This window comes from Lepidochelys olivacea (genome assembly GCF_965140295.1).
Source record: "Lepidochelys olivacea isolate rLepOli2 genome assembly, chromosome: 2".
In the NCBI taxonomy this organism is placed as follows: Eukaryota; Metazoa; Chordata; order Testudines; family Cheloniidae; genus Lepidochelys; species Lepidochelys olivacea.
Genome location: NC_140412.1, coordinates 78,819,732 through 78,891,820, shown reverse-complemented (window position 1 = coordinate 78,891,820; position 72,089 = coordinate 78,819,732). Strand labels below are relative to the sequence as shown.

The window sequence follows — 72,089 nt, the reverse complement described above, 5'->3', positions numbered from 1 at the left end:
TTCATTGGTTTAAATTGGTGCCTAGCTTTGATTTTACCACAGAATTCATATACTTGCCCAAATCTCATATGTAATCAGATATCACCACAATCAATACACCCATATTTTTTTCTAATTCTGGTTCATCAGGTCAGATTCTTCTATATGGTGTCCATTGTCAAAAGAGAATTACGATGAATCTGCATCTAAAGCATTCTGTCTCACATGAGTTACTAGATCCTCATCAGTCAATCAGCATTATGGATCTCTCTCTCTCTTTCTTTCTTTTTGCTAATAATATGCATACTGTACCTTAGGATAGCTGCTAAAATTTGATGATTACAAATAGACAGATATTGCTATTTTCCTTAAAAAGCAAGAAATCTATTGTGAATAATGAGAGAGTTATGTGTAATATTTTTATACCGATCATAAGCCCCTCAGGTTTTCTGTTTGATATTAACCTGATTGCTTGGAGTTAAATCAAAAGAGACTGTTAAGGGGAAAGCAAACAGGAAACAAAATAATGGCAAAGATAAGACATTATAGGTAGACAGCTAAGGATTTAAAATAACAATATCAGTGCCATCAGTTGGGAAGAAGCTAGGCTGGCATGGTTTACTCTTCCCAAGGCTGAAAGCCTAGGATCAAAGAGGATCCTCAACCTTGAAGATTCTGGCTTGAAGAAGGAGGCAAGGCTGCCAAGGGAGTGTGAGTGAGAGCTGACAGGCATGCAACTAGGCAACCAGAGACAGAGAGAGCAAGACACAAGCAGGACAATCTGCTTCTCCCAGACACAAAAGGGAATAAGATGGATTTACCTAATTAATGGAGAGAGAGGTTAACCTTAGGTAAAGAAATAAGGTATGGGATTCTTTGTTGCATTAATCCATTTTCCTGAATGACAGGTTTCAGAGTAACAGCCGTGTTAGTCTGTATTCGCAAAAAGAAAAGGTGTACTTGTGGCATAAATTGGTTAGTCTCTAAGGTGCCACAAATACTCCTTTTCATTTTCCTGAATGCTTTGTTTTGGAGATGCTGTTTTTCAGTTATTTTAATTAGTTGCTGTCACAGTCCTGGAGAAAAAGGACTTGCAGTCACTCCTGTCACATTAACATAGTTGGTAAATAGGGGACTACAACCCAGCGATACAGTCTAAGGGTATGTCTACATTGCAATTAGATACCCATGGGTGGCTCGTGCCAGCTGACTTGGACTCGTGGGCCTCGGGCTAATGGGCTGTTTAACTGAGGTGTAGACGTTCAGCTTGGGTTTCAGTCCTAGACTGCAGGCTCCAGCCCAATCCCAAATGTCTACATTGCCATTAAACAGCCTCTTAGCTCAAGCCCTGTGAGCCTGAGTCAGCTGGAATGGGCCACCTGCCAGTTTTTAATTGCAGTGTAGACATACCCTATGAGTGGACCACATGGTTCCACCCAGAGTGAGGTTCACAAAGCCAGACCTATCACCTCAGGGATGCACTTGAGGGGGGACTAAAAGGCAATCTAAGGCACAGCTCACCCTATTACCATGACACCCATCTCTGTAAGGTTTCAAAACTCATCTGATTTTTCTTTCTTTCTTGTGCACTCCAGTTCTAATGTTGTTCTGGTACCTTAAAATTACAGCTGTCTGCAATACTAAGGTGCCTTTTGTTACTGTATTGCAATGTGAACCAATAGAATTTACACTGCAGGGCAGAAAATTCCCTCAGACTAGGTGGAATTTTGAGACTCCAGGACAGTTCTTGGTCCTTTGCATTTTATTGTTGTTTGTGTAATTGTTGCATTAAGTCTCCACATGATTAAACTTAGGAGCCTGTCTTGTGTATTTATAATTAAACCACTTTAGCTCAGACATATCCATTTAAGAAGTCTGGAACCACCATCTGTCCTGAGACTTTTTGATGTCTAAAATCAATCATTAACTGCATAGCTCTGTGGATTCAAATAATTTCCCCATTACCTTTCGTTTACCTGGACAGAGATCGGTATCCACTTAGGAGCTGATCCATCCACAGATCCTTTTAAAGATTAGAAAACAGTGCCACTTTTATATGTTCTTCAAAATCTAATGACCCGATCATGTAGTCCCTAGACAAGCAGGGACTGCTTTTTTTGTTTTCAGCTTCAAAAGAGATTTGACTGCAGGGACTGACCCTTTGTTAACAATTTATTATGGGTTAATTTAACCTGTATACACTAAGCTTTCATGAGGACATTTCTATCACCACTATAGCCCATAGTGGGGCTGGGTAGAAAGGCAAGGGTGGTACAGCCAAATGGTGCTTATCTGTACCAGCTTCATGTAGACTGTGGAGAAGAGAGAGCTGGCAGAAGCAGGGTCTATACAATTTGTACTTATTTGAATCCAGTGGCCCGTAACACATGGCAAACCTGCATTTCAGCTCCACAGCCTGCTCATAGTTTGTCAAATGATCCCCATCCTCTTAACCCCATGGAATACCCAAAGCCTGATAACATAGTCTTTGCGTGGCCCAGGGTGAGTGAAGGAAGGGGCATGACTTGCTTGCTACAACAATACTGACCTAGGGGAAAAAACATAGAAAAGTTACACATTATTATGGTGCCTCTTCTAGTATAAAATGTCTTCTCTGTAGTAATATGGCTTGCAGGACTCCTCCGGTTGACAGTTCTCACACTACTACACCATTCATGCAATGAAGTTCATGCCATATATATTACTGGATGATAGTGTTATCGTAACGTAGGGTGACCAGACAGCAAAGGTGAAAAATTGGGACAGGGGGTCGGGAGTAATAGGCGCCTATATAAGAAAAAGACCGAAAAATTGGCACTGTCCCTATAAAATCAGGACATCCGGTCACCCTATAGTAACATCAACTGGTGGCGCCATCACACAGTCTTCCAAGTTATTTTTCTTAGCATGTTCCCTCTCTGCAAGACGTGTTGTAGTAGTAATGCAAGGTTCTGTGTTGAAGAGGCAGTGGTCTTTCAAGAGGAAGGTGTGTGAGCAGCAGGAGGGTGTGTTCTCTGCCTCCTTCTTTGATTACCATCAGTTATTGAGGCAGAGCTGCACTCTGGAAACCAGGTGTTGGTGTTTGTCTGAACGTAGTATGTGAGAACCTGGATATCTGCTGCATGCTAGTGTTACAAGAGGACACTGTTGTCAGAAGAAGGGCAACAACAAAATACCCATGGAAGCATTTTTATAAGGCACTCAAAGGTTGCGGTTCAGCACAAAACATCGAGGAAGGGAAGGTTGTGCTATTAAATTAACCAACATCCCAAACCTGTCTTCCCTTTCAACATTTGTAGTCCGCCGGTAATTTGGGAATTTACAGCATCAGGGAATAATAATTTATTTAAAAATAAAACTGGTGGGAGCTTAATCCTTGAAGCCCCTCAAAGAAAATATAAATAAGCAGGCTTTACTATGCAATTAGAAATGGTATCTTCATCACTGGAATGCCAGTAGCTGAACAAGTTCTTCAGTCTGGTCCTGAAAAGAAAACCTTAATCTCAAATGGCCAGAAGAACATTCCAGCCTAAATAATGGATGCTCTGAAAACATTAGGAGACGCTGGGGATGCAAGTCAACAACAAATCAGATAAAGTCCGAAGTTTGGTAATGAAGCCTTTTTATTTTGTGAAATTTAAAAGGTATGTTTGCTGCAAAATAAAGCATGTCTCTTTTAACAGCATGTGCATACGGTGCTGTATTTACTTGTGTAGAGAATTTTATCTTAAAGCCCTCCAACTGCCTTGCAAAAGAATAATAATATTTTCAAAAGTCCCACTTCCTGCTGGTTTTATTGCTGAGTGCCTATAAGAAGCACAGTGTGAATATTGTTAGTGGCTTCCCTTAACAGCGTTAAATTAAAGTCTGATAAAAAACATCAGGAAAAATGTGAAATCCCCTGCCACTATTAATAAAATGTCAGGTAAATCTAAACAGCTACACTCAGTCTTATTTTCCACAATGTGCAGAACTTCAGATAAGGAGCTTACAATATTTTCCAAAGTTTGGTAAGTAGTCGTAAAAAACCTGTCAATCTTTAATGCTTTGGGGCCAGATTGTGACTGATGAAACTGCACAGAGGTGAGAGGGAGCAAAGATTTCACACCCCTCTCCATCTCTTATTTTTCCTTCATAGTCTGAGAAGAACGTCCCTTCCCCGAAAGTGGTGGGGGAGAAAAAGGGGTACCATAATCCTGACCTCTTCCATATTAAACCACCATCCTCAAGGATTGTATAGGCTGCATACTACTGAGCACACTGAGGGCATAGAAAGAATTGTCTCCATGAGCCACATTTCCTTCTCAAGCTCACCATAGAAGAATGCATTTTTGTGTTAACCCACAAAGTCAGGTTGTACATTAAAAGATGTGTGATCATGGGGGACTTAAAACTGGGTGACATATGCGGAAGGTCTCATTCTGTCAGACCTAAAATATCCACAGAATATGTACATATTATAGATGACAATTTCCTAACTCAAAAAAGTATTTCATCCAACCCAGGAATTTTATGTTAGACCTCATTTTGACATGAAGAAGAATTGAGCACAGAACTAAAAATTAGTGTAGCTTGGTACCTTATTTCTGTACATAATTACTGTTCTTATGAAAGGATTTATTTTAAGACCATTCTGCTCATCAATAAGATACTACATGGATAATTTGCATCCAAGAGTTTTAAAAGAGCTGGCCTAGGAGAACACTTTGGATTGTTAATGTTGTTTTTCAATAAGTCTTAGAATGATGGGGAGGTTACAGAACATTAGTATAAAATTAATGTTGTGGCAATATTTTAAAAAGGTAAACAGGATACCCAGGTAATTACATGTCCATCAGCCAGACATCAATCCTAGGACATATAATAGAAGTGCTAATATGGGATTCAATTAATAGAGAATTAAAGGAAGTTAATTATAATTATAATGAAAGCTAATCAACATGGATTTATGGAAAACAGATCCCACCAAGCTAACTTGATATCTTTGTTTTAATGCAATTACAAGTTTGGTTGATAAAGGCAATAGAGTTGAGGGAATATACCTACACTTCTGTAAGGCATTTTAATTGATACTGTATGACATTTTGATTAAGAAACTAGGACAATACAAAATTAACATGGCATATATTAAATGGATTTAAAAGTGGCTAACTGATAGGTCTCAAAATGTAATTGTAAATGGAGAATCATCTTTGAGCAAGTGTGTTTCAGGTGGACTCCCCTAAGGGTTCATTTCTTGTCTGTACACTATTTAATATTTTTATCAATGACCTGAAAGAAAACATAAAATGATCACTGATAAAGTTTGAAGATGACACAGAGAATGGGGAAGTGGTAAATAATGAAGAGGACAGGTCACTAATACAGAATGATCTGGTTTGATCTGTAAACTGGGTGCAAGCAAATAAGGTGCATTTTAATATGGCCTGCTGTAAAGTACTATCTCTAGGGAAAAAAATGTACATACAGAATGGAGGTCTATATTCTGGGAAACAATGACTCTGAAAAAGTTTTGGGGTCATGATGGATAATAAGTTGAACATGAGTTCCCAGTGCAATGCTATGGCCCAAAGGGCTAAAGCAGTCCTTGGGTGTATAAACAGGATCAAGTAGGAATAAGAATATATATTATTTCTATATTTGGCACTGGTATGATTGATGCTGGAATACTGTTTCCAACTGTGGTATCCACATTCAAGAAGAATGTAGATAAATTGGAGACCGTTCAGAGAAGAGCCACGAGAATGATTAAAGGCATAGAAAATATACCATATAGTAAAAGAGTCAAGAAGCTCAATCTATTTAGTTTAACAAAGAGAAAATTAAGGAGTGAATTGATCACAGTTTATAAATGCTGACATGGGAAATAAATATTTAATAATGCACTCTTCAATCTAGCAGAGAAAGGCATAACAAGATCAAATGGCTGGATGCTGAAGCTAGACAAATTTAGACTTGAGATAAGGCATACATTTTTGACAGTGGAACAATTTACCAAGGATTGTGGTGAATTTTCCATCACTGGCAATTTTATTGAAGGGCCGAAATCCATATGCTGTTTATGTAACAACCTGATATATAGACTGGGTCAGCTCTTTTTACAGGCCCAAAGTCCAGAGTTTGGTCAAGAGGCCAGAGCCTGGCAAATAGTGAGCAATATTAGCTAAGGAGCAGAACAAACAAAAGACAACCTTGTTATTGCTGATATAAGCTTGGTCAGCAAAATTCCAGATGGAAAAGTATAATTGGTGGCTTTATCTAAATGTTGCAAACAGACCTAAGGAATGAAAGGGGCACTGTTTTTTCTGTAGAAGATGTGCCTTCCTACAAATCAACCTTGAGTTTATGGAAGAGGTTCACACATGCCAGTATGAGATATCACATCCTCCCTTTAATAGATGCACACCCCTCTCCCAAGCCATCACTATTGCTTGTTTTAGAAACACAAATGAGCAACTAAAAGCAAGTTGTTGCCATGTACTTTTCATGTGTCTCTTTGCTTTAACCCCTAGGTATGTACCTGTGGACAATCAAAGGAGCTACTTCATTCCTGTGGACCCCAAATCAGAATTCAACATATATATTTTATACTAACACACTTGAGACATTGTTTAAAAAAAAACACCTGTGTACTAATTGTATCTTACTTGTTAACCTGAAACCATGGGCGGAGACATTGTGTAATCTTTGACTATTGGCTACTGTGCTTATCTTGTCTTGCTGCTAGACCTATCCAGAGGTTTGGGGCTGCCTACCCTGTCATTTCCCTCTGCCCACGGAAAATCCATATAATCCACTGTAATCAATTGATTGGCAGTATCTCTGAGCCTAATAAGCAAGGTGACACTCCACCAGCGCTGTGTATAATAAACCCACGTGCTTGATTCTACGCGGTGTCCATATTCTGTTCCTTCATTTATAATCATGTTTTTCTAAAAGATATGTTATAGTTCAAACAGGACTATGTTACACACGATGTCAGTCTATTTGATCACAGTGGTCCTTTTCTTGTTTTATAATTTATGAATTGCATATATAGAACTACATAACAGGAACTTAAGTAGTTTGACATGGTCTCTAGCCAAGGGAATCGGAATTGTATGGAGTACAGTTCGCTACTTCTGTTTACTGTCTATGGATCTGACATAATGCAGGGGTGGTGACACATATCTTCTAATTGTGAGTTATTATGGGCCATCATGAATAATGCTTTTAGGCAAAAGGATGTTGCCTTGTGTCATCATATAAATATACTGTGATATAGCATGTATAAACTCTGATTCAGTAATTAACTTGCATTAATATTGTACTTGTGTATTGGATTCTGTATTCAATGGTTATTCTAGCCAGGAAATCTGAGAGTGATGCTGCTTTTTATTACTGTTTCTGGCATATTGCATCATATTAAGTTAGCTCAATAAAAGTAATGTCATAAAAATGTTATAGTTATGTACTGTACCACACACCTGTGATTTAAAGAACCAGTGGCAGATGCAGGATTTTAAAAGGAGTCCTGTGGCATAACCTTAGGGGAAAGTGATAGTATTGTTGACAGCTGATGTTGCTGGTTCCATAACCAGATACTAAGTGTAGAACTATAGTTATTACTCTGAATAATGAAAGAACTATGATAATTTTCCTAGACCCTGCTTATACTGTGTAAATCACCTGTGAGTCTGCCTGGAACCCCCTCACCTGGGATTGAAAATAGTTTGGCCGCTAGAGTTGGAAGATCCAAACCATCTTCAACATTCATTACAAAAAGGGTGATAGACCTCCAAAGGTATTAAGGGTGACTTATCCTCAGAGCATTTGCATTAACCTTCTCTGAACATTGCTTTGCCTGGCATCACTTTTGCTAGTCAAGAATAAGAATTCAGAAGAAAACTATACCCCACACTCTTTCCCTTCAGTTGACACTCAAGCTTGTAATTTAGCAGTGTGAACTCTTAAATTACCTTTTCATGGATAAGTCTATTAACTAGATCTCTCTTCTGCTTAACAATTTTGTCCAGTGTCCCAAATGAGGCATGATATCCTTTTATTCACTTGGTAATATATATCACCACCTACATGCAAATACCCCAGGATAGTTCCCCTGGTATGCTGGATTTCTTGGCCACTCTTTTTGGTATTATCAAAGAAGGTATTCCCCTCACCTTTCATGTTTACAATCATTAAGGTGACTGAAGTTTCAAACATAGGATTAAATCAGCTTTCTTAAAAGGAAAGGAAACGTAGGCTCAAGTCCCAGGTGTATTTATTAGCAATAGTTTTACAGTATTGTATCTGTGCATATTTGGTGATCTACCATTTATACCAGGAAAAAAATAAATAGTATCTGAAAACCGGGAGAGTTTGTTTCCTATTAATAATTAAACAAACACAAACAAACACACAAACAAAAAACAAGACTGTTTAATATCTTGATTCAGCTTCAGCAATTGACTTTGCAGTGTGCATTTTCCTAGTGCTCCAAATCTTTATTTCAGCAAGTTTTATGTGTAGTATGCACTTCTAACACGCTGATCCCATAATATGCATTCAGTTACCTTGGAGGTCCAGAACATCCCTGCCTAGGAAATCTCCTTGAAATACAGAGAAGCAGATTTACTTGATGCAAGCAAGTAACATTTTTCCTTAATTAACTTCATACTTGCCCTTTGTACTGATTTAGCCACTGATCCTGAAAACACCTGCACGAGTAACTGTACATGATTGAGTAGTTCCAATGAAGCCCCTGTTTGCAGGCCTAGTCTTTCAATATATGCTCCTGATTGTCCTCCTGTTCCACTGACTTCAGTGGAGTTACTTCTGACATATATTGGTGTACGCGAGGGTAGAATCAGGGCCTGTAGCCTTAAAATTCTCTCTCTCTTTTAGGAGACGTCCTTTTCAGGAGGGGTATTCCTGAGTACCTTTTACCACCGCCTTGTTTAACTTCAAAATAAAAGTAATTTTAAAGGGCCAAGACTGTGACTATAACATACAGATATGAAGGGGACTTTGAAACCCAAGAATTGTACTTCATTTTCCTTTCATTGAGTAGGGAAATCTGTTGACACAACAGAAATATGGACCTTTTCACAGAATAGCTTGATACCTCTTTGACTTTCAACCCCAAATACAACCCCTATGATTCCAGCTTTTGACCTGACCCTAGCAGGCACTTCTCAGCGTATCATAGGGTTAGGCCACTTACAGTTCTGGGAACCAAAGAAAGTTCAGTGTTATTACAGCACAGGTGATTTGAATTTTTAATGCCTGGTCTGTAGCTGTCTGAGCCCACAGCACCTTTGATTGACACCTGTGAAAGCAATGGCCTGCCTTATATCAGATCCATAGACAGTAAACAGGAGTAGTGCACTGTACTCAATACAATTCCTATTCCTTTGGCTAGAGACCACATCAAACTACTTAAGTTCCTGAGAAAGTAAGTATTGTTTTTGAAGCTGCAGATTCAGCACAGGTGGCAGAGCAGCAGACCGAGGGCAGCAGCAGCAGATGAAATACAGTGTTGAATCTCTAAATAATAAAATATTTTAACAGAAAAAAAAAGTATTTTTGCTGATGGAGCAGGGGAGGAGGAGGTGATGGGCCAGGGAAGAGCTGAATGGGAGATTCAGCCCATATAGTGACAGGTCATGTGAGAAAACTCCCTTTCAAAAGGAGTTTTTATCATTCCCTAGTGATGTCAGGATGAATGAAGCCCAATTCTGTAGTTCAATTCATCCAGGCAGAGAAAAGGGGGATGGGAGAAGAAACAGAAATGTGGGGGGACAAATATAATTGAGGTCCTTATTCCAGAAAATATCCCTATTCAGCAAAGAACTTCAGCATGTGCTTAAGTCCCATTGAAGCTGTGCTTAAAGACTGACACACACGTAGGTGCTTTCCTGAAAGCATCCGATGAACTGAGCTGTAGCTCACAAAAGCTTATGCTCAAATAAATTTGTTAGTCTCTAAGGTGCCACAAGTCCTCCTTTTCTTTTTGCGAATACAGACTAACACGGCTGCTACTCTGGAACCTGTCATTATGCAAGGCACTGAATTTAGCCATATGGAGTAGAAATCTATCAACTTCATAAGGTATTTTCCACTGAATGCATCCGATGAGTGAGCTGTAGCTCACGAAAGCTTATGCTCAAATAAATTTGTTAGTCTCTAGGGTGCCACAAGTCCCCCTTTTCTTTTTCCTGAACTAAGATTCTGCTTACTACAATAGACAGAATTGCATATTTACACATTAATATAAACATGGCTGAACTACTGGACCTAATTCAACCCTAATGTATATTCCATTCAGGTCCATTGACATCAGTATGGTTGCAGAGTCAGATGTAAGTCAGAAATCAGTTTGTCCTATTATGTCGTGTTCAGAAACCTGCTAAAGAAAAGTTTCATAGGCACCGAAATCTGTAGTGTATATACTTAAGCTCCTTCATCTTCAGTTTAACCCGATTTTTACCAAAAAAAATTCCCAGGTTTTACAAAAAGTATTGGTCATTTTTTTCTGATTTTCACCCTACTTTTGTATCATACAAATATATAAAAATAACTTGTTTTGTTAGGAAAATATAATACGTTGCATGAGATATATGTTTTAAGATAATACCTTAGACTGTGTGTATATTCAAAGGTGCCTGTTGAAGTCAGGCTATGTATTAGTGTTGAAGATGCACACAATAAACAGACAGGCACACACAGAAGCTCTGACGTGCGTGTGCATCTGAACATACCGATGAATCTCACGCCCCCCAGGTGCACATTTCAAGCTGTTAGCAGATAACTGTTTAAAGATTTGACACACTAAAATGGAAAGAAAATGAAAATCTCTATCCGAATTTGTTTCAGATCATAAGGAAGTACTTGAAAGTTTTAAAAAAACAAAACAGGAGAAAAGGATGAAGTTGAGTGTATGCACTGCAAACAGTGTGGCCCAATTATTACATGTAAATATTTATAGGCTAATAGTTCTAAGTCTGCAACAGTAAACTGTTTATTCAAATGAAAAGTTTTATTTGGGGAGTAGAGAGATATTGTTTTCTTAAACTCAGAGGTGGCATTGTGTTTTGAGTTCTGCTTTAATTCTGCAGCAAATCACATTGAGGAATGGAATTCAAAGCATTAATCTACTGAATCCTGTTTTCCCCTGTCTTTCTATCCACCAAAATAAACCCCAATATTTACCCATACAAATTATTAATAGTTTTTTGCACTGATTTTCATCTGTTTTTGTTGGGCTGGTAATAAACATTGATAAATTCCCAGGAAAAATTAAATAAAATAAAAACTGAAAATGAAGTGCCCTATATATACTGTACCTTTAAAAATTATAACATTTCCAGTTATGCAGTTAGAAACATTGGGCAGTCAGAGAGATTACATTCCAATATCCTGTTAAATAAAAAGAAATTAAGCTGGATGGAATTTCAAGAGACAGATATTAGATTGATGCCCATTTGCTTGTCTTTGTTTTATGTTTGCTAATAAAATTAATTAATATAAAACTTACTTTTTGCAAACTCTTTACACTTGCATGTAAAACTGCTGTCTGTACATCTGGCAAGCAGATCTTGGTAGGCAGATGATTTTTATGAATACATTAAACCCTTAACATCTTTAGAGGTTTATTACATGGAATGGCTTCAAAGGCTTCAGCAATGTACATCTTGTTTGAATTTGCTATGGAATGGCAGTGCCTGTTTTATCTGCTTTTACCAAAAATCCATCTGATCCCTGACAGATTCAAGAAGCTGCAGATGCACAAAACCTTATTCCATGGTAAGGCAATATGATCCCTGAAAATTATTTTTGACGCAGCTATGAGACACCATGACAAAATGAGATTTTCCCTTAATATTAGTGGCATTGTTCACCTGTGTAATTTGAACTGCAGTTTAAAACTGACACTTATAATAATAAACAAGCAGTTACAAAGGATTAAAAAATGATTTCCCAAACAAAACATATTGAATTCAATATATTTTCATTTGGTTTAATAGCTAGGGATGTTTATAAAGGACAGTTTCGAGGTTTTCCTAGGCTCTAAGGACATAGTGAGGGTTGCGGGGGTTGGCAGGTAGAGAAAAGGGATAAAATTCATATCCTACAAAATATGGCTAACTGGAGATACTTTTGTTCCCAGCAAATCAGAATTTTGTTCCAGCTGAGCTATCCTCAGTGCAGGAACAGGGGTAGGGAAGGAAGCCACCTTTCAAAATACTGGTGTGAAGCATGCGTCTCTCCCCAGCCCTTTTATCTATTGAAATCTGGAGGAAAACTCTGGAATTTTGTCATTGTCAGGGCTAGTAAACTGGTACCGGTCCATCTACGGAGACCTGCATGGCTTATATAAAAAGAGAAATAATTCCAAAACCAAACAGGCTTCCTCTCAGATATTTCCCATCTGTACATTGCATCATCTATCATATTCTGGAAATATGTGCTAATTTGTAGGGCCTGATTGATCAATGGTCACTGTTTTTGCCTCCCTACAGACAGTCAGGAAAGGTTCAACTGTGTGCTAGTTTGTCAATACCTAGTTCTCTGGGAAATTTATAGTGCAGCTAGAGGTTTTTGAGAATTTTTAGATTCTTTAAACTCAGTGAAACTTCTAACAAGTCTTACAAGCCACTTATCCTCAGTTAAACAATGTGGGTGCCCTAGTGTGACATGATTTTGGAGATTTTGTGGCTCTGTTCATAGAGTCATAGAAATTTTAGGCCTGAAGAGATCATTATGATCTCCTGTATAACATAGCCCATAGACTTTCATCCAATAATTCCCACTGAAAGCACAATTACTTGTGAATGAAATAAAGCATATATTTGTAGAAAGCTATCCAAAACTTATTTAAAGACTTCCAGTGATGCAGAATCCTTGGTAAGATGTTATCATTATTAATTATACTATGTTAAACATTTTAACTTATTTCCAGTTTAAATTTGTCTAGCATCAACTTCTATGCCATTGTCTACTAAGTTAAAGAGCCTCTAGTATCAAACATGATCTTGGCTTGTGACTGAGAAACAGAGAATAAAAAAAAATAATGAATTCATAGCTTTTGTTTAATACATTTGGGGGTAAAACCTGCTCATCTGCATTACCACTGTGTCAACGATTTCAAACAAGGGCTTGAAAATCAAATGCAAAGGTGGGAAACCTTGATCATTCTTAAAGAAAGGTTAAGTATAAAACTTTTCATCAAGATTGATTTTTGGATTCTGCTGCACTTTGAGTTAATTAACCAAAGGCAGAAACAGCTCAAAGATGCATATTAATATTAATACCCTATCAGAGATTACTTCCCTCCAATCAACACATCTGAGCTGAACCAGAGAGACCTTTCCTAAAATGTGTGAGATGACCTTCAGGGCCTTTTGTGGCACATTTTCTAACACTATCAACAGAGAAAAGGAATGCCTTCCAGGCTGATAGAGGAGCAGCAGCCTCCATGTGTTATTTCATGCCTGTTTTTTCAAGATTATCTCCTTGTCCATTAGGAGTGCTTTACACTATTGTACTAAGTCTAACTACATGGTAGTAATGGCCTAAACTTTGGCTGGTATAAAAATAGAATGTGACCTTTGATAATGAATACAGCTGTGATCTGAAGTTGCTCCCATTACAGCCAAATTCCATTATAACAATGAAACTGGAGCACACAACACACATTTTTTTTAAATTAAGCAAGACATAGTGAATGGGAATCTAATGTAAAATTAATATTCACCAGTACTGCCTAAGAGGCATTGTAAAGCCTCAGGAATCTTTTGTATCCTTTATGTTTATATAAATTCACAACAACCTGAGATTTGTTCACCTCCATTCACTGTTGAAGGCTTTTTTCTAGAGTGTTGAAGGAATTTTGTGATTTTAGAGCTAAGATAACTTAAACTTGAATAATAGAATATCAGGGTTGAAAGGGACCTCATCTAGTCCAACCCCCTGCTCAAAGTAGGACCAATCCCCAACTAAATCAAGATAATAATGATGCTCTTTTAAATATCATGACAAGCAAACTATGTATTCTTTTCTCCCTTTCTAACAAGTCCTGTAGTTTCAGTGGTACTAAGGTTTTGCACATCTCTGATAATAAAATTAAAGCAGAGGAAATTAAAAATGTATACTTTCAGTCAATCATTGAATTTATATTTAAAACATAATTTCTTGTTACTTTCATGGTAACTTTGAATCTACCTATATTTAAACAATCTTGGTAGCACTGTAGATTCTAGCTAGAAGCCCTACAGAGAGAACCTGTGAGAAATATAGAATATCTTTATCAATGTTATTGTTTTCCTTATTCTAATAATTTCCTTCTTCAGTATTAGAAGAAATCAGCCACACTGTGCCCTTGAATGGTAAAACCCATGGGAGAAGTCTGCGAGATACAGCTTGAGAAGTTTCCAAAGGGTGAACCTTCCAGGAGAAGACTTGAGGCGACAAGGAGGAGGCAGAGAAAATGCCCCCCAAAACTTGTAAAACCCAGGAATCTTTGGGGAAAAGGAAGCTTTAATTCCATGGTGTCCCAGCATCTGCTGGGATGCTGAGATGCTGCCCAGCCCTTCCACTTATGCTGGCGTCACAGCTCCCTGGTGAGCCACATTAGCTTTTCTCTCCATGTGGAGGCAATACATTTGCCACTCCCTCCCTCTCAAGGTGGGTGCAAGAGCAGAGAGGAAGTTAATGCAGCTAAGAGGCATGACTATCTGCCAGGATTGAAGGGAGAAAAGCATGTAGCACTCGGCACCAGCACAGGGTCAGAGGAAAGGGAATCTGTGTTGTCTTTGCATGGCCATTGGTTCAGTTGCTTCCCTGGTCCTGTTTACTTTTGCTTTCAGCTTCTTTGTGTGACTCTGCAGATGGGAGAGCAGAGCCCTAGATTATTGACAGGTATTAGCAGCAGTGTACATGTCATGTTTTTTTTTCCTGTAATCGGGTTTTGTGTAAGAAATGGTATTTGTTCCAGGTAAAGGAATACATTTTTAAACTTCTGGCACAGACAATTATTTGAATTAGTTCTTTCTCAGTTGGAGGATGAAATGGTGTTTGATGCAGCATAAACATATGTAGTAGAAGGCACAGCTCAAAGAAAAAGATATTTCTGTGTCAGGCTTTTATTTGTGTCCCAAGAGGTCATAATTTTTTTTTAATTTTCACCATTAAAACAAACAAACGCCCAAACATTGGTGTATTTATTAGAAATTCAACATTACTGCTAATTGTCTTTGTATTAATGTTAGTCCCTTTTAAATTCAGTCTTTATTTTTAGTAACAGAATACACAGGCAAAAATCTGAGTTAAAATCTGCTAAACCATCTACAGCTGCCAAAAAAAACCCCCACTTTGTTCTTGTCTTCTTTGTATTCACACTTCATTGTACAATTTATGATTTAATCTTTTATTCCCTTGTTAGCTTACAGTAGTTTTCTGACCTCTTCTGACTCACAAGTTCTATAAGGTCACCTTTTCAAATGAGAATGAATCTCTTTTCAAAACAACCCACTTTACTTGAAAAATCATGCCCGCAGCATGGTGCTAGATGTCACTCTGCTGCTGTTCTAGCTTCTGGAACTGATTCTGCTATCACGCCGTTTTTACACTGGTGCAACTACACTGACATCAATAAAGTTACCCCTGGCTTATGTGTGGACAATGAGAGCAGAAGCAGAGCTGATTTATTCTGGAAGAGATGTAAAACTGAGAACCGCTTATGATATTTTTCGCAAAAATTTTAACAAGAGACTTGCCCAATTCTGGTTTGGGTGATCATACTGGGACTGATTCTCTGCCATAGAACTAAACTAATGAGGTGGTAAATCAGGCCCAGAGTTTAAAAACAACAACAGTATTTTCTTATCCTTTCTGAATGCAGGATAAATGTTCATGTTGCTAATCATACCAGGAGATCAACAAATTGATGTCCAGTAGCCTCTGACAACATTCCTTTTGTTAATCAGTAACATGTAACAGGAGCACTATGTGAGTGTACTATTCACTGGCTCACTGATCTGGACTTGGCTATTTGAATGTTGCTTATCATCTCTTGTCTTATGAAAGAAGAAAAATGCAGAATAGAAAGATTGTTGTGAAAAATATCCCGCAAAATGGAAAAGAAAAACAAATCAGACATAAGTTCCTTCTGTGACCAAGTAAAGAGATAGAATCAGAGATAAGTATTAGCAACACGGAAAATGTATAAGTACTTTTCCGCGAGTTTGCTGTACCTCTGTATGAAAATTCTCAAAATATATTAAGGTTTCAAATCAGACAACCCCCATGAAGGACTAAGAAAGTATCTTCACACTGAATGGAGTGACAATAAGAAGAGATCTGACAGAGACATGCTGATGCTGCATGTTACAATTACCAGGAGCTGTTATCAGGACTTTTTCTGTGCAGTCCCCAGATTGCTTGATCAATAGGGGAGACACTGTGCTGTGCATTAGTATTATGACTAATGACATTGATTTCTCAGAGTGACAGCCAGAAAGATACAAAGACAAACTGAAGCATATGTAACGTCTACTTTCCGGTAATGGCAGCATTTTGAACTATGACAGCTTTTGATGTAGTATCAAATAAAACAGCCTCCTGAATTATCCCCCTCTTTGAAGTAAACCACAGCTTCAAATGATGATGGGCCTGCAGCATGTGCAAGTCAATGGGATTAAAGGAATATCTCTAAACTGTTTGGACACCTAAACTTCATTTTGTTCACTCAAATAAAAATCATTTCATGATATACAAATTTCTTCAATTTCCAAGGGAAAGTCAGCAGAATGGCACCTTCTCCCCACTTCCCAAAATTACCACAGGCCAGATCTTCAGATAGTGTAAATCAGCACAGCTGTATTCAGTGCAGAGGATCCAATCCCAACTCTGCTCAGGCCCAGCGTTGACCATTCCAGCTTCTACCATGTCAGGAAGTATAGCTGCCCAGAAGTCAAAGCTACCACAGCTAGGATATCTTGCCTTGTTGATGAAAGACCTGAAAAACTTGAGATGGACCTGACTTCAGTGCAAGGCCTTTCCACTTGACTATTTGGGATTCCTTTTTTTCTCCAGTTCTTTTTCTTAATGCCTTTTATGCCATTTTAATAAGTCCATTTAATGCCCATCAGATTTGGCCAGATCTGTTTTCATTATTGTTTCTTAACTTCTGAAAGGCACTCAGTTATGCTGGGATAGGCAGTATACAAATACAGCCTGCTACATCTAAAAGTTCTTTTGTAGAGTCTGATTTCTTAAGTACAATGGGTGAACTCACAGCACAGGAGGCTAGAGAGGTGCTAAGGTAGCTTTAAGCCAACTTTGCACTATTCTAGGCTGCTTTATGGGCTGGAACAGCACTTGGCACCATTTAGCCCTGGTCTACACTGGGGGAGGGGGGGGCAGAAATTGATCTAAGTTACGCAACTTCTAAGTCGACATACTTAGATCGACTCACTGTGGTGTCTTCAGTGCGGTGAGTCCACTGCTGCCACTCCCCCATCGACTCTGCCTGCGCCTCTCGTGGCACTGGAGTATAGGAGTCAATGGGAGAGCGCTCGGGGGTCGATTTATCGTGTCTAGACTAGACGCGATAAATCGATCCCCACTGGATTGATTGCTGCCCACTGATCCAGCGGGTAGTGAAGTCATACCCTTAGAAAGTCCTAGGGGCTTGTCTTGAAAGTATGTCTACACTAGCAGTGGTATGTAGAGTACAAGCTAGCACAGGTGTACATAGCAGTGTAGATGGTGAGGCGTGGTTTAGGAGATTAAGGTAGAGTGTCCTACATGCCTGAACTCCCAGGGTTCTTACCCCAAATGGCTCTCTCCACACCCAAGCAGTACCTCTCGCATCTACACTGCTGTTTTTAGCTGCCAGACCCTTTCACTACTGCATGTTCTACAGGGAGTGTGGACGCAGCCTGTCTTTCACTGTAGCATGTAGTTACAGGTACCATACATGTCGCCACAAGTGTAGAGAAGTCTAAGTTACAGCAAACTCCTTGGACTGCCCTCTGGGTTGCAGCACTAACTGGAATCTCTGCAGCACTGCATGATGTAGCTGTGCCACTGACATGAACCTCCAGCCCCACCCCTAGGATGACCCCATACCAAACCAAGGAATGTGAGAGGGTCTTTGGAGGACAGATTGTAGCTGTCTGCCTCAGTTCCTGAACTAGGGGAATCCTCCCGCTGTTGTTACCAAAGCCTTTCCAGTCCCTTTAAGCCACTGCAGCCTGCTTATCTGAGATAAAGGGGTAAAAATGAGGATAAGAAACTCACTCAGCATTCCCTAGCAAGAGGGTTTATTGCTTATACCAGTATAACTGAGTTCCTTTTTAAACAACTTGATATTTATTTTATTGTTACTTATTTAAAGTCAATAGTCCCAAGAGAGCTCCTCCCTTCTATTCTGGCATAATACACTGAATCACTCTGCACTCAGCTTCTGATCCAAAGCCCTTTGCAATCACTGGGGTGCTTCCATTGACTGCAATGGACTTTGGTCAGGTCCTCAGGCAATATCCCGAAGAGAAACCTGAGTGAATAAATAGATCCTGTGACATCATGTGAAGGTTCAGTCAGACAAATTCCAGAGCTATCGGCTCTCCAGGGGGAATATCCTGTCCACCCTCAAAAATCTGGAACTCTGAACCTGAGAATCACAGCGAATGCTACCTGCCAGACTGGCACCCAAAGAGATATCTCAAGGATGCATAATACTCAAGACCATAAATGGTTTGCTCAGTCAAAGCCAACTCCCTGAATTGTAATTTGAAATTAAACTGATGCCAATGCGTTCTGTGAAGCCTGGATGTAATATTCCCTTTTGTGAAAAGCCAGAAGGTAAGAGGAGAGCTGTATTCTCTGCTAGCTGAATCTTTCCCATTGCTTATTACTTAAATAACTCTAAGGTGTGCTCTTAGGCACACACTGGACTTTGTAGAAAACATGACAAATAAAATCTTATGAAGTTTTAAAAGGTTATTAATCTGCTATTTTGATAACCTTATTTTTTAATGGAGCACAGATTTCTTTCTAGGACAGCTTTAGCTAATAGATTCGGAGGAGTAGCATGGTTCAATGTAAAGACTAAAAGCAGTATTATAGTATTGATTCATTAAATGTCTTTGATTTGCTTCAAAAAATGTGTTAAGGACAAGAACACAACATCACATGCATGGCTCGCTAATTATATAATGACTGATATAGCAAATGGCCATTTGATCGCCTACCATTGTTGCATCAGCTTCTAGTGATAGGAAAAAAAGAGTCACAAAAATATCTTCTTTTCTCACTGTGCACCAGGGTTTCATGCAACCCTTTGTGAGAAACTGCACAAGCTGAAACTCACAGAGTTCCCTCTTCTGTACTTACATGCCCTCACCCCATGTGGATAGGGCCTTCAGTTATGTGGTTAAAAATTACTGGGTCAGATTCACCAATATATTCTGGCAGGTGTGTGCCACTTTGTCAAAGCCTGGCTGTGGAAACCCAGTTTAATGGGCCAATTAAATTGGGTTTATGGGTGTTTTGTACCATTTTGGGAATGCACACTAGCAGAGTGTGCCAATGTATCTGCCTCATCATATACTATATAGAAGGGCTGATCTTCAATTGGTATAAATCATTGTAACTCCATCCATTTCCATGGAACTTCACTGATTTGCATCAGCCAGAATCTGGCATGATTCATGTGTTCACAAAAATAAACTCCTCAGATTCACGAATGGCATCCAATACCAACTAAAATCCCAGCAAGTCAATCTCTTTGTTTTTATTTGAATTTTTTACCGATAATTAATGGGTGAGAAAGATAAAACCTCTATTCCTGTTATCCTGTATCTCTTATTTTATATTTTTTTTCTTTTGGTTTCTCAAACTGTTGAAACTGAATTCTATGGTAGAACTCAGTTTATTTATCTTCAGCTTCCTTTAACAATTACATTTCCATCAGTGGTTGCACATTTGTTTGCTCGCACAGGCAGACTATTTATTTTTACTTACTCTTGCACTTAAATATTTTAATCTGTGTGGTATTAAAACCAAGGACATGAACCCTGGATGCTATGACTCACCCTCATAAATTGCTGTTTTGAATCTTCTACTGCCAGTGTTTACATACTGTTTGTGAATATTCTGTTCCCTTCTCTGAGTAAGAGAGTTCTGCATTTTATTTGTGAAGATGTGAATCTGGATAGTCAAAAAAGATTTTTGGGCTAGATGAGTTGGACTGAACACCAATGCAGTAGGAGCAAAAGGGGGTAAGAACTCCTTCCATGGGCTACCCAAACCTTGGATCCAATTTACTTATTTGATATTTGTACAGCATAGCTCCTAGGAACCACAGTCATGCATCAGAACCCCAGTGTGCTAAGTGCTGTATAAATACAGGATAAAAACAACAGTCCCTGACCCAATGAGCTTACAGTTTAAGTATAAGAAAAGATATGCCACATGGATACAGACAGACAAGGGAGTACAAGGAAACAAAGAAACAATATTGGTCAACATGTAAGGCAATGGTCTCAGTACACCAGCAGCCTAACCACTGCCAAGTGGTTTGTAGGTCTCATGGCAAAGGAGAATTTAAAAGAAGGTTTTGAAGTTGGACAATGAGTTAGTCTTGTGGATGTTTATGGGGAGCTTCTCCCAGGCATGAGGGGAAACCCTGGAGAAAGCATGAAAATGCTTGCTTGAAAATTTAACAAATGAAAAACAGATGTTGACATCAGGGGCTGATCAGAGGTGGATGTCGACTTTTCGATACAGAATGAGAGATGACAGGTAGAGTTGGGATAGGCCATTAAGGGCCTTGTAAACAAAGACAAGTAACTTATGTTTTATATGATAGAGAAGGGAGAACCAGTGAAGGCATGTAAAGAGAGGAGTGGCGTGTCAAAGTGACAGGAGAGGAAAATGATCTTTACAGAAGCATTCTGAGATTGCATTTTCCAAAGCCAGAGAAAAGGATGTTGCAATAATTGAGTTGTGTGGTGATGAGCACCTAGACAAGAGTTTTAACTATGTGGATGGATAGGAAAGGTTGTGAGATTATATGCAAAAAGAATCTGCAAGAATTAGACATAGTTTTGTTGTGAGGAACTAGAGAGAAGTCCAAGATGACATCCAGGGTACAAGCCTGAGTGACAGTCACAATGGTGGTGTTGTCCACAGTGACTGAGAAAGGATATACTGGGATGAGCTTGGGTCACAATCTCTCCCAAATCAGTTCCTGGGATGTTGCAGCTCACACACCACCACATCTCAGGGCTGTGTCTAAAGTCCAAATCTAAACCTCTGTAACTGTGTTTATTTTCCATAAACACCACACCAACACACTTTCTTTGTCAGTGAACCACTTCAATAATGCTTAGTTTGGGTTTCTCCTGATATTCCATAATCCAGAAACTGAATAATGTGAGAAGACCAGATTTAATTTTAATTCTGCACCCTAAATGACTCTCCTAGGCACTGAAAAATAAACACTTAAAATGAGTACTAAACAACATGCATGGTCCGAATGAAAAATATGACACTTCTCTCTGAGCTCCTGCACTTCTTTACCCACAACACCATCCAAAACCTCAAACCTTTTTGTTATTATTATTACTATTAATTTACTTGTGTAAATTAAGATTAATAGAATTGGGCAAAATGTGCATGTTTTCAAAGCTGTGGGAATGTTAGAGTTCATCCTGAAAATTTAGCATATCAAACATGAGCTCTTTTCTTCACCACTTCAGCACAAGGACTCTCCAATTTTTTTACTCAGGGAAGTTAAGTGTTCAGATAGAAGTCTGAAGGGTGTGTCTATGCAGCAATTAGACACCCACAGTTGGCCTGTGCCAGCTGATTTGGGCTCTCTGGGCTTGAGCTAAGGGACTGTTTAATTGAGGTGTAGATGTTTGGGACCCTCTGGGACCCTTCCGCCTCGCAGGTTCTAAAGCCCAGGCTCCAGGCCGAGCCTGAACGTCTCCACTCCAATTAAACATCTCCTTATAGCCTGATCCTCATGAGCCCAAGCGAGCTGGCACAGGCCAACTGTGGGTTTTTAACAGCAGTGTAGACATACCCTCACTTTCCACCTGCTAGGATCTCTCACTGCTTGCAAAGGAGAGGTACTGTGGAGTGTTTAATGGTGAAATGGAGGAAGAGACCTACTTACAAAGAGAAGAGCAAGAAAGCTTTGCTACTTTATGTCGACCATGTGATATCAGGACTAGTTACAGCAAGAGAGTGAAGTTGGCATATATTGCTTCAGCTACAAGTGATCTCCCCACCATGGGACAGAGTTGCTGTCAGTGCTGGAGTCTGCTACATCTTTATCTGCTGGAAATATTTCTGTGTCCAATACTTGATTGAGTGTCATGGTGAAGCTGTTAGAAGAGGAAGGGAAGGGAAGGATATTGTGACTGTTTGGTCCTCAGGCCATACGCAGACTACAACTTTGTGTTTTTTGACCCTCACCTATATCTATATTTCCCTCACACCTGCACATGCATACTCATAAAGGTCAGCTCCTGAGCTTATTACATTAAATATTGTAAAATGCCAGCAGCTACAGTGCTAAAAGTGCTGGATCTCATATGATCTTTGAGCAGGGGGTTGGACTAGACATCCTCCTGAGGTCCCTTCCAACCCTGATATTCTATGATTCTATGATTTCTGCCAATTGTATTAACCTTGAAGTTTGCAACAGTAAATGATGTGAAGTTTTCGGGTTTTTTTCACACCTTAAGTGCACAGTAAGCTTATATATCACCTTAAACTAATATACAGAAAGAGTACATGGTCCAGGAGGAAGCAGAACTCTTTGAACTCTGAACTCTATCCCGAAGAAAAGTTCACTGTTAGCAATATTAAGGGCCAGGATCTGACCCCCAATTTTTTTAAAAAAATTATTCTTCCTAATAATCAACAAACTTTATCCACCTGTGTTGCTGATTATCCAGACCTAAACCAAGTAAAGCAGAGTGCATTCATTCTACATAATTTACTCCATCTGTTTAAAACTAAGATGTATAGTCTGGTACACCAATTATTCCACATTTTGTCAACAGAAACCCTATTATTTTAATGGATTATTATAAATAGCATTTAAAGACCATCTGAGAAAAATTATTTCCTAATCTACCTTACCTGCATAGACAGCCTGACTTTTAATAGCCTTCCTTGGATTCTGGAAACATTAACATAATACTCTACATTTTTCCCCTTAATATGAAAAGGAATAAAAAATGTTTTCAAATTTTGAGAGTCATATTTTGTTGGTATTATAAAGACACATTGTTATTGTATTGAATAAACCATACCCAACATCAAAACACCTTGGCATTTTTGATCTTTTAAGTAAGTCAATAAGATTATTCTGTTTAACACCACAGAAATATCATCTTTTCACTTGTACATTGCACAAGGTTCTAATGGTTGAAGGACTCAGTATTTAGTTTATATCATAATAATGGCTGATAAACAAGCACATGAAATCCTCACACTGAGTTGCACTCTCTGTAGAAAGAAATACAATGTACAGCCTGTGGTATGGACTTAAAAGGATTAAGTATCCACAAGTCTACATTTCAAAGTAGTTTTCAGCTTATTAATTCTTCTTCATACTGAGTGTACGTCTTGTGAGAGGGAGGTGCCAAGTAGGTCAGATTCAGGCTTATAAAATATGGCCAATAGTTAATCACTTAAGAATTTAACAAAATAATACTTACAATCTGTCCTGTCAGTGAAAGGGGGAAGAATTTAGTCACCCAGAGCTGTCATTCTACATTCTACCAAAGACCATGTACCATAACAATCCCTTAGGGATCCTACCCTTCCATCAGCCCAGGTAACCGTCTTCTGCACACAACCCTTTATTCTTTGCCAACACAGCAAACTACTATATCAGACACACACACCTACTAGTGTTTGGGGAAAAAATAATCTGGTAAAGGGGTGTATGCATCAGGACCAAAGTTGAGGTATAGTTAAGGTTGTGGTGCATAGTCTAGGGTGTAGGGACATTGTGGCAATGTTAAGAGGTGTGCTTGTTCGTAGGACAGGTAAAAGTATTCATGTTAGGTGGCTTAACTTTATAGCTTCTTGCTTTTGTGGGTTTGAGTCAGGTATGATGCATCTCTAACCACTTCACAACTACATTTTTCTGTGTATTAATATTATTTATATATACTTCCAAGCCATTTGGTTAATAGTTGGGATAAGGAAAATGTCTCAATATGTTACATAATAGACCACTTGGTGCCATTATGGTCTATATGGGGTCAGTAATACCCATTCTGAAAGTCACTGAATAAATATTTATATGATAAAGCCTCATTGCTCCTTGGAGTCTATCAATAATTCATATTTTAGATGGTCTTAAATACATGATAAACCATAATGGCTCCAATGGACCAGTCAGCTCTCATAAACTTCTAGGACGGATTGTTTTTTACTCTTCTAAAATCTCCATTACTATTCCATAGCAACGGAAATATGCATTTAAACAGCTATATATAAGCAATACTATAGAAATTCATGGTTAGCACAAACACTCCTTCGTGGCTCGGTACAAGTTGCTCTGTAAGTCAGGGAGTATGTGTTGCTATGTTTTTATATAATGTCATAAATGTACAGGGTGCCTAACAATGAACTTTATTCATAACAATGATTATTATTTATTTTTTGTATTGCAGTGGTGCCTAGAGGCCCCACTGTGGTAAGCGCTATATTACATAGCAAAACGGAGTCTACACACAAACGTTGTTCTGCTTTAACTATACCAATATAGTCAAAGCAGTACAGCCCTCCTAGTGTGGACACAGGATATTGGTATAAAAATTGTTGTATATCTTACTGCTATGTGGGAATCAAAATCACATTTTTTAAAAAGTTACCCCCTAATCAAAATAGTTATACTGATACAGACCAGGTCTGAAAGACAGCTCTTGCTTTGCTTATAAACTAGCTAGATAAGACAGACATGGGTGGGGGCAGAGGGAGAGAAGCACAGGGAGGTGGTGAAGTAACTTGTCCACGGTTACACGGCAGGTCAATAACAACAACAATGAATAATTAATAGGTAGGGGAAAGATATCAGGTAATTGCATGACATATGTACGGTACCACTTGTGCTATGTTCACTTGACAACATGGTGTGAATTAATGACAGACGTGTCAGCCTTTAACTCTGAATTTCCTTTCTGCATCTGTAGTATCAACTAAAGCCGAGTTAGTGAGGCATGATATTGCTGATATTTCCTCTGCTGCTCTAGCCTGTGTTGACTCACTAGAGAATTGTTCAGGCAAAGAAACCACCTCATGCAGTAGATCAGGGCATCAGTAGCACTGAATCATAACCAGAGGTGGAAAGTTACAATTTTGTATTATTGGAAACTTTCTAAAGTTCATGGTTTTTCTTCCTTCTGCTAGCAAGCTGCTAGAAGAATGAGATTTCTTAGGTAACTAACTTAAGAATCAACTTCCGGTGTCTTGAGTCAATGCTATAACCATTAGAATACTAACTGTGCCTATCTGATGTGAGTCAAAATCATCTTCTGATATGGAACCAGATCCTAAATCTTATTCCAGTTGCTTTCTATTGTTCTGGTGGAACAAAATTGCCCTAAAGTGGGTGTAACTAGCCCCTTAATGTTCCTCCTGCATTAGGGAATTCTTGGCTGTGGGGCCATGGACCCTGGAAGCCTGCACTCTCCAATAGCCCACTAGGTCAGCTACTGTGGAGTTGAGCTGGTGAGCTGACAGGAAATCAGGCAGGTTTCTATTGGAATCTGTCAGGCATGTCTTGAAGGCTTCCAAGCAGAGTGTGCCTGATTTGCATGATTGATTATATGTGCAAAATTTTGCACCAGAACATGTCACTCATACTTCACTATTTCTTATTCTCCTGTTTAAAAAGTTCCAGTCATCTAGTAAGTGATCAGAAACTATACTATCTGACCTAGGTGACCAATCAGAATGAAGAGTGGAGCTAGTCAGAAAAATTCCAGGAAACAGGGGGTTTTTTGGTCAGAAGTTGCTGATTCACCAAAATCAAAATGTTCCATAGAGTTAGTTTGCAAATCAGGCACACTCTGCTTGGAAGCCTTCAAGACATGCCTGACAGATTCCAATAGAAACCTGCCTATAGAAACTCCACAGTAGCTGACCTAGTGGGCTATTGGAGAGCTCAGGCTTCCAGGGTCCATGGCCCCACAGCGGCCAGCCAAATGGACTGCTCCAGCATTGCCAATCCCAGAGCTTCCAGGATCCCTGGCTCTGGGGCAGTCATCCAAAGGGACTTCAAATCTTCCAGAGTCTGTGACTTTAGAGCAGCTAGCCATGAAAAGTGTATCTGAGTCATGGACCACAGGGCTTTCCATTTGGGGGAGAAAATGGAACTTTTTGAAATTTTTGATTTTCCCTCTAATTTGGAATGAAACCAAATTTTGAAATATCTAAATTCTCTGTGAAATGGAATGAACTTTCCCTTCACAACTCTAGTGAACAGTTTGCAAATGTATTTGTCCATAATATTCTGCAAATACTTACAGATAATGAATTCATTTGTAGAAATCAGGGGAATGATTCACAATAAAAGAAAAGGGCTAAATCTTTTGGATAAATGTCTCTGCAATGAATAATTCAAGCAGTGTTGTGCTCTGTGTAAGTATTAGTGCTGAAAAATTAGTATATACCCTGAACAAAGCAACATGATGAGAAAAGCTTTCAGGGTGCAACTGATGATGCATGTCAGCTTGTTTGAGTTCAAAATGCTTTTACATTTTTTAGCTCCTTGGAGAAATGATCAACTTCTGCAAAATATTATCTACTTGTACAATAACATCTTTTAAATACCAAAGCGGTAGCTCTTAAAAAAAAATCTCACCTGACCATCACCTCAACCATCAGCATCAAGTTGCTATTGAACAGATCACCTGATATATTTTTCAAACCTGAACATTAGCCCAAACACACAAGTTGTGGGACAGGATTGCTGTCCAAACTCTCTTAATTTACACTAGTATACATCTGGAGCAAGTCTGTTGGCACCTTGGGAGTTACTCCAGATTGAGAGCAGATTTTGACCCAGATGATCTAAAGGCGATAGAGGGGCCTGCGTCACATTGAAGTAGATGTGCATATTTTCAGTGACAGCAGGGTTAAGATCATAGTTAGCAAGATGAAAATAAAGAGCAGCTTTGGTCCAGCCACTGAGCTTACGGCAAAAGAGGATTAGTGTGACTGAAACCTGTTCCCTTTCCCTTACGCCTCTCACTCTCCCCAATCTATTTCATGTTTAGTTTATTGGTATGACAAGATACAGTGCTGCAAAATTTAATTCCTTTCTTGCAAAACTGATGAATTTCCTCAGCTGAACATTCTCCCAGATAGTGTAGGGAGATGTAGCCAGCCCCTACTCAGCTGCAACTCAGGCAGCCCAAAGCACAATGTGCATGTCAGTGGCAAGGAGAAGATGAGCAGACTGGCAGGAATGCTACTGCATTCTGGCTATTCTTGGTTGGCGTATCAGCCCCTGGTGGCGCTAAGCAACTGAAATACTTTAAAGCAATCCTGAGGCTGCTCAAAATTATGCCTGAACCCCAGCATTAGGGAGTCACACCTAGCTCCTCTGCAGTACCTTCACCCCCATCTACACCCCATGGAATTGAGTTCTGCTGAGAATCTAGGCCCAAATATTTAAGGCTAGAACTGGTTTGACAGTGAAGTCTTGTACAGTTTCTTCATTCATATTCTACCACCCTCCTTTCCTGTCTCTCTAAGGTGGGCAGTTCCCTAAAAACTCTGGCTGTTGCTGGCTCCATAGAATATGTGCAATCAAACAGCTGTTTGGCAGTTATGCAGTTACAGATGTGCCCCTGCTGATTCATCTGCATAATAATAAGCCCCATGCACATTACTTGATTCAGTGTAGATTGAGAATAGAGCCATTAGCAAGAAAGCCCACAGCATAATTAGTAAACAACCTATTTCTTCTCACTGCTATTTCTTTATCTTCTCTCGTTCACTGATTTCTGGAGTAGGAAGGGAGCATGTCAACCTAATATTTCCCCTTTTTAAAATTTCTCTATTGACTTTAATTAACCTTCCTTAAGGCTCACAAGCATAGTAAGTATCACTTTTAAAAGCAAAGGAAAAATGATTGTTTGCTGTATGAGAATTCCAAGGCAATCATAATGCTGGCAATTATAAATAAAAAGGTCTGCTATAATGAAACAGGTGGGTTTTTTAAAGTCAAAATGTATTACAACTGACAATTTGGACTTTATTGATGCAATACGTTTTTGTTTGTCTGACTGACTGATTATAAAACACATTGTTATTATTGAGCTCCGTGTCATGAATGTGAAATAAAGATATGTGAGAAGTTGATTTGGTATCATTACATTTGCCAATGTATGAAATGGTATTTTCTTGGAACCACATAATGTTTTGTTTGTGTGGTTATAACGTGAAGGCAGCATCTACTACACCTAAGAAAGCATTTTCCATCAGAGACAGAGATTCCGTCAGAATGAATGTTACTGATGATAGGCTTGACCATTACAAAGTACAAAGTACATCATAGCTGGCCATCACCCTTTCTCCAAGATCTAACTGCTATTTGGTCAGTGCTTAGTTTTCAGAAATGCTGAGTGTCCTCAACCACAAACTAAAGTGGTTAGAATCTGTGGGTATTCATCATCGCTGAAAATCAGGCCTGCAGATAAATAAAACTACCACGCCCATTTGAAATGGCATCACATGGTGTTTCCTGATAACATGCTCCCAAAGCTCTTCTGGAAGAAAAGTTTATGGCTACAGATTTGAATGTTTTTTCTGAACATATATTTCAGAACATTGCCATTGAACGTCAGATCAAGTTATGCATATGTTAGCTTCATACCAAATATTCATAAATTCAGTACGTCAAGAAGTTTGACTACATAGCCAGAAGGGTAACAAAATAATTGTCCTGGCCCAATTCTCATGCATTCTCAGGGCCCCTTCACTCTGCTCTGACAGTATACATGAGATTTAAAATAATTGTGAATTACATTCACATTCCTAGAGTGGGATAAAGGGGGACTTAGTGCAAATGAGAAATAAGGCCAGCCAGTTTATTTTGGTTTCTCTGTAGATGCTGGCAACAAAAAACTGAGGGTGGTCAAAGATACTTTGTAAAGTCCTTATGGTGAACAAAACTGTCCAGTGGGGTAGAAATGTTGAGTAATACTGGAACCAATTTCCTGTGATTTGAGCAAATGCATATAATTAAGCCTAAACATTCCTCCATTTTCTGCCCTTACCAAATAGGATCTTGGTGTGTGTAACTTGGCTTTGATGGTGCCAAGGAAACAATGGCCATCAGGATTCCATATGTAATCACATTCTTTCCTTCCTAGAAGGGAGGTAAGGTTGTAGTGTTCAATTTGTAATATTTGTGCTGACAAATCTATTTAGCCCTTAGCTTTTCTTGAGCTGTAGCTGGACTGAGAACTTCTGGTTTCAACTATCAATTTGTGAAAGGCAAAACGGATCATAAATTATGACTCATTAATAGCTGAACAGGTGATCCCAACAGAAAATGGTTTTAATAACAAAGGTTAAAAAATAATCCATTTGGAAGATGTCTTATTTTACCTGAAATTAATTTAGGATCATGAGAACAAAGGAAAGTTTAAAGGAGGCAGGGAAGGCCATTCAATTTATTTCTCTGTACCAAAATGAAAAAGGGAGCCTGATTTCATCTATACTGGTTTTATATAGGTGCATTTCTATTGACTTCACTGGAGTTACTGCTTGTTTACACTGGTGAAACTGAGATCAGAATAAGTGCCAAATTATATTTATTTATTTTATTTTGTGAAAGCTCTGGATCTCATGGAAAATCTGTTGTATCCACTTTGAATCTAAGGTTGATTACTTTTGAAGGGGATTAGAGGGAGCAAATTGTGAAAGCCCACACAGTTTCATGGTATTAATATATTTTAACAGCCTACATGCTGTCAGAATTGCACAAAAAGTGTTAAGAAATTTTTTAACAACAAAACAAAAATAAACAACAACAACAACCCCACCAACTCAAGCAATACTGGATTCCTGACATTTTGTGAAATGAGAAAATATATAAGCAACATTATTACACTAAGAATGGAAACATTATTCAAGTGGATCCAGGAAAAAATCATCAGGAAAGCACCTTATGCTTGATCCTGAAATTAGGGAGGAGAAAAGGGGAATATATTATGGTTCTCTATCTTATTGATGAAGTGACATGCTGCCTATATAGTAACAGGGAGCCTTCCACAAATATTGTATCCTTTAGTCTATGTACAGTCTGGTACTGGCCACTAGTTCCTATAGCCTGGACACTTCCATTAGCCTGTGATACACCAGTACCTCCTGATTCTGCCCAATTCTTTTTCTGGAGCCTTCCTGTTTTACCCTGAGTTCCTGGTGTCTGCTCTTCTCTCCCCCCGTTAGCTTTTCACCTCTTTCCTCACTAGTTTCTTCACCCATTTTGTCTGCTTCCCGTTTACCAGATATTTCTCAATGAGGGGTTGTCTATGCTGCCTGTTTTTGCACCAGTTTTATGCCAATGTGGCTCTACTGGTGCTGAACAGGAGCAGACCGCTAGTGTAAAAAGTGACCTGTTCTGGTGCAGTTTAACCAGCTGTTCTGTTTTTTGGCTGGGAAAAAAACACTCAAGCCTGCTTGATCATGAAAGTTTTTCAAAGTTCCTTCCTGCTTTTCTCCATCACTGAGGTGGCGGCGGGCATTAGGGAGGACAAGGCTGGAAGCTTTCTCTGCTTCCCTTCTATCCACAACAATCTATCTAAGGTATTTATATGGCACCCATTTCTCTAGTAACTGAGTTCCTCACATTCTTTAATTCATTTATCCTCACACCACTCCAGTAAGGTAGAGAAGTGCTATTTTCCCCATATTACAGATGGGGAACTGAGGCATGGAGAGGCTAAATGACTTGCCCAAGGTCACACAGGAAGTCTGTGGCAGAGCAGTGACTTCTATTCAAGTCTCCCAAATCCTATGTTAGTGCCCTAACCAGTAGGCCACCCATCTTCTCTTCCTCTCAAAATCCTCAGTGGCTGTGACTCTACTTTTCTTCCTCGCTGCTGTTTTCCATGGGTCCTCCAGCAGATCACTATATTCCCATCTCTGTTTCAAAACTGGAGCAGTAACAAATCTCCCCCTTCTATGATCTTATGCTGGCTTCAGCACTAGAGAAGTTGGATATAATTTTAATTTTCAGTGGTGCAGTGTTGGTGCAAATATCCTCAAATTCGCAAACTGAAAACAGATTATCTTGGAAAATTTCTAATACTCACTCCTCCTTTCTAACGTGCTAGAAACACCACACAAACAACCTTTCATGCATAAATATATACTTCCATTTCTGGTTTTGGCCACACCCAGGAAGTATAGAAATTCAGATACAAAATATTTAATTTAATTATTTCTAAAAATACATCTTTTAAAATATTATTGAACGTCCAAAAAACCCTAAGCTTTGAGTTGGATTCACTTCAAAGCTTGGATGTATGCTTAACAGAACATGTGAAAATGTTAAAGAATTCCAAACATAAGACTGCAGTTGTACCACTATGAGCCAAACAATAATGTCTGGAACTATTGCTATAGAATGCTCGGAGCAGTACATCCATGATATCCTACTGGCAGCTCCCAGAGAAGTAAAGCATTGAAAGATAGATGGGTTGAAAATGAAGAGCAGGAGTTCAACTAATAGCAACTACTGGGTAGATTTCTAAACAGAAACGTGCCAAGATTCAAATGCCATGGAAAACTCCTGTTTCTTGGCTCCATCTTCTCCCTTCCTTCAGCTCTGCTCCCAGTTCCAGAGAGGATCTCATTCCCCAGTTGCACTGAGGGCTATCTGGATATGGGATAGCCAGAAGGTAGCCTGCAACCACATTGGTAGGTCCCAGGGAATTTAGTTTTGTCTGAACATTCTTCTCTTTGACTTTGTAAATGTTATTGAGACAACTGATAAAATTTAACAATTGTTGTTAACTAACACATTGCTATGTGTTAGGATGTGTGACTGAAACCTGCCCCTCTCTCAGTTACTACTCTTCCTGCTTTTACATTATATGTGTATTAGTTGTGAAGTATACCTGATAGGCCAAATCATGCTCCCTCCTACACACGAGTGGTCCCACCACATTGGATGAGAGTATTTGCCCAAGTCAGGATTATTCCTGGAAGGGTTGGCTTTCTCATGAAAGTAGTCTCATCACAGCAAGGGAATAGTGAAGTCAAATGTGATTAATAGTTGCAGGAACAGGCCACATGACCAGGCTCCCTCATGAACAGCGTGGGGGAGGCGTGCACAGAGCTGAAGCACGAGTATGACCAGTGCTTTAACCGCTGGTTTGCCAAGAAGTTCCTCAAGGGGAAGAACGCGGGGGACCCCTGCGTGCAGCAATTCAAGCGCTACCAGCTCTGCGTGCAGAAAGCTATTAAGGAGAAAGACATACCCATCGAAGGGCTGGAATTCATGGGTCCCAGTAAAGGAAAAGCTGAAAGCTCCTCCTGATCTTGTTTGGACATCTTGTGCCATTACAATGACCTTTTGGACTTGGAAAAAGAACCTCACACAGACTCAGTCTAGTCCATTGTACAGTAGGGCCTGCTGCTTCTCCAGTTGTGTTCCAGTTTGAAGTCAAAAGGAATTTTGATAGGGTGAGAGACAGATAGGAGATAGATTGGGTCTATATCATGTATGTATGCATACTCCAGAAGGAGATTTTCTGAGGTACAAAGAGCAATTACACAATCAGCTCCCAGTGAAAGCCAATGGGAATTGGATGCTTGATTCCCCAATTCCCTTTGAATATCTCCCCTACACTCATTTGGGCCAGATTGTATGGCTCCTATCGCAGGCAAAGGCATGATGGAGGAGTGCTCAAAGAGTCTCTTTTTACTTTGTGCTCTGTCATACAACTGTCCCTGAACTAGGGAGCACAAAGGAATGCTCTCAGGGGTGCACTTAACCCATTGATTCTAATGGAGTGGGCCCAGTACACTTGAAAGGTATATACTGCACTGCTTGAAAGGGGGTAGCCATGGGTGTGCTTCCTCGGCTTACCAGGGAGCTCTGGGTAGAAAACTACCTGGAATTCTTCCTCTGGATTCTGTTCTGTCCTCAGTACTTGGCTTTTTCCACATGGCATGACTGTCCCTTTAATGGCTGCTCTATTATCCTTATGTAATGATAATGTTGGTATCACTTTTTAAAAAACAATACAAGACGATATCAAAATCCTGCTCCTAAAACACATACTATGAGTGAGGCAGCACTGAAACGGTTATTTAGTCTGGGTTTAAACAATCAAATGTTTTTTTGATTAAACAAGCTATTCAAGCATTGTTACACATCGAACTGACAAGTTCTAGTCACATAATTGTCAATGCACAATCAAAAAATGAGATTAATTTCCAAAATAATAACAATTCTTTTACCCCGCGTGCCATATTTATAAAGTGTTCAGCGCATTTCTTCCAATTATTTCCAACTTTTTAACAAATTATTACACAACAACCTTTTCTTTGTAAAATTACCCCACTTTGATGACTCACTGCACCTTTTCACTCAGTGCATGAATGGACCCTCTTCGTTATACAAAAACAGAGGGAGTGCAATTCCAAAACAAAAGCAAGTCAGCGAAGAAGAAAAAATGATTTGATTGTTAATGCAAACACACACTTTTGAAAAAATTGCTAAATTAATGCAGCTCCAGGGGTCATAATAATAACCTATGTACACTCAACCCTCTTCCAGATGATGCATAGGTTATTACCCTGGAATTAAACAATCATGCATATTTACTTCAAAATTATTTGCTGCAACACACACACATGGATATTAATGAAACAAAACCCACAGATCTGATTAATCTAGGTTATTTTGTCTCAATAAATATAAAAAAAGACACACACAAAAAAACCCCTGGAAATATATAACATTACAGCCAGGAAAATAACAGGAAATGTAGCAATCATTAGCAGGAAGAAAGGAGGAATATTTTTGTCATGAATAAACCTGAAAGAGAAAATAACTTTAAACTGTGGCCTTGGGAAAACAACCTTATCTAACTGCAGGCTCACAATAACAGCTCTCTCCATTTTCCACCATGAAATCCAGCTAAGCATTGATCAAGAGAATGCATCCTGTATTAGCAAAAAGAAAAGGAGTACTTGTGGCACCTTAGAGACTAACCAATTTATTTGAGCATGAGCTTTCGTGAGCTACAGCTCACTTCATTGGATGCATACCGTGGAAACTGCAGCAGACTTTATATATTCTCTGTGTATATATAAAGTCTGCTGCAGTTTCCACGGTATGCATCCGATGAAGTGAGCTGTAGCTCACGAAAGCTCATGCTCAAATAAATTGGTTAGTCTCTAAGGTGCCACAAGTACTCCTTTTCTTTTTGCGAATACAGACTAACACGACTGTTACTCTGAAACCATCCTGTATTAGTTACCCGAATTTGCAATTTTGGGGTGATTCTAAATCCTGTTTGATTATTATATTACAATAGTAACCCTGCCAGCTTTATACCATCTCCTCCAGGAAGTTGTGACCTTTGCTTTCTGGGGAGGACCTTGCCATTGTTATCCAGGCCATTGTTGCTTCAAGATTAGACCACAGTAACATGGTCTACACAATGCTATACCTTAAAACAATTTGCTGGTGCAGATCCCAGGCATACTTTTGGCCTTCACAACATCCCCTGGCAGCAAGATTCACAGATTGACTGTGAATTGTGTGAAGAAGTTGTTTCTTATGTTTGTTTTAAACTTCCTGCCTATTCATTTCACTAGGTGAGCCCTGGTTTATATGTTGTGTGATAGGGTAAATAATTCATGATCTTATAGACTTTATAAATTTCATATTCCCTCTTAGTCATGTTTTTTTTCCAAGCTGGACAGCCCATCTTTTAATTTTCCCCTCATACGGAAGCTGTTCCATACTTCTAATAATTTTTGATGCCTTTCTCTGTACCTTTTCCAATTCTAATATATATATTTGAGATAGGTTGACCAGAACTGCATACAGTATTCAATGTGTTGGGCACACCATGGATTTATATAGTGGCATTATGATATTTTCTATTTTCTATGATAATATCTATTCCTTTCCTGATGGTTCCTAACATTCTGTTACCTTTGCTGACTGCTGCTGCATGTTGAACAGATATTTTCAGAGAACTATCCACAGTGACTCCAAGATCTCTTTCTCGAGTGGTAACAGCTAATTTAGACACCATTATTTTCTATGTATAGTTGAGTTTATGTTCCCCAATGTGCATTGCTTTCCATTTATCAACACTATGCTTCATCTGCTATTTAGCCCTGGTCTACACTAGGACTTTAGGTCGAATTTAGCAGCGTTAAATCGATGTAAACCTGCACCCGTCCACACAATGAAGCCCTTTATTTCGACTTAAAGGGCTCTTAAAATCGATTTCCTTACTCCACCCCTGACAAGTGGATTAGTGCTTAAATCGATGTTGCCGGCTCGAATTTGGGGTACTGTGGACACAATTCGATGGTATTGGCCTCCGGGAGCTATCCCAGAGTGCTCCATTGTGACCGCTCTGGACAGCACTCTCAACTCAGATGCACTGGCCAGGTAGACAGGAAAAGAACCGCGAACTTTTAAATCTCATTTCCTGTTTGGCCAGCGTGGCAAGCTGCAGGTGACCATGCAGAGCTCATCAGCACAGGTGACCATGATGGAGTCCCAGAATCGCAAAAGAGCTCCAGCATGGACCGAACGGGAGGTACGGGATCTGATCGCTGTTTGGGGAGAAAAAAGAAAAGGAGGACTTGTGGCACCTTAGAGACTAACCAATTTATTAGAGCATGCTCTAATAAATTGGTTAGTCTCTAAGGTGCCACAAGTCCTCCTTTTCTTTTTGCGAATACAGACTAACACGGCTGCTACTCTGAAACCTGTTTGGGGAGAGGAATCTGTGCTATCAGAACTCCGTTCCAGTTTTCGAAATGCCAAAACCTTTGTCAAAATCTCCCAGGGCATGAAGGACAGAGGCCATAACAGGGACCCCCCGCGTGAAACTGAAGGAGCTGAGGCAAGCCTACCAGAAAACCAGAGAGGCGAACGGCCGCTCCGGGTCAGAGCCCCAAACATGCCGCTTCTATGATGAGCTGCATGCCATTTTAGGGGGTTCAGCCACCACTACCCCAGCCGTGTTGTTTGACTCCTTCAATGGAGATGGAGGCAATACGGAAGCAGGTTTTGGGGACGAAGAAGATGATGATGATGATGAGGTTGTAGATAGCTCACAGCAAGCAAGCGGAGAAACCGGTTTTCCCGACAGCCAGGAACTGTTTCTCACCCTGGACCTGGAGCCAGTACCCCCCGAACCCACCCAAGGCTGCCTCCTGGACCCAGCAGGCGGAGAAGGGACCTCTGGTGAGTGTACCTTTTAAAATACTATACATGGTTTAAAAGCAAGCATGTGAAAAGATTACTTTGCCCTGGCATTCGCGGTTCTCCTAGATGTAGTCCTAAAGCCTTTGCAAAAGGTTTCTGGAGAGGGCAGCCTTATTGTGTCCTTAATGGTAGGACACTTTACCACTCCAGGCCAGTAACACGTACTTGGGAATCATTGTAGAACAAAGCATTGCAGTGTATCTTTGCTGGCATTCAAACAACATCCGTTCTTTATCTCTCTGTGTTATCATCAGGAGAGTGAGATATAATTCATGGTCACCTAATTGAAATAGAGTGTTTTTCTTCAGAAGACAGTCAGAGGAGCCCATTCCTGCTGGGCTGTTTGCCTGTGGCTAAACAGAAATGTTCCCCGCTGTTAGCCACAGGGAGGGGGGAGGGTTGAGGGGGTAGCCACGCGGTGGGGGGAGGCAAAATGCGACCTTGTAACGAAAGCACATGTGCTATGTATGTAATATTAACAGCAAGGATTATCCTGAAAGAGTGTAGCCACTGATTTATAAAATGTGTCTTTTTAAATACCGCTGTCCCTTTTTCTTTCTCCACCAGCTGCATGTGTTTCAATGATCACAGGATCTTCTCCTTCCCAGAGGCTAGTGAAGCTTAGAAAGAAAAAAAAATGCACTCGTGATGAAATGTTCTCCGAGCTCATGCTGTCCTCCCACACTGACAGAGCACAGACGAATGCATGGAGGCAAATAATGTCAGAGTGCAGGAAAGCACAAAATGACCGGGAGGAGAGGTGGCGGGCTGAAGAGAGTAAGTGGCGGGCTGAAGAGAGTAAGTGGCGGGCTGAAGAGAGGGCTGAAGCTCAAATGTGGCGGCAGCATGATGAGAAGAGGCAGGATTCAATGCTGAGGCTGCTGGCGGACCAAACCAGTATGCTCCAGTGTATGGTTGAGCTGCAGCAAAGGCAGCTGGAGCACAGACTGCCACTGCAGCCCCTGAGTAACCAACCGCCCTCCTCCCCAAGTTCCATAACCTCCACACCCAGACGCCCAAGAACGCGGTGGGGGGGGGGGGGCCTCCGGCCAACCAGCCACCCCACCACAGAGGATTGCCCAAAAAAAAGAAGGCTTTCATTCAATAAATTTTAAAGTTGTAAACTTTTAAAGTGCTGTGCTTAAAGTGCTGTGTGGCATTTTCCTTCCCTCCTCCACCATCCCTCCTGGGCTACCTTGGTAGTCATCCCCCTATTTGTGTGATGAATGAATAAAGAATGCATGAATGTGAAGCAACAATCACTTTATTGCCTCTGCAAGCGGTGATTGACGGGAGGAGGGGCGGGTGGTTAACTTACAGGGAAGTAGAGTGAACCAAGGGGCAGGGGGTTTAATCAAGGAGAAACAAACAGAACTTTCACACCGTAGCCTGGCCAGTCATGAAACTGGTTTTCAAAGCTTCTCTGATGCGTACCGCGCCCTCCTGTGCTCTTCTAACCGCCCTGGTGTCTGGCTGCACGTAACCAGCAGCCAGGCGATTTGCCTCAACCTCCCACCCCGCCATAAACGTCTCCCCCTTACTCTCACAGATATTGTGGAGCACACAGCAAGCAGTAATAACAGTGGGAATATTGGTTTCGCTGAGGTCTAAGCGAGTCAGTAAACTGCGCCAGCGCGCCTTTAAACATCCAAATGCACATTCTACCACCATTCTGCACTTGCTCAGCCTGTAGTTGAACAGCTCCTGACTACTGTCCAGGCTGCCTGTGTACGGCTTCATGAGCCATGGCATTAAGGGGTAGGCTGGGTCCCCAAGGATAACTATGGGCATTTCAACATCCCCAGTGGTTATTTTCTGGTCTGGGAATAAAGTCCCTTCCTGCAGCTTTTGAAACAGACCAGAGTTCCTGAAGATGCGAGCGTCATGTACCTTTCCCGGCCATCCCACGTTGATGTTGGTGAAACGTCCCTTGTGATGCACCAGAGCTTGCAGCACTATCGAAAAGCACCCCTTGCAGTTTATGTACTCGGTGGCTTGGTGCTCCGGTGCCAAGATAGGGATATGGGTTCCATCTATCACCCCACCACAGTTAGGGAATCCCATTGCAGCAAAGCCATCCACTATGACCTGCACATTTCCCAGGGTCACTACCCTTGATATCAGCAGATCTTTGATTGCGTGGGCTACTTGCATCACAGCAGCCCCCACAGTAGATTTGCCCACTCCAAATTGATTCCCAACTGACTGGTAGCTGTCTGGCGTTGCAAGCTTCCACAGGGCTATCGCCACTCGCTTCTCAACTGTGAGGGCTGCTCTCATCCTGGTATTCATGCGCTTCAGGGCAGGGGAAAGCAAGTCACAAAGTTCCATGAAAGTGCCCTTACGCATGCGAAAGTTTCGCAGCCACTGGGAATCGTCCCAGACCTGCAACACTATGCGGTCCCACCAGTCTGTGCTTGTTTTCCGGGCCAAGAATTGGCGTTCCACAGCATGAACCTGCCCCATTAGCACCATGATGCATGCATTGGCAGGGCCCATGCTTTCAGAGAAATCTGTGTCCATGTCCTGATCGCTCACGTGACCGCGCTGACGTCGCCTCCTCGCCCGGTATCGCTTTGCCAGGTTCCGGTGCTGCATATACTGCTGGATAATGTGTGTGGTGTTTAATGTGCTCCTAATTGCCAAAGTGACAAAGTGAGCTGAGCGGCCTCCATGCTTGCCTTGGTATGGCGTCCGCACAGAAAAAAGGCGCGGAACGATTGTCTGCCGTTGCTCTGACGGAGGGAGGGGCGACTGAGGACACGGCTTACAGGGTTGGCTTCAGGGAGCTAAAATCAACAAAGGGGGTGTCTTTACATCAAGGAGTATTTCAGGCAGGACTTCACGGAGGGTTCCAATAAGAAATGGTGCACCTAAGTTATCGTTCTTTTTGGAACAAGGAGGTTAGGATGGCCTCTGATTGATACATGGCTAGATTTACCTCGCTGCACCTTCTCTGTGAGTGACTGCAGTGTGACCTAGAGGAATGAGTCCCCTAGACGGGGGGGGGGGGGAAGCAAATGAATACAAAACAAATGTGGTCTATTTCTTGTTTTGATCCACTCCATCTATCTTTTACATCTTTGGCTGGCAGCAGACGGTGCAGAAGGACTGCATGCCATCCACATCTCATGGCTGCTCGGCAGAAGATGGTACAGTACAACTGCTAGCCATCCTCATCTCTTGCCTGCCAGGCAGAAGATGGTACAGTACGACTGCTAGCCATCCTCATCTCTTGCCTGCCAGGCAGAAGATGGTACAATACGACTGCTAGCAATCCTCATCTCTTGCCTGCCTGGCAGAAGATTGTACAGTATGACTGCTAGCAATCCGTATCGCCTGCCTGCTCACCATAAGACGGTTCAATAGGACTGACTGCAGGACTAAAGAGAATGACCTGGTCAAGTCACTCCAAATTTAGTCCCTGCGCCCATGTCTGCCCAGGCGCTCCCAGCCGACGTGGCCAGGAGCACCTCGGACATGACGAGGACGACTACCAGTCATACTGCACCGTCTGCTGCCAGAAGGCAATGGGTTGCTGCTACTGTGTAGCAAAGCCATACCACGTCTGCCAGCACCCAGGAGACATAGGGTGACGGTTACCTGAGCAGGCTCCATGCTTGCCATGGTATGGCGTCTGCACAGGTAACTCAGGAAAGAAGGCGTGAAACGATTGTCTGCCCTTGCTTTCACGGAGGGAGGGAGGGAACGGGAGCCTGACGATATGTACCCAGAACCACCCGCGACAATATTTTAGCCCCATCAGGCATTGGGATCTCAACCCAGAATTCCAATGGGCAGCGGAGACTGCGGGAACTGTGGGATAGCTACCCACAGTGCAACGCTCCGGAAGTCGACTCTAGCCTCGGTACTGTGGAAGCGCTCCGCCGAGTTAATGCACTTAATGCACTTAGAGCATTTTCTGTGAGGACACACACACTCGAATATATAAAACCGATTTCTAAAAAAACGACTTCTATAAATTCGACCTTATTCCGTACTGTAGACATACCCTTAGTTTCCTGGTCATCCAGTGTTGTGATATTCCTCTGTAACTCTTTGCAGTTTGCTTTGGACTTAACTATATTGACTAATTAAGTAGAGTTTGCAAACTTTGCCATGTCACTTTTTCCAGATCATTTATGAATATGTTGAACAGCACTTGTCCCTGTACAGATCCTTGGGGGGACTCCTCTACTTAACTTGTCACACTGTGAAAACTGACCATTTATTTCTACCCATTGTTTCTTACATTTTAACCAGTTACTGATCCATAAGAGGGCCTTCCCTCTTATCCCATGATTGTTTAGTTTGCTTAAGAGCCTTTGATGAGGGACCTTGTCAAAGGCTTTCTGAAAATCTAAATACACTATATCCACTGAATCACCCTTGACCAGCTGTTTGTTGATCTCCTCAAAAAATTCTAATAGATTGGTGAGGCATGATTTCCCTTTACAAAACCCATCTTGACTCTTCCGCAACATCATGTTCATCTATATATCTGTTAATTCTCAAAAAGAACAGGAGTACTTGTGGCACCTTAGAGACTAACAAATTTATTTGAGCATAAGCTTTTGTGAGCTACAGCTCACTTCATCGGATGCATGCAGTGGAAAATACAGTGGGGAGATTTATATACACAGAGAACATGAAACAATGAATGCTACCATACACACTGTAACGAGAGTGATCAGGTAAGGTGAGCTATTACCAGCAGGAGAGCGGGGTGCGGGGGTGGGGGGAACCTTTTGTAGTGATAATCAAGGTGGGCCATTTCCAGCAGTTGACAAGAACGTGTGAGGAACAGTAGACCTAAAAGTGGCAATTCTTCAACAAAAAAAACTTCAAAAACAGACTCCAATGAGAAACTGCTGAATTGGAATTAATTTGCAAACTGGATACAACTAACTTAGGCTTGAATAAAGACTGGGAGTGGATGTATCATTACACGAAGTAAAACTATTTCCCCATGTTTATTTCCCCCCCTACTGTTCCTCACATGTTCTTGTCAACTGCTGGAAATGGCCCACGTTGATTATCACTACAAAAGGTTTTCTCCCCCCCCCCACGCTCCTGCTTGTAACAGCTCACCTTACCTCATCACTCTCATTACAGTATGTATGGTAACACCCATTGTTTCATGTTCTCTATGTATATAAATCTCCCTACTGTATTTTCCACTGCATGCATCTGATGAAGTGAGCTGTAGCTCAGAAAAGCTTATGATCAAATAAATTTGTTAGTCTCTAAGGTGCCACAAGTCCTCCTTTTTTTTTTTTTTTTTTGCGGATACAGACTAACATGGCTGCTACTCTGAAATCCATTAATTCTGTTCTTCACTATAGTTTCAACCAGTTTTCCTGGAACTTAAGTTAGGCTTATCAGCCTGAAATTGCCACAATTGCCCTCTGGAGCCTTTTTAAAAAATCAGCATTACATTAGCTGTCTTCCAGTCATTTGGTACAGAGGCCGATTTAAGAGATAGGTTACATGTTTCAGTTGGTAGTTCTGCAGTTTCACATCTGAGTTCCTTGAGAACTCTTGTGTGAATACCATCTGTTACTGATGACTTATTAATGTCTAATTTATCAGTTTGTTCCAAAACCACCCATACAGACACCTCAGCCTGGGACAGTTCTCCAGATTTGTCACCTAAAAAAAAAGGCTCAGGTGTGGGAATCTCCCTCAGATCCTCTGCAGTGAAGACTGATGCAAAGAATTCATTTAGCTTTTCTGCAACAGCCTTTTCTTCCTTGAGTGCTTCATATCGTCTTGATTATCCAGTAGCCCCACCTGTTGTTTGGCAGGCTTCCTGCTTCTCATGTACTTAAAAAAATGTTTACTGTTAGTTTTTGTGTCTTTTGCTAGCTGCTACTCAAATTATTTTTTGGCCTGCCCAATTATAATTTTACATTTGACTTACCAGAGTTTATGCTCCTTTCTATTTTCCTCAGAGGATTTGACTTCCAATTTTGAAAGGTTGATTTCCTCCCTCCCCCCACAACTGCTTCTTTTACTCTGTTGTTTAGTCCAGGTGAGATTTATTTTATTTTTTTGTCCTCTTACTGTTTTTCTTTTTTCTTCTTTTTTTTTAAAATTATTTGGGATATACATTGAGTTTGAGCCTCTATTATGGTGGGTTTTTTTAAGTTTCCTTGCAACTTACAGGCATTTCACTCCTGTGAGTGTTCCTTTTAATATCTGTTTAATAAACTTCCACATTTTTGTGTAGTTCCCCTTTTTTAAATCAAATACTACTGTGGTGGGGTTTTTTGGTATTTCACCACCATCACCACCACCATCATCACCGCAAAGGATGTTAAATGTAATTACATTATGGTCACTATTACCAAGTGGTTCAGCATTATTCTCCTCTTGGATCAGATCCAAGGACTGAAGCAAGAATTGTCTCTCACCGTATGAGTTCCAGGACAAGCTGCTCTAAGAAGCAGTCATTAAATGTGTCTAGAAACTGTATCTCTGCATCCTGTCCTGAGGTGACATGTACCAAGTCAATATGGGAATACTTGAAATCCCCCCATGATCACTGATTTTTCTGTTTTTGTAGCCTTTCTGATCTCCCTGAGCATTTCACAATCACAGTCACCATTCTGGTCAGGTGGTTCATAGTATATTCCTACTGCTGTTCTCTTATTATTCAAGTATGGAATTTCTATCCATAGCGATTCTATGATACAATTTAATCCATTTAAGATTTTTACTATGTTTTAAGTCTACGCACTCCTCCACCAGCACAATTTACTGTCATTCCTATATATTTTCTACCATGGTATTCCTATGTCCTGTTGATTATCATCATTCCACTAAGTTTCTGTGATGCCTATTATATCAATATCCTCATTTAATACTAGGCACCCAAATGCATCCATTTTAGTATTTAGACTTCTATCATTTATATACAAGCACTTATAAAATTTGTCAGTAACTAATTGTCTGCCTTCATGTGATGTAATTGAATGGGACTCTTTTTCATTTGACTGTTTCTCTTCAGTTCCTACCTGTACTTTATCAACTTCTAGCCTGTCCTCTTTAATAGGATATAGTGAATCCCCTATAATAAATCTTCCCCCAGGGATGTCAATGTCCAAATCTTGTGCTCCTCTGTACTTGTCAGCTTTCCCCCAGCCCTTATTTCCTGAAGACAATGGAAAATAGGAAGGATGGGTTTTGCAGCTAATTCGCTGGCTGGCAGAGCTGAGTTAATTTGTTCTTGCTGAAATTCTTTTTTTAATGCTGCTGGATATATTATGATGCTGTAAGATTAAGTGAAGGCACCTATAGCATTTGTACAAGCATCATTTTTATTATTATGTAAATCTACATAAATAAATAATGAACCCCACAATAAATATTGGACGCACTTGTGTGTCTTCACACATTTTCTTTATTTTCACAGTTAGTAGTGTTCACATAACGTAAATCTTTACTGGGCATCATATGCATACTTTGAAAAAAAAATCGCCCAACAGTAACAGCAATAAACGAGCACACGCAGGTGCAATGTTCAGGCGCAAAATGCCAGGCTGTGCTTTTGCACGTTGCCCTGCATAAAACTCTACTGCATCAGAAGCAGTGCATAAAATCCTTTCCTGCCACCCAAGGGCTCCAGCAAATGGTAATGTGCTACTGGCACATACAAATAGCAGATTACTAACTACCCAACTAGCCCACGTGCCAGGATACCTACATTAACCGAAGCTTAGTGGAGAAAGGGGGGCCAGACCCAACACTCTGCCCACTTGAAGGTAGAAGCAGTAAGTGCACTATGTCCACTTATCCCTGCATGCCCAGACACCCATAACAAGGCCTTACTCAGTCTTTCTCCCTGTGCAAGTGCATCATCCAAGCAACAATCTGGCCATATGGTAATTGAATTCATCATTATACCACTGACTTATCAGTATTTCTATCAATGTTATATAGTGTAATAGGTGTGCATGGCAATTCTCAGAGAGACATCGTCCCCGCCGTAAACAGTTTATAATGTGGCATTTTGATCCTGCAACCCTGACACACATAAGTAGTTCATAATCATATGAATAATCCCATTGACTACAACAGGACTACTTATATGAGTAAGGGTTGCAGGATGGGGCAATAGGTCACATAAACTAGTACATGATCTGGGGAGATATGAGAACCAGCAAGATGGAGTATAAAAGGGATGGAGAGTGTATCTGTGTCCGTGTGGATGGTGGGGGAAGTCTCACTAGCTATGCCATCTGGTAGTAGGAAGTAAGGATCCAGGGTTTCTGGAGTACATGCTGCAAACATATACTCATACTCCATATAAATTGATCATATGAACAAATGGAAAAGAGGTCATTTTTTAGTTGTTAATGACCAAACACCCAGTACCAAGTGGCGACCATTATACTGGGAGTACCCATTGCGAAAGATGATGGATCTTGGATCGTTCCATTTTCCAAGTCAACTGTAAGGCAGGTAACCATTTTTTTTTTCTGAAGGGTGTAAACTCTGTCCCTTCTGTGAATTATGTCAGCAATCTTCTATATGACTTGTGTGATATTGCCAGGTGATACCTTACAGCAGGTGTTCACTTCTCTAATATGCGGCTTCACACATTTACTTGCACTATCATATCCAAGGCATACTGAATTTTGTTCAGCCTACAGAAGGTGTCAGGCTGGATAGACGACATTCTTGTGTGTGCATTCATCTTGGCATGACAAGTGTCCATTTGACACTGAATGGAAAGATTTTTTTTTCCTGAGAAGGCTCCAGCATACTATATTACCTGTCACTGTAACTGTGGTGCTGCCCAGATCTTTGCAAGAAATGTTTGTTGATTCCTACTGGCAAATTGCTTCTAACTTGATATATTAAGGAATAAAGTATCTAGATATCCTGCTCTGAATGAGGTGAGTGAACACATTTTACAGACTAGAATGATGGGAAAATTCCCTATTTGACTTGGGTTTCATACATCTATGCTACATGCTGCTTCAGTAAAATATCTGTCTGAGCAAGAAAGTGTATTTATTAGAAAATTAAGCTTTTGGTAAATTAAAAGTTGTCTTTCATTTATGTGCAGGCTGTGGCAGTGGGTGGTGGGGGTGGGGTGGGGTGGGGTGGATAAACCCCACACTGGAGAGATAGGGGTTTAGGAACAATTTTGGGCCCAGGATGCTCCACCCCCACAGGCTGTTGGGCATGTTCCAGTTGGAGGAGGGACTTAAAACAGAATCTCTTTAGTACAACAGGGCAGTGAGTGGATTGAGACAGGCTGCTCTCACTGATGGAGGGACTCTGCCAGGAAGGTATCCCCAGGAGGAGAGCAGTTGTGCAAAGCCAGGATTCCTTAACCAGCAGAGGCCCATGAACTGTGTTGCAAGAGATAACTGCAAGCCATGATGCACCCCGAGGAGGGGCAGAGTGATAGGAAGAGACTCAGGGGAGGGTAGTGGATGCCTTCTTTATGGTGCTTAAGAGGCCCTTTGGGTTGGAACCTTGTGGCATGGGAAACCTGGTGGCGTGGGAAGCTGCTAGATGCAGCTGCCACCAGAAACTCCAATCACTATGGGGGGCTATGCCCCACTCAGACAGGTTATGCTATTGTTTTCTGCCCTTTGTTCAGAAAAACACTATCGTATCAATGAATCTTTAACTATTTTTTATATTTGTGCAGAGAATCTGTTCACTTACTGTGCAAGCATAACAATCTGATCTGATTCAGACTGGAAAGCCCTAGACATGTACATGAAAATATTTATATTATTTAAATTGTAAAACAATGCAGTAAGAAGAAGATTGACCTGGAATATCTTATAATTTACTTGTGACTTATTTTCAGAGAAATTCCTGTAATTACTAAAATCAATATATTGTTTATTTTTCATATCATGTTCCCTCTCGTAGTTCTTGAACATTATAATTGATTGCACAAAATTCTATTCCTTCTTTTGACACCAGAACCAGCATTGCCCCTTCTTCTGAGTGGAAGCACAATTTTGTGGTGTCTGGTGGGGAAGAAATCAACGATGCAGAGTCCAGGTATATTTTAAGAGCAAAGTTGCTTTATTTACACATATTTATCAGTCATAGAACAGAGGTAGTCAAAAACATGCAGGGAATCCCTTCTTCTAGAAATTTCAGCCCAACACCAATGCCTGGTTCCTAGAGAACAACACTGCCTCAAGAATTTACACAATCAGAGATGAAGGTCAGCTCCCAGACTGCTGCGCTGGGCATCACAAAATGGGGAAGAGATGGCCAGCCCTCTGTGGAGATAGAGGTGGTTAGGGACTATTTAGAAAAGCTGGACGTGCACAAGTCCATGGGGCTGGACGAGTTGCATCCGAGAGTGCTGAAGGAATTGGTGGCTGTGATTGCAGAGCCACTGGCCATTATCTTTGAAAACTCGTGGCGAACCGGGGAAGTCCCGGATGACTGGAAAAAGGCTAATGTAGTGCCAATCTTTAAAAAAGGGAAGAAGGAGGATCCTGGGAACTACAGGCCAGTCAGCCTCACCTCAGTCCCCGGAAAAATCATGGAGCAGGTCCTCAAAGAATCAATCCTGAAGCACTTGCATGAGAGGAAAGTGATCAGGAACAGCCAGCATGGATTCACCAAGGGAAGGTCATGCCTGACTAATCTAATCGCCTTTTATGATGAGATTACTGGTTCTGTGGATGAAGGGAAAGCAGTGGATGTATTGTTTCTAGACTTTAGCAAAGCTTTTGACACGGTCTCCCACAGTATTCTTGTCAGCAAGTTAAGGAAGTATGGGCTGGATGAATGCACTATAAGGTGGGTAGAAAGCTGGCTAGATTGTCGGGCTCAACGGGTAGTGATCAATGGCTCCATGTCTAGTTGGCAGCCGGTGTCAAGTGGAGTGCCCCAGGGGTCGGTCCTGGGGCCGGTTTTGTTCAATATCTTCATAAATGATCTGGAGGATGGTGTGGATTGCACTCTCAGCAAATTTGCGGATGATACTAAACTGGGAGGAGTGGTAGATACGCTGGAGGGCAGGGATAGGATACAGAGGGACCTAGACAAATTGGAGGATTGGGCCAAAAGAAATCTGATGAGGTTCAATAAGGATAAGTGCAGGGTCCTGCACTTAGGACGGAAGAACCCAATGCACAGCTACAGACTAGGGACCGAATGGCTAGGCAGCAGTTCTGCGGAAAAGGACCTAGGGGTGACAGTGGACGAGAAGCTGGTTATGAGCCAGCAGTGTGCCCTTGTTGCCAAGAAGGCCAATGGCATTTTGGGATGTATAAGTAGGGGCATAGCGAGCAGATGGAGGGACGTGATCGTTCCCCTCTATTCGACATTGGTGAGGCCTCATCTGGAGTACTGTGTCCAGTTTTGGGCCCCACACTTCAAGAAGGATGTGGATAAATTGGAGAGAGTCCAGCGAAGGGCAACAAAAATGATTAGGGGACTGGAACACATGAGTTATGAGGAGAGGCTGAGGGAGCTGGGATTGTTTAGCCTGCAGAAGAGAAGAATGAGGGGGGATTAGATAGCTGCTTTCAACTACCTGAAAGGGGGTTCCAAAGAGGATGGCTCTAGACTGTTCTCAATGGTAGCAGATGATAGAACGAGGAGTAATGGTCTCAAGTTGCAGTGGGGGAGGTTTAGATTGGATATTAGGAAAAACTTTTTCACTAAGAGGGTGGTGAAACACTGGAATGCGTTACCTAGGGAGGTGGTAGAATCTCCTTCCTTAGAGGTTTTTAAGGTCAGGCTTGACAAAGCCCTGGCTGGGATGATTTAACTGGGAATTGGTCCTGCTTCGAGCAGGGGGTTGGACTAGATGACCTTCTGGGGTCCCTTCCAACCCTGATATTCTATGATTCTATGAAGGAATAAAGCAAACTTTATTCCTACTTACAAAGCCCCCTCTCTCCCGAAGCTGCCACTACTCAAACAAAAAAACCCGCAAAACTCAAAAAAACACCCAACAACAAACATGTCTTCCTAAAACTAAAAACTTGCTTATACACTCAGGACTTATGTAAATGATGGAATAATACATTCTACAGGAGTGTGATTTCTAAAGAACACTAATGTGTTTCACATTAACTGGGTGGTATGGACTCTGCTGGTTCACAATAAAGATTCATACATTTCAAACAGCACTTCATTAAAGCGCACCAACAGGATACATAGGGACCAATTATTGTGTAACAGATTAGTGCACTTTAGAAGCCAGACCCCCATAGAGCGCATGATCCCACTGTGTAGACAGGTCCTAAGAAAAAGATCGCGGAAAACTACCTCATGATGCCCGTCATAACACATTATTTTGTGGATTCTTCTAAGTAAATATATCTCGGCTAGACATGTTTGCACCAAAATATGTTGATTGTCTTAGCTTCATTTATTAAAGGCCTACTAACATGATAACAATGGACTATCTGCCTTTTGTGTGACATACCACTCCTACAATCTTGTGCAGCAATGCTGCTTATTATTGAATCTTTGGGATTTTTTTCTCTTGGCCCAGGGTGTGGTACTAGATCTCACATGCTCAAGGGTGGTAAGGGAGGATATGCCCAGATGCCATGGGCTAAAATGTCACAGCTCTGAGTACAGGGTGGACTACAGCCACAGCTCTAAAGGGATTGCTCCTCTGCTCGATGTCATGTCTTGGGTGCTGCTCCTTGGGCAATGGCAGGGCAGTGCACTCTGCTCTCTCTATTAGGATAAAGTAGGTTGCACCCTCAGTGAAGCTCCCGCTTCACTGGCTGCAGCTGTGGAGGGCAAGGCCATGACACCAACTCCTTCAAATCCCTTTGTCAAAGTCCTGGATTAGGAGCAAGAAATTCCTGCACTCCACAGAGCTCAGCCTTGACTTGAAGGGACTACTATGTGGGGGATAAGAGTATTTCACTTTGGATGGCCGGTCACTGGCCATCTGCTGAGACCTGGAGACACTAAGAAGTGGAAACATTTGATATACAGCAAACCACAGAGCCGCTGCTAGGCAGTAATGACTTTTGGCCACTGTCAGACTCAGCTGGATGTAAAAGAACAGTTTAAATGCTTCCTAACCCTTACCAAGCTTGTAAGCAGAGCTGGGCAAAATTTTTCATCCAAAACTATTTTTATTTGTAAAAAATTATGATACTGTGACATTTTGCAAATTTGCATTGGTTTTGCAGAACTGTTTCAGTCAAAAAACATGAAATGTTTTCTTTCAACATTTTCTAAATGAAACATCTTGATTTTTTTCTGTTTGAAAAAAATATTGAATTTCAAAATTTCCTTTGGTTTTATTTGAAAACCAGCAAAATGTTTGTAAGTGGTTGAAATCATAAGGAACCATTTGATTTTTTTGAAACAAAACATTTCCTTCTACCTCCAAAGATTTTTCCCCCTTTTGAGTCACCAAAAATTTCAAAAATAAGACCCAAAATGATTTTTTCCTGGAATTGCCAGCAAACAAAAAAATACATTATTTGCATAGCTCTACCTCTAAACTGTTCAAGCCCCTCTACAACATCTCTCTACAATACATAACTCTAATTCCCCTCTGCTGTAGATTGAAGAGAATCGGCTCATTTTGCTGCTGTCTCAGCTACAGTTTTGATGTAGAGAATCTATTTGAATGAAAACACGCTCACATTCCAGTAGCAAGAATTCTATTTTGTTACTTACACAGCACCACCTGTGAAAAGTGTGAGCGTACCAACCAGGGGAAGGTGATCATTATTTTGTAATCCTCCTAACACATATGGATTTGTCTGAGCCTAATGAAAATTAAGAGCTGAAAGAAAGAAAGAAAGAAAGAAAGAAAGAAAGAAAGAAAGATGACAGAGAATCCATCTAAGAGAAAAAGGTCAAAATACTTGGGGGGGGGAAAAAGCCACATATCTAGTAAAAGTCCCTTGTTCCTACCAGTCATGTCTGTTCTGGATCCCCATCAGAGAAAAAGAAAAAAGATATACATGGAAGGAACACAACAAAGCTAAGCAATTAATGCCTAGCTGGATCCCAGTGATAACAGCACTGTTGATAATTAATTACATATGTTATGTGCAATGTTTTCCTCTCTGACAAGACAGCAGCTACACTATTTGTACATTGTAGAGGGAAAATTAAGGCCAAATGGAGAGCTCACCCTTGATCTTCCTCTCAAATGTGCCCACTGCATTGTGAATGATAACTAGAGAGATGTTTCTCATGCGCAGGAAAAAAAAGAAAAGAAAAAATAAGCACAAAGAGATGACCCCATCCAAAACAGTAAATCACCAGGTGTATCTCTCCTCTTGCCATAAAAGGGTGGAAAATAATGAGCTATTTTAGCCCAGTGGCAAGGTCAACCAGTCTCGGGAGTCTGTAGAATCTAGATTTATATGGAGCACAAAGCTCTCATGCAAAAAATACATATTTATATGCAACAAGGTACTTGAAGCCACTGTCGCTACCACAGGGGAAAGTACTAGTCCACAATGTGTAAGAGTGGCATAATTTGGCTTTAGGATGACCAGATGTCCTGATTTTATAGGGACAGTCCTGATATTTTGGGCTTTTTCTTATATAGGCTCCTATTACCCCCCACCCTCTGTCCCGATTTTTCACACTCGCTGTCTGGTCACCCTATTTGGCCCTAAGAAGGATTCTGATGTTTAGAGCCCAATTCTACTCTCAATTATACTGGGATAAATCTTGAGTTAATCCACTGACACAGATTTTTAGAAGTGACTCGTGGTTGTCCATTTTGAGACATCCACCTCTGAAAATCTTATGCTGTTGCAGGTTGGGTACCCCAATATTGAGGCAGCCAAAATAATTACGCACTTTTGAAAATTGGGTCTTGTCACAGGCCTGAGCTAGCTTATCCCATCTCGCCCTTTTCATTATTTCCACCCACCTTGGTCTGCACTGGCCAGGAAGCCTCTCAAATAACAAAATTTGAAACAAAAGCTTCACAACTAAATGTCCTTTTCTCCCCAGGAATGTCTGCTGAGATGTGGCTTTCCCAATGTTCCTCCACAGTTTCAAATCAGAAAATTAGTCCTTTTCCTGGTTATGAGGGAAGAGGCAAACTATATTCTGCTGTTTTTCCTGAAACTTGTCCTGGTTGGGTGAGAGAGAGAGGAAAGCCCTACCCCTTCTCTACAAAGCTCCTCCTGGTTTCCAATCCTAAAGAGAACAAAAAAACTAGTTCCCCCCTCACACCCCGCCCAGAAACCAACACCGTAGGACCACATCCTGTCTCTCAGTTCCATAGGTCTCTGCCCACTGCAGAACTCCTGGAATGAGGTAGCCTTCCCTCCAACATTTCCCATTTCCGGAACAGGCTATTGAGCTCAATGGAGTTGGCCTGGATTTACAGGAGTATAATCTGATAGCAGAATTTTACCCTTTAATGGATGCATTAGCCTGTAATTGTTCCTATAACTAACTACACAAATTGTTAAAAGTACTAATTACTTGAAAGGACTTCTAGCAGAAAATTATAAGTCTGCCAGGTTTATTTTAAGGAACATCTCAGATGGCCTTTCAAACTGTGATTCTAAAAGTAAAAGATATTCAGGCCTTTGCTTTTCCTTTTCACACAAATGTTTGAATGGGCAGGAACACCTTGCAATCTTGATCAGAAATGACCAATTGCTCCTATGAAGCTTAAATTAGACCATGGCAATGTCAGAAATCAAACTAAATGTGAATGAAGTGTATATTTCTGTAGTAAGCTAGTAATCACCACAGTCTTTAAAACACTCTCATCGCATGCCAGGGTTTGACAGGAAAGACTACAGAAGTCAATTTGTTCACTGATAAGATCAGCAAGTAGTTTACTTTGTGCTTCTAAGTTTATTTCTGACTTTTCTTTCTGTCACCATTTATTTTGTGCATGCAACAAAGGAAATCAGTGAAGAATGTCAGCAGCCAGATCCTTAGCCAGATGTTCTTCTTGTCCATCCGCTCATACTTACTTTGCACAACATGAAAAACAACTGGAGGCTGGGAGGTGACACTGCAATTAACCTTGTAAATGATTTTCCTTTTGCAAATGAAACCAGCAGTTGGTTCCATAATTTACACAGTTACGAGCAATACATCTTGTCATTTTGTGTAATCCCCCATTTAATATTTGATCATTGATTTAATCTTTAACATTGTGGAATCATTGTTCTGTCCCTCACTTCTTGAATGTCCTTGATTTTAAGGATACTCAGCAATTTTTTAACCCTGATCCTGCAAATCTTTACTCATGTGAGTACTGTAATTTAAACCAACGAGATTGCTCATGTGAGAAGGGTTTGCATGGTGAACCCTTCCATTTCAGAAATCTCCACCCTGTCTGTGTCTGAATAGTTTCTGTTACTCTCTTTTTTCTATAGCAGTGGTGTTTATAACTAAACTGGGGTGTGGGTATGGATCTTGGTTTTCAAATCTCAACTATTGCTTAACTGCTTGAAAGTTTATTCCTCACTTAAAATTGCTCTCATCTTTATTATGGAATCTTTAATCTTCCTGTTACTATTTGCTGTATTTACTTCTTTATTTAGCTTCTTGTATGTGTGTGTCAATTTGATAGCACTAAAGTGAGCAATTTTATAACCATGGTTGCAGCAGCTAGGTGCTGTGCAAGCCTCCCTAGAAATCTCTGCCAATACGTCTTAATCCTTGCCTACAAACTCCACTGCTATATCCATCTTCTGAATTGGAGCTTGCCAATGTATTGTGGTTGTGTGATTCAGATTACTCTACACTAAGGAGTAGACCATGAGGCATTCATTTTAATGTATGATTTAGATGAACCCTTCATGACTTACAGTTTGGCCTCCAGAAGTGAAAGCCAATTCCTTTAAATGATTCTACCACATAGCTTTGCCATTTTCTCACTTCAGTGTCCAATATTATTTTGTTTTTCTGTTTGAAAGTCACAGGGTTACGATTATAAGCAGTAGTGTTATGTGACAACAGACCTCTTGGTTGTGATAGAGATTGAACAATGGGTATTCAAGAGACAAAAGCATGATCCTCTGCAATTTGGGCCACGGGGCCAATTTCCACAAATAGGAGATGTAACAAAGTCACATCCTCTGCAGAACGGGCATTGAAGGAGCTGGGTGCCACACACTGCAAAGTGTAGACAGTAGCACTAGAAGCCTTGAATCATAATGTGGGCCCCATTGTTCTAGATTTTGGACAAATACATAGTTCCTGCCTCACTTTTAGTCTAATGAGAGAGAAGATGAAACAAGAGAGAGTGGCAATCAAAAGGAGGAAAGTGAGAAGGGATGATAAGGACTAAAACATTAGTATCATGTGACTAATAGCTGTTGAACAACTTAAAACTTCCTTAAGGTACCAAATTCTTGTTTATATTATATATATATATATATAAGCTATCCTTGAATGATTTGTTGATGTTGAGACTCAGGCTTGTTCTGCAATTCCTAAAGACAATTCCATAATGGAATAGAAGGGTGCTATTTTGTGCCTGGATGTCTAGGTCCAGAAGAGCACACAAATTCAGCTTCCATTACAGTAGGTATAATCAGTTATAAACTGACTAGTGTATATATTAGGGTAACTCTGGAGTAACCATTGGACTGGTAAATATAAAATATTTCATAGATTCTGTGTAATAAGAATCTTAAGACATGCTATTAAAGGAGGCCATCCGGTAATTTTTAGTACCTGTGGAATCTGTTTTAGCTTGTTAGGGAGTATTGTCTGGAAACCTTAGCTAGTTCTTCTCCCATATTGTACACGAAGGCTCTTTCTTGCGTGTCCACTGAACTAGCTTCTAACTTCCAGTTTTATCCTCATCAGAGTTCTCAGCTTCTGAAACATTTTGCTGCATCACACTGTTCTCTGTATTTTCACAGATTCTGGGACACAGCTGGCAAAAGGAGATAAACAGAATTCTGAAACATCCTAATTATAGATAGGGAGGGGTTTAGACTAAATGGAGCATGGAGCCTGGACCCATCAAATTTTTAAGGGTGTTTAAAGGCAGAAGTTTAGTCAACTTCTCAAAAGCTATTCTATATTATGTTCAAGAGCTTGGGAATTCATGTCACACTTTGCCACAAATAGTCAATGGGCTAGATTCTGCCACACTTGAGCATGCTTAAGGTTTAGGGATTCTGGTTTTGGGGGGTTATTATTTCATTCTGGGGGAAGGGGGGTTGTCATAAATGTAAAGGGAAGGGTAAACACCTTTAAATACCTCCTGGCCAGAGGAAAAACCCTTTCACCTGTAAAGGGGTAAGAAGCTAGGATAACCTTACTGGCACCTGACCAAAATGACCAAGGAGGAGACAAGATACTTTCAAAGCTGGAGGGGGGGAGAAACAAAGGTTCTTTCTGTCTGTGTGAGGCTTTTGCCAGGAACAGAACAGGAATGGAGTCTTAGAACTTAGTAAGTAAACTAGTTAGATATGCGTTAGATTCTGTTTTGTTTAAATGGCTGATAAAATAAGTTGTGCTGAATGGAATGTATATTCCTATTTTTGTGTCTTTTTGTAACTTAAGGTTTTGCCTAGAGGGATTCTTTATGTTTTTAATCTGATTACCCTGTAAGGTATTTACCATCCTGATTTTACAGAGGTGATTCTTTTACTTTTTCTTCAATTAAAATTCTTCTTTCAAGAACCTGATTGCTTTTTCATTGTTCTTAAGATCCAAGGGTTTGGGTCTGTGTTCACCTATGCACATTGGTGAGGATTTTTATTAAGCCTTCCCCAAGAAAGGGGGTGTAGGGTTTGGGGAGGATTTTGGGGGGAAAGACTTCCAAGCGGGTTCTTTCCGTGTTATATATTTGTTAGATGCTTGGTGGTGGCAGCAATAAAGTCCAAGGGCAAAAGGTAAAATAGTTTGTACCTTGGGGAAGTTTTAACCTAAGCTGGTAAAAATAAGCTTAGGGGGTTTTTCATGCAGGTCCCCACATCTGTACCCTAGAGTTCAGAGTAGGGAAGGAACCTTGACAGGGGTTATTTTTAACAATTGTTGAGTTTTGTGTAGGTGTCCAAAACTGGGGGTTTGCAGGCCTTTTTCTTTGTAAATACTGTTATGAGAATCCTTTTTGTAATGTTGCGGCACACTCGGAAACCTTAGACTGCACCAGCAGGGTCTACACGGGCAAATGAATTCACAACATGTTAGTGCACTTTAGAAATCACGCTCCTGTCATCCTCATTACTGTTCTGTGTTGACAAACTCTTAGACACAAGTAACCTATTCTGATGTTTTTATGGTGATAATTGGATAAACACCAAATTCACTTTTAAAAAAAAATCATGGAGGGGCATTTTATAAGTATTTATCAGTTAAAACCAAAAATCAGAAGCTCTAACGTTATTCCTCTAGTAGCCCCATTGATTTCAGTGAGAATACTTATGGAGTAAGGGAATACTCAGCCCGAGTAAGGGTTAGAGAATATGGCCATCTCGGCTAGGTCCTGGCCTCTCCTACAGGTATGTACAGGTATTTTCCCCTTGTTGTACATGTTTCTAGCACTCAGAAAATTTTAGGTGAGAGCAGGAGGGTTTGACTATCCTGCTAATGTTCTGTGTCCCAAAGGGTAGACTAGAAGCACGTAGGATAGGGAGCAGATGCCAAGGGCACCTGTAGAGTAAAAACAAAGATGCAACCAAATTCCTGTCATTCTCCTCCCCTCTTCCCCCACATCCTGACCAATGCAATGCTTGGCAGGATTTCTGGGACAGAGGACTTAGCTATAGGTTTGCCACATCATTGTAAGAAGGTAGGAAAGTAGAAAGAATTTGTCCAGCTAGCGGGTATCAACTCTTCCATTACCACACAGGCTGGAGGGGTGGCAGATCTCCCTCATGCTAATGTGCTTCACCAGCCAAGGAAGAAAGGAATCTCCATGCATCTTGCCTCAACCTGGAAGCCTGCTACCAAGGTACTAGTGGCAATAGTTTTTGTGCAATAGTTTGTTTCTGCCTATGTTTCTGCATCTGACTGTCTTTGTAATTATGCATGTAGTTAAAAGTCAGGATCTCTGATTATAATCTTTTCCTGTGATAATAAGTAAACTGAATCGTGTATCTTCTTTGTAATAATGACAGTCTATCATAGCTGATTCCTCATGGTAGTTATTCCATGCACCTCATCATTCTACTGGATCTTTGAGCATACACTGTCTTTAAAATCCCATGTGTACCATTCACGTCAGGTCAGGAAGAGTTATGACACTAATCATGTTGGAGTGATATTATTAATCTTGAAGCAGGTGAGAAAGAAAGTGCTTCCTCCAAGCCAAGAATTTAGAAACCACAGGGACTTCAATGCTCCGGTAGATAACATTAGGCCTACAGTACATGGGAAAATGATGGGGGATTAAGCTGTCATTTTAGCTCATACTTAAACCGTGTATACTGTATTAAATCAGGAGATTTAGGAGAACTAAGACTGAGGATTAAACAGTTCCCCTGCCAGTGTAAACCCGACTGTTGTTAATTTTCTTCTTGTTTCCAGCAGAGGATGAACAAAAGAAATCAGAAAAACTGGTATGTGCAACATTATATCAGTATTGAATATGAGTAGAAGACATGCTGAGCTGTTTGTGTCTAATGCACACCAGGTACACATTTGTTGATATCTACAATTACAAGGAGTTTATACTACTAATAAAACTAACTCCATCAGTTTCCATGGTTTATTTTTAAGCAGCAGCCTGATATTCACAGAGGTCATTGAAGTCAGCTGTGGTTGCTTAGCACCACTGAAAATTGAGCCATAGGCTTTTAGAGTCCTGAAGTCAGACTGTCAATATACACTGGAGTCCCTCCTCCCAAAATGGCTTCCTGGGTATCATGAGATGTCTGAAACATGGTTGCTGAATTTTGTTTATTCTTTCCAATAACAACACAGTGGCTATCTCCCTTGCAGCTGCTAAACTGTCTATAACCTTAGCAATTGTAGGTCAAGCTCATTTGCTTCACAACAGCAACAGCCTGTGCAGTGAATTTGTTGACAATTAGAAATGTGAAAGAACATTTCAGATTACAAAGACTGCAGCACACACATTGTGCCAGATGGCCAAGACACAATTTCCATTCCCCGCTAACAGATTCTTTTTGACACTCCTATTCACTTTGGGACACATCGTGTTGAGACCCTTCTCAATTGTGCAGGGACAAGGGGGCCATGCAGCCACTGCACAGCTGTGCATGGGCTTCACACAGTATAAGTCCCTACAGTCAAGAAAGCACATTGACTGTTCTCTCCTGCACCTCCATCCCTAGGCATCAAGAACCACAAAGAGGGTGAAAAGTAATATGGATAATGCTATGGGGCCTGTGACCCCCTCCCTCCTCTACATAGGTGTGGGGAGCACAGCTGGCACACCAGAGGGAAAATTATGTTCCAGTTTAATGGATGAAGCAGACTGAAAAATCATAGGATCATAGAATGTAGAGCTGGAACAGACTTCAAGAGGTCGTATAGTCCAGCCCTCTGCACGGAGGCAGGACCAAGTAAATCTAAACTATCCTTAACAGCTGTTTGTCCAACCTATTCTTAATGACAGGCATTCCATAACCTCCCTTGGAAGCCTTTTCCAGTGCTTAATTATCCTTACAGTTAGAAAGATTTTCCTAATACCTAAATCTCCCTTGCTGTAGACTAAGCCCTTCTTCTCCTGCCTTCAGTGAACATGGAGAACAATTGAACATAGTCCTATTTATAACAACCATTAATGTATTTGAAGACTTACCAGGTCTCTCTAAATATTTCCTGTTTTTTAAGCTTTCCTCATAGGTCTGGTTTTCTAAACCTTTTATTATTTTTGTTCTTCTCTTCTAGACTCTCTCCAAATTCTCCATATCTTTCCTAAAGTGTGGTACCTAGAACTGGACACAATACTCCAGCTGAGGCCTCACCATTGCCAAACAGAGCAGGACAGATTGTTCCTGCCACTGCTATCCCATTGAATAATTCCTGCTCGTGCAAGCATATTCATAGATTTTCAGGCCAGAAGGCACCAACGTGAGCCTCTAGTTTGACCTCTTGCATAACACAATTCATTGAATATCATCCAGCGCTTCCGACATCTAGCCCAGCAACTTGTGGTTGAACTATAGAATCTCTGAGAAAGACACCCAAATTGAATTAAAGATTCCAAGTGATGGAGAATTTACTGGATCCAATGGTTAATTAGCCTCTCAAGCTGCTCTTGAGAACACACATTTTTTGAAAAATTGAGAGTCCATTTGAGAACCCAATTTTTTTTTAAAAAGTTTTTCAAAATCATCTTCCTTCCCAAACATACACAGTGTTTTCATTTCTGTTTTCAGTTCAGCTTCCATGGTATTTTCCATGAAAAATCAAAGGGCTAGGCTGTGCAAATTGCACAGAGGTGGTACAAAGCTGGAGTAAATGATGCATACTGTCTCAGAATGTGGAGTGGCCTCTTCACAGCCACTAACTACTACATGCCTTCATGGAGTGTAGCTTACTGCCTTCATGCAATTAGCCAGGTCCACTGGTTGGGTGGAGTCCAAACCTCCTTTAGACGACAAGACTCCTACAGAGTGTTAGGAAAAAACAACCCTTGTTCTCCACTGAGTGGACTGCAATTCTCCCTTATCCTTATCCAGCCACAAAAGAGAGATACTTTATCTTATCTATCTATATCTTATACTCTCTCTAACCATGGCACACCCACATAATAGCTAATCAGATCTGAGCCAGAAATGTGAGTTGCTCAATTTCTACAATGAAGCTGATATGCAGATGTATAGATTGTTTCACCATCCTTGGTGGTAATTTGTATTCATTAGAAAGAATTCACAATTTTAATAAGAGGGAGAGGCACAACCTTTCCTTATTAATGTCCCTGTCCATTTGGTTTAATTTGTAAGGGTTTGTGTGAAGGCTAATTGGTATGGATGTGCACTGGTTGCTTATAGATCTAATGTTCAACTTTGGGTTTAGAGAAAGGGTCAAACCTGAACTTTATATCCTGGGAAAGCCATGGTTTTTCTCCCTATCTCCTGCTCAATTTGGGGGAACTAGCAATTTAAAGGAGATTTCCTGCTCTTTTATTTTAATGTAATTTCTAGCATTTCCTCCTGAAACTGCAAACCATTGTGCCGTAGAGCCAATATACAGTGTCAGTATAAAAGATAGATGTAAAATAGATTCTATTTTGACTCCTTCACCATCAGCAGAATTAGTATAAAAAAATCCAGTTGCAGAACCTTTAAAATGGTAACAGAGATGGTGTTCAAGCTAGAAAGGAACCCACTTAGATGTTCAGGTCCCTCACTATGTTTGTACTGACAACTAGGAAAAAAACAATGTTTTTGCTTGCAAATAGAGCATGTACTATAGGAAAGTCCCCAGGAAAACAAACAAACAAAACCAAGAATTGTATGATACATAATTTTTCAGTGTATGGCCACAGTTTAAAATGGTTAACCAGATAACAGGCTACTTTCTAGCACAATCCAGCCCACTGTGACAAGACATCTGACTTATCTAGCAGTCACCAAGTTTTTTACTGGTATCCACCACTGCGGTATCCAAGTGCCTCCTATTTGAATTAGTTTAACAAAGAAAGACCCCTTATTGACCCCATAGAGTCTTCTGCTCTATTTATTCATTTCACAAACTCTCATGCAGCAAAAGCAGAATTTGTTTCATAATCTTTTATTGGACTTTTAGAACCTGGGCCAGGTTTAGATGCCCTTCTAACTCTAGTCCAGGATATTATCCATCTCTAGAATAATTAGTTGTATTTTGATTTAATTGATTTGATTTATACATTATAAAATATGCCTTTAGGCTGCCCGTATACAATATAAGACTGTTTTGAGCTCTGATAAACAAGTCACTCTATAAAGTTTGCAGACTTACTTTAATTCACTAGATAGCCTCATTCTTCACTGTAAGCATCAGTGCTTATTAGGCTCTTGAGCAAGATCAAGCCTATGCAATAATGGTCAAAAAATACACTACTGAGCCATCAGGAAATTCAAACTGCTCCATACAGAGGAACCATTAAGGGATTCTGAAGTGGGAGGTGATGTTATGAACGAGATTGCTAAAGTGTTATCATGGTCTCAGCATTTTGCAACATGTGAGGGAAGCTCAAAAGCACAGTGATGCACTTTGAGCTATCGTGCTATCACAGAGCAATTGGGCTATAGCCTCTCCTCTGCACACATGCATAATTGCACATGCACACAGAATGGCTACAGGAGCTACACATATTTAGAGAGTAGAACCCGAGAGGAGAAGAACCAGTAAAATGTGCACTTAAAAGAGTAATTTTACTATATGTGCTCTTAAAAAAATCAATGAAATTGAGAAAAGAAATGCGGAGTGAGAGCTCTGAATACAGATATGGCACTGGTTCCCAGACTTGTTCTGCCACTTGTGCAGGAAAAGCCCCTGGCGGGCCAGGCTGGTTTGTTTACCTGCCGCATCCGCAGGTTCAGCCGATCGCAGCTCCCAGCAGCCGCAGTTTGCTGCTCCAGGCCAATGGGAGCTGCTGGAAGTGGCATGGGCTGAGGGACGTACGGGCCGCTGCTTCCAGCAGCTCCCATTGGCCTGGAGCAGCGAACCACGGCCAGTGGGAGCCACGATCGGCCATACCTGCGGACACGGCAGGTAAACAAACAGGCTGGGCCCGCCAGGGGCTTTCCCTGCACAAGCAGTGGAACAAGTTTGGGAACCACTGAGATATGGTAATGAAGGGTCAGTTCCTCACCCAGTGTAAATCAGTAAATATAGGGCTCTCATAGTGTCTGCTAGAGAATTCAGGTTCCATTTTTGGTCTCAGTCTCAAAATCCCAGGTTGATATGGCATGGTCCGAGAAAACTGTGAAGGCAGCATGTTGATCCTCTGATGGGAAGAAGCGTTTTGTTTCTCGAGGACCCATCAGCCTGTGGTGCAGCCACCTGACATGTGCGAGGTGTAGTACCGAGAATCTCCACAGAATGTCACATCTAGCCCTTCAGAATCAATGGAAAGGTTTTCATGAAATTGGACTGTTAAACTAAACAGAGGTGGAAGAGTCGTAGGTTTGGGCAGAGCATCTCACGAATAAAAGAACAAATAAATAAATAGACAAAAAAAAACTAACTAGTCTAGGCACCTATTGAGTTTTTTTTTTAACATTTTAACTGAAACTTTAATATAGGTGCTTATTAAAGTGTTGCCATCTGAAAACCTAGATGTATTTAGAAGCAATGCAATTTTATACTGAAATACATGCCTAAGGCTAAAGCTTAAGCTTAACCATTTCTTTTTATCAGTGTAAATATTAGCAATATGATAAAGCAAAAGCCAAAGCTGTAGACACTGCGCCTGTGCTTTAAATGAATATTAAATCATTTCTGGCCTCTGTTTGACTACAAACAGGCAGCTAATGCATTACTAAGCAGTAGATCACCCTGAGGACTTCTAAGTCTCCTTAGTATCAATCCCCTATTTGCTTATTTTATTTCATTTGTGACCATTTGAGGATAATGGATCAACTTTCCCAAATATCATGCACCATTCTGCTGTGTGTTGGAGGCTCATCAAGATAGGATATTATCAAGAGCAGAATGTAATTTTTCCCCCTTAAAAAACTTGCCTGGAAATTCAAATCCTTCACTTCAGTTTCTAACAAGCAAGCTGATATCTGAAAATGTGGATGGAAAATAGAAACTGAACTCAGTACAAACAGAAAAAAAGATAGAAATTAAATCAACATCTTTCTGGAATCTGAGCATATAGTTAAAATAATTCACTTAATACTCATTCCTTGGGGATGTGATGTGCAAGTATTATTGAGAGACATTGTGATGAGACGACTAGATTAGAAAAGAAGACTACTGTTATCAGAAAGGCATAGATCCAAATCCTGAGGTCCTTACTCCTTTTTTTTATCCAGGAAAACATCCCTTGAATCATAGACATTAGAGATGTAAAAGATTTTCCAGTGTCAGGGTACTCTGTCCATTTCCCTCCCCTCCCCTGACTCCCGCCACCTTTTGGTATAAGATTATTCCTTACAGTGTACTCTTGATTATTTTGTCCTGCTTAGTCCTAAATGATGCAAGTGATGAGAATGCCACCCTTTCCATGGATGTCTATGACATAATCATTCTCAATGTACTGCCTAAAATCACATTGGTTTATATAACCCCCTTAAAACCCACATTTAATTTGCTGTCCCAACTATTAGGCACTTTTTCAATATTCAGCCATGTCTGGAAGGGTATGCTTCAATTCCCACCCACACTTGACAACTTAGAGACCACCCTGATCTGATGCCCCCAAACAGTGCCCCCAGAAGGACAGGTGGCTTGCTGATTATTTTCCCCTTGTGGCAAGGAAACTGAATGTTACGGGGAATTCACCTCTAAATTCCCATGCTTTCCCTCCTTGACGGTTATATTTTTGAGCCATATAGTTATTGTATCCCCTGAAATCATTGTCTGGGAGAAGTTATACATATTTAATCTATTTATCTGTCTCATGGGCCAGACCCCTCATAATTTTTGCTCCTTTTCTCTGAATTACTGCCAGTTCATCAACACAGTTGTGGTGAACCACTCAGAATCACATTCTGTACAGGTATGATCACACCAGTATTTTATAAAGAGGGACTAACAGCTCCCTTTACCTATGAAATGGCGCCTATATGAATGGTGCCTAACATGATGTTGCTTTAAATTACCTCACTGCATTTTCATATTTAATTTGTGGTCCATTATCATCACCCCACATCTCTATTATTACTTGATATGTATCTGAATATCTGTATTTTAGATCTCAGAGTAGCAGCCGTGTTAGTCTGTATTTGCAAAAAGAAAAGGAGTACAAGTACTCCTTGTATTTTAGATCATTAGTCTCCTTTTATTTTTCCAAGAGTACTCATCTTCCAATAAGCAATTGGAAAGTGTAATAGTACATTTATTGGAGTGAATACTTCTGAATATTATTTGAGTTTGGACAAATAGTCCTCAACTAGCTGTTCTTCATGCGGATTCAGAAAATTTGCCAGGCAGAGCAAGTAGAATAACAATCAGTGTTCATGCTGGGTGTGCCTTCTAGACTGAATGGCATTTGAAGCAGGAGAGTGAAAACTCCAGCTCCCCAACTTATGTTGAAAGGTTTGTAGCATCAGCTGTAGAAGTTCATGGTGAGTATGGCTAAGGAAGAAGGAAAGAAAAATGCTCAAAGCTAACTTTCCACCTGCCCCAGTCCTGAGAACTGACCCTCAAGCCTTCAAGTCTACTTTAATTAAAAGTGCAGGGAATGACACCCTATAGACATGTCCAGCAATGCTAAGTGCAGAACATTCCATCCCCTCCCCACAACACCTCCTGTAGGAAGGGACGTAAGGGAGAAGATAGTGAGGATCTGTCCCAAATATTTACATTTTTTTTTTTACATAATAGCACTGATGGAATATATTTGCATTTGCTATGAATCACTTGGTCACAATATAGATGGCTACTTGTTCTTGGTACCATATTAGAATAATGATACATTGTAGTTGAAAGTGATTTTCCAAAACACAGCTGTGTAAACAGTAACTAAATTAACAAAGAATAATAACATTAACATGTTACATATTCATGTTTTTATAAATGTGTAAACATACAGTTTCAAATGAATTAACCTGACTATGTATCTTGGGTATTCATTATTAGTTACATTATTAGAAAAAAGAAAAGGAGGACTTGTGGCACCTTAGAGACTAACCAATTTATTTGAGCATGAGCTTTCGTGAGCTACAGCTCACTTCATCAGATGCATACCATGGAAACTGCAGCAGACATTATATACACACAGAGATCATGAAACAATACCTCCTCCCACCCCACTGTCCTGCTGGTAATACCTTATCTAAAGTGAAAAGGAGTACTTGTGGCACCTTAGAGACTAACCAATTTATTAGAGCATAAGCTTTCGTGAGCTACAGCTCACTTCCTCAGATGCATATCGTGGAAACTGCAGCAGGCTTTATATATACACAGAGAATATGAAACAATACCTATTCCCACCCCACTGTCCTGCTGGTAATAGCTTATCTAAAGTGATCATCAGGTGGGCCATTTCCAGCACAAATCCAGGTTTTCTCACCCTCCACCCCCCCACACAAATTCACTCTCCTGCTGGTGATAGCCCATCCAAAGTGACAACTCTTTACACAATGTGCATGACAATCAAGTTGGGCTATTTCCTGCACAAATCCAGGTTTTCTCACATCCCCCCCACCCCCATACACACACAAACTCACTCTCCTGCTGGTAATAGCTCATCCAAACTGACCACTCTTCAAGTTAAAATCCAAGTTAAACCAGAACATCTGGGGGGGAGGGGGGGAGGAAAAAACAAGAGGAAACAGGCTACCTTGCATAATGACTTAGCCACTCCAAGTCTCTATTTAAGCCTAAATTAATAGTATCCAATTTGCAAATGAATTCCAATTCAGCAGTTTCTCGCTGGAGTCTGGATTTGAAGTTTTTTTGTTTTAAGATAGCGACCTTCATGTCTGTGATCGCGTGACCAGAGAGATTGAAGTGTTCTCCGACTGGTTTATGAATGTTATAATTCTTGACATCTGATTTGTGTCCATTTATTCTTTTACGTAGAGACTGTCCAGTTTGACCAATGTACATGGCAGAGGGGCATTGCTGGCACATTATGTGATTGCATAATGTGATTGTGATTGCATTATGTGATCGCGTGACCAGAGAGATTGAAGTGTTCTCCGACTGGTTTATGAATGTTATAATTCTTGACATCTGATTTGTGTCCATTTATTCTTTTACGTAGAGACTGTCCAGTTTGACCAATGTACATGGCAGAGGGGCATTGCTGGCACATCCAGCAATGCCCCTCTGCCATGTACATTGGTCAAACTGGACAGTCTCTACGTAAAAGAATAAATGGACACAAATCAGATGTCAAGAATTATAACATTCATAAACCAGTCGGAGAACACTTCAATCTCTCTGGTCACGCGATCACATAATGCAATCACAATCACATTATGCAATCACATAATGTGCCAGCAATGCCCCTCTGCCATGTACATTGGTCAAACTGGACAGTCTCTACGTAAAAGAATAAATGGACACAAATCAGATGTCAAGAATTATAACATTCATAAACCAGTCGGAGAACACTTCAATCTCTCTGGTCACGCGATCACATAATGCAATCACAATCACATTATGCAATCACATAATGTGCCAGCAATGCCCCTCTGCCATGTACATTGGTCAAACTGGACAGTCTCTACGTAAAAGAATAAATGGACACAAATCAGATGTCAAGAATTATAACATTCATAAACCAGTCGGAGAACACTTCAATCTCTCTGGTCACGCGATCACAGACATGAAGGTCGCTATCCTAAAACAAAAAAACTTCAAATCCAGACTCCAGCGAGAAACTGCTGAATTGGAATTCATTTGCAAATTGGATACTATTAATTTAGGCTTAAATAGAGACTTGGAGTGGCTAAGTCATTATGCAAGGTAGCCTGTTTCCTCTTGTTTTTTCCTCCCCCCCTCCCCCCCAGATGTTCTGGTTTAACTTGGATTTTAACTTGAAGAGTGGTCAGTTTGGATGAGCTATTACCAGCAGGAGAGTGAGTTTGTGTGTGTATGGGGGTGGGGGGGATGTGAGAAAACCTGGATTTGTGCAGGAAATAGCCCAACTTGATTGTCATGCACATTGTGTAAAGAGTTGTCACTTTGGATGGGCTATCACCAGCAGGAGAGTGAATTTGTGTGGGGGGGTGGAGGGTGAGAAAACCTGGATTTGTGCTGGAAATGGCCCACCTGATGATCACTTTAGATAAGCTATTACCAGCAGGACAGTGGGGTGGGAATAGGTATTGTTTCATATTCTCTGTGTATATATAAAGCCTGCTGCAGTTTCCACGATATGCATCTGAGGAAGTGAGCTGTAGCTCACGAAAGCTTATGCTCTAATAAATTGGTTAGTCTCTAAGGTGCCACAAGTACTCCTTTTCTTTTTGCGAATACAGACTAACACGGCTGTTACTCTGAAACTTATCTAAAGTGATCATCAAGTTGGGCCATTTCCAGCACAAATCCAGGTTTTCTCACCCTCCGCCCCCCCCCCCCCACAAACTCACTCTCCTGCTGGTAATAGCCCATCCAAAGTGACAACTCCCTTCACAATGTGTATGATAATCAAGGTGGGCCATTTCCTGCACAAATCCAGGTTCTCTCACCCCCTCACCCCCCCTCCAAAAACCACACACACAAACTCACTCTCCTGCTGGTAATAGCTTATCCAAAGTGACCACTCTCCCTACAATGTGCATGGTAATCAAGGTGGGCCATTTCCATTTCCATGGCCCACCTTGATTACCATGCACATTGTAGGGAGAGTGGTCACTTTGCATGAGCTATTACCAGCAGGAGATGAATTTGTGTGTGGGGGGGCGGAGGGTGAGAAAACCTGGATTTGTGCTGGAAATGGCCCAACTTGATGATCACTTTAGATAAGCTATTACCAGCAGGACACTGGGGTGGGAGGAGGTATTGTTTCATGATCTCTGTGTGTATATAATGTCTGCTGCAGTTTCCACGGTATGCATCCGATGAAGTGAGCTGTAGCTCACGAAAGCTCATGCTCAAATAAATTGGTTAGTCTCTAAGGTGCCACAAGTACTCCTTTTCTTTTTGCGAATACAGACTAACACGGCTGTTACTCTGAAACCTGTCATTATTAGAAAATGCATTCAGTATGTCTAAGGGCAAACATAAGTCACAGTGATGTGTTACCATGGCAGAGTCCATAGGACCAAGATCCATAGGTCTATGCATTTTTCATCCGTTCATTTTCTTGCACCATTTATGGCATGTTAGTATTTCAGTATTTCTGCATTTCAATCAATGGGCAGTTCATATTTGGAATTTCCATCTGGTGGGAAATTGACACTTCATATTTGTTGTCTTCCCAAATTGGGCCCAAGAGTTGAAATTTCAAAATCTTTTCATGGATCTGAAAATCTCAGTTCAGAAATGTCAAAATATTTTATTTGGACATATTCAATTGAAATAAATCACTTCAATATTCCAGAAATCAAAATATTTCATTTTGGTTTATTGAACTGAAATGCTTCATTTTGAGTCAGTTCAATAATAAACTGCATTTTCCCATAGTGGTGCATTTCTTCATGGGAGTTGCCATACATGAGCCTCAGCTCCCAGCCTCCCCAGGCTCTGTGACCACTATAACTCCTCTAATTCATCCAGAGTCATGCGACTCCCATGAAGCACCATGCAAGTTGGTCAAAGGCAAATCCGCATTGCTTTATGGCAAACATAGTCCTTCAGGAGCTCTGGCCTTATGAAAGAAGTGGGGCCTGAACTACAGCTCCCACAAGGAATTGGGTTGATAGAGAAAAGCAGCTTAATGTTTTATTGAACTGATTTACATCAATTCAAAAAATGAAATATTCTGATTCATGTAGAGACAGCCAAATATTAAATATTTCATTTTGATTTTCCTAGTGGAAAGTCTATTTATTTATTTGCTAAATCAAAAATTTCACACAGAAAAGTATAGTTTTGTGGATACAGCATTTTCCACTGGAAAATAATTTCCATGGAAAATTCCCAACCAGCTTTAATGTCTAATACATGAAAATACACCTGAACCATTTATATTCAATATACAAAGTATACCAGACATTCAAATCCATAATACATGGGCAAACAAGCAACATACTTTCCCTAGTACAGTACAAATTGATTGATTTAGGCCATGTCTACTCTACAGAAGTCAATTTTTGGGAACAGATTGTATAAAGTCGAGTGGATGCGTCCACACTAAGCACATTAATTCAGCGGTGTGCGTCCACAGTATCATGACAAGCATCGACATTCCGAGCGGTGTACTGTGGGCAGCTATCCCTCAGTTCCCACAGTCCCTGCTGCCCACTGGAATTCTGGGCTGAGCTCCCAATGCCTGATGGGGCCAAAAATTTGTTGCGGGTGGTTATGGGTAAATGCCGTCAGTCAACCCTCCCTCCCTCCATGAAAGCAACAGCAGAAGATCATTTTTCCCCCTTTTCCCTGGATTGCCCGAGCAGACGCCATAGCACAGCAAGCATGGAGCATGTTCAGCTCACCACAGCAGTTATGCCCATTGTAAACATCTCGCGCATTATCGTTCAGTTCCCTAACTGTGGTGGGGCTATAGAAGGAACGCATATCTCTATCTTGGGACCGGACCACCAGGGCAGCCAGTACATAAACCTCAAGGGGTATTTTCAATGATGCTGCAAGCACTGGTGGATCACAAGGGACGTTTCACCAACATCAGCGTGGGATGGCCGGGAAAGGTTCATGACACTCGCATCTTCAGGAAGTCTGGTCTGTTTAAACAGCTGCAGGAAGGGATTTACTTCCCAGAACAGAAAATAACTGTTGGGGATGTTGAAATGCCTATAGTTATCCTTGGGGACCCAGCCTACGCCTTAATGTCACAGCTCATGACACAGGCACCCTGGACAGTAGTAAGGAGCTGTTCAACTATAGGCTGAGCAAATGCAGAATGGTGGTAGAGTGTGCATTTGAATGTTTAAAGGGTCGCTGGTGCAGTTTACTGACTCGCTCAGACCTCAGCGAAACTAATATTCCCATTGTTATTGCTGCTTGCTGTGTGCGCCGCAATCTCTGTGAGAGTAAGGGGGAGACATTTATGGTGGGGTGGGAGGTTGATGCAAATCACCTGGCCACTGAATACGTGCAGCCAGACACCAGGACGGTTAGAAGAGCACAGCAGGAAGTTCTGTGCATCAAAGAAGCTTTGAAAACCAATTTCATGACTGGCCAGAGTACTGTGTGACACTTCTGTTTGTTTCTCCTTCATGAAAACCCGTGCCCTTGGTTGCCTCTAAATTCCATGTAAGCCACCCTCCCTCCCCCCTTCGATCACAGCTTGCTTGCAAAGAAAATAAAGTCACGATTGTTTAAAAAACATGTATTCTTTATTAATTTATTATAAAAATAGGGAGATAATTCACAAGATAACCTGGGTGGGGTGTAGGAGGAGGGTAGGAGGGAAGGAAAAGGCCACTTTAAAACTTGTTGAATGACAACCTTCTGTTGCTTGGGCTGTCCACTGGCATGGAGTGGTTGGGTGCCCGGAGCCTCCCCACCCACATCCTTGGGCGTCTGGGTGAGGAGGCTATGGAACTTGGGGAGGAGGGAGGTTAAACAGGGGCTGCAGTGGCAGTCTGTGATCCTACTGTCATTCATGAACCTCCACCAGACTCCGAAGCATGTCCATTTGATCCCGCAGTAGCTCCAGTATTGTCTCAACCCTCCTCTGATCTTCCTACCGCCACCTCTCCTCATGTTCATCAGCCACTTTCCTGTACTCTGCTACTGTGTCCCCTCCACACATTCTGATGAGCTCTGTCAGTGCTGGATGACTGCATGAGCTCAGAGAACATTTCATTTTGTGTGCATTTTTTTTTGCCGCCTTATCTGAGATAGACTTTGGGACAGAGGAGGAAGGCTTGAAACATTTGCAGCTGCTGGAGGAAAAAAAGGGAGTGAAGTATTTAAAAAGATACTTTTTTACAGAACAATGGCTATACTCTTTCACGGTGAACAACACTATGCACATTACATAGCACATGTGATTTTGGTACAAGGTCGCATTTTGCATCTTATATTGAGTGCCTGCAGCTTTGGTGTTTGAGATCACACACGCAGGGACGGGCAACAGAATTCGGCTTGCAGGCGGCCATGGTAAGCCATAGTCTTTCGGCTTCTGCAACCTTCATAACAGCAGCACCCTCCTCTCCCATACCAAGCAAAGCACGTTGAGTTGGCCATTTAGTACTGTGTTTTTTCTTTTAATGTGCAGCAGCAGAAACCAAACTAACCCCCCCCCATCCAATTCTCTGGGATGATCGCTTTACCCCCCACCCCCAGACTGTGTGGCTGGTATCAGGGAAAACGCGAACAGCTCAGTGCCAATGCCCCGCCTCCACATGGCTAACTGCAAGGAGGATTTCTTTTTAGCCACAGGCAAACAGTGTCCTACCATGGAGGACGGAATAAGGCTGCTCTCCCCAGAAACCTTCTGCAAAGGCTTTTAGAGTACCTCCAGGAGAGCTTCATGGAGATGTCCCTGGAAGATTTGTGCTCCATTCCCAGACACGTTAACAGACTTTTCCAGTAGCTGTACTGGCCACGAATGCATCCCAAGTCCTCAGGGCAACTTAATCATTAAAAATGCCTGCTTTTATAACATGTATTATATTTAAAAAGGTACACTCACCAGAGGTCCCTTCTCCAGCTTCATTGGGTTGTGAGGGTATTTCAGTCAGGGTGATAAAAAGATCCTGGCTGTCAGGGAGAACGGTGTGCTGTGTGCTCTCCTCAAGCTCGTCCTCCCTCTCTTCATCTTCCCCATCTGCAAAATCCTCAGGCATGGCAGAGAGTACCCCATCATTGGAGTCCACAGACAGGGGTGGGGTAGTGATGTCGGTCCTCCCTAGAATTGCATGCAGCTCAGCGTAGAAGCGGCATGTCTGGGGCTCTGTCCTGGAGTGTCCATTTGACTCTTTGGTTTTCTGGTATGCTTGTCTGATCTCCTTAAGTTTCACGCAGCACTGTGTTGCGTCCCTGCTGTAGCTTCTCTCCCTCATGGCCTCGGAGATGTTTTGAAATGTTTTGGCATTTTGTCTTTTGGAACGTAATTCTGATAGCACAGATTCCTCTCCCCAAACAGCAATCAGATCCAGTACCTCCCATTCAGTCCATGCTGGAGCTCTTTTTCGATTCTGGGACTGCATGGTCACCTGTGCTGATGAGCTCACTTGGCCAAACAGGAAATGAGATTCAAAAGTTCCCGTGGCTTTTCCTGTATATCTTGCCAGTGCATCTGAGTTCAGAGTGCTGTCCAGAGCAGTCACAATGGTGCACTGTGGGGTAGCTCCCAAAGGCCAATACCTTCACATTGCATCCATGCTAACCCTAATTCAAAACGGCGATGTCAATTTCAGTGCTAATCCCCTTGTTGGGGAGGAGTACACAAATGGGTTATAAGAGCCCTTTATGTAAAAAAAAATGGCTTTGTTGTGTGGACGGGTGCAGGGTTAATTTCATTTAACGCTGCTAAATCCGACATAAACTCGTAGTGTAGACCAGGCCTCAGAGACATAATTTCATGGCAGACAAATATCCAGAAGTACTGTACGAATGCTTATATGAATCCTCTGTGTCTTCATAATTAGGCAGCAACTTTCACAATTATATTGGCAGTCATACTGGTTGAACTATATTAGAGACACAGATGAGCCTAAACCAGAGTTAGGCTCTAAACTGAATTCTCCAAAACTCTAAGAGTGTTTGGGAATCCGTGTTTCTGTCCAAAAGACAGTGAAAGATGATAGAGATAATCTACAAGTGAAAAATAAAGTGTGAAATAACTGTGCAAAAGGCCACTGTAATATATAAACAGACTAGATGAAGAAGTGTCAAAACCAAAGCATATCTAAAAGGGAGCATTTACTAACCATTTCAGTTATAATTTCATTATGGGATTGGACAGAATTATTGTTTTACAGTATATTTAAACAAGGCTGAACAGTTCTAGTTTTAAAGAGTTTGTATT

The 72,089-nt window shown here is 40.9% G+C and overlaps 1 long non-coding RNA gene and 1 pseudogene across 2 annotated transcripts; both read left to right on the top strand.

Moving 5' to 3' along the window:
• The first annotated feature begins 18,572 nt into the window (after positions 1 to 18,572).
• On the top strand, positions 18,573 to 58,597 carry LOC311517130. The gene is made up of 5 exons (XR_014710605.1): positions 18,573 to 18,825; positions 46,436 to 46,516; positions 56,262 to 56,363; positions 56,942 to 57,044; positions 58,268 to 58,597. It is a non-coding gene; the product is annotated as an uncharacterized lncRNA (long non-coding RNA).
• LOC311517131 (TP53-regulated inhibitor of apoptosis 1 pseudogene) lies at positions 32,324 to 32,579 on the top strand (annotated as a pseudogene). The gene has a single exon. The product of its transcript is annotated as a TP53-regulated inhibitor of apoptosis 1 pseudogene (transcript).
• Positions 58,598 to 72,089: the final 13,492 nt, after the last annotated feature.